Genomic DNA, 67,583 nt, shown 5'->3' on the forward strand with positions numbered 1-67,583 from the left:
GGCTCTTGACCGCCTGCAACGCCTCCAGTTTACCGTGAATGGGAAGACCGACATTGTGGACTTTCTTGCGGAATTTGACTACTTAACTGCGACCGGTCGTGTGCCCGAGGACCAGATGAAGCATACCCTGTGGCAGCACATCCCGGCCAACCTAGATAACAGCCTCTTGACCAAGACCCGCGACGAGTCCGTGACCTACGAGGTTTTCTGTGGGTTCATTAAAGACGCTGTCCACTGCCAGAAGAGGAGTATGAGGCAGACACAGGACTCCCGCTCTTCCGACCGATCTCGCCGCGCGCCGACTAAGACTGCTCCGACTACCGCCAAGACTCCGAACAAGACCGGCTCGACCCTATCACCTCGCGTGATGCTGGCAGAGCCTTGACCGACGATGAGAAAAGGGTCCATTGGGATAATGGCACCTGCTTTATTTGTGGAAAAACAGGGCACCTCTCTCGCGAGTGTCCCGACCGCACCCATGCTGTCTCCCGTGTCGCCTCCGTCCCTGTCCCTGCCAACGACTCTGATCAAGATTCGGAAACGAATAGGACCATCACAAGACTCCTTGATGGTCCCTAAGGTGTCACAGACAGCGAGTAGGTCTAGCAAGTCATTCACTCTGCCAAGTCAAGTCCAAGTGGATGGTGTGAGCCTACCTGCCCGCTCCTCTGTGATACCGGGCCGAAACCCGTTTGCTGGTTAGCCCAACCTTCGCCCAGTCCGCCGCCCAAAGACTCGGAGCCCAGATTAAGGAGCTCCCGAGTCGGATTCTCCAAGACTTCCGTGGAAAGCCAGCCGGCTATATCCAGAAACAGCTGGTCGCCACTTTCGTCATCGATGGCCGTTCGTTCGCAAACGAGACATTTGATATAGCTGAGTGTGGCCATGATATCTTTATCGGTCTTTTCTGGATGCGGGAGAAGCGCCTCCTGCTTGACTGCGCCGCCCGACAGATCATCTGGCCAGATGATCTTCCTGCCTCGCCAAGTTCTCCCCGACGATCCAGCTCTCTCGTCAAGCCCCGCTCTCGGGTCGGATCGACCCTAAGATCCAGGCCGACGCTGAGAGGCGGAACCGCCTGCTCGAGAAAGAGGAGAAACGCTACCGGATCCTCCACAAGAACTGGGGCCGCTCTGATCAAACTCCTCCGGCCTCTGTCCCGACCCGTTACCGACTCCGTCTCCGTCGTTTCAGTCCAAGTCTCCGTCTGCCAAGAAGTCTGTCCGTTTTCAGCTCACGACCGCCCCTGCTACCGACTTCGTCTCCGTCGCCTCGATCCAAGCCTCCGAAGATCAAGCCCTGATTAACGCCCTGGTCTGCCAAGTAGAGTCTCACGAGAGATTCGAACAGTGGAACGAACTCGAACCGTTGATGCCCCGGGATCCAGTCCAGCTCGAGCCAAGCTCCGGCCTTGACCAGACCGTCCCTAGTGCTCGAACCGTTGCTAAAGTCTCCCCGGATCAAAAGACCTACCAGGGACAAAGCATTCCGTTCCCTCAGGGAGAAGACCCTGAGCATGTTGCTTGTGTCCGTAGTCGTCTACCGCCCCAGCTCACCCATCTAGAGGATTCTTCTCGAAGAAAGAGGCCCACACCCTACCTTCGAGCCGACCCGGTCACGATGTAGTCCTAGAGCTTGAGAAGCCTCTTTCGCCGACAGGACCCCATCGTACCGCACGCCCGTTAAGTATCTGCCTCTAGAGAAAGAGACTGTCGATCACCTCCGGGAGATAGACTTCATCGAGCCCGATCCGAGTCCGCACGCCGCTTCTGTCCTCTTCGCTCCGAAACCGAACACGACCGCCCGCCGCTTCTGCATCGACTACCGTTGGATGAACGATCATCTTAAAAGTCGCATCACGCCCGCTCCGTCCCTCGAAGGTACTGCTTTCGGTTGCCGTGAAGCTCAACGCTTCACGAAGATCGATGTGATCCAGGCCTTCCACCGTCTCCGCATGGACCCTGACTCCGAGTATTTGACCGCCTTTCGCACCCGTTTCGGAACTTTCCGCTGGAAAGTCCTCCCGTTCGGTCTGAAGGTAGGTCCCGCCTGGTTCCAGCAGTTTATCAACGCGCAGCTTCACGATCTCCTCGACCGGTGCGCCAGCGCCTACGCAGATGACGTCCTGATCTACTCGGATAAAGAAGAAGACCACTGGAAAGACTGTCAAGAAGTGATCTGGCGACTCCATCAGGCAAACCTCCAGGAGACATCAAGAAGTCTAGATTTAACGTGACCAAGGTTGACTACCTCGGCGTTCTGCTTGAAGCCGGTGTGGGCCTTAGTGTCGACCCTCGGAAAGTTCGATCGATACAAGACTGGAAGTTTGAGGACCTCCGAGACCGCACCGCGATCCGATCATTCGTTGGCCTATGCAACTTCATCCGTGTTTTCTGCTACCACGCCTCTGGAGTGGCAGAACCCTTGAACCGGTTGCTTAAGAAGGATGTTGCCTTTGTGATGGGCCCGGAGCAACGCGAAGCATTTGATCAACTCAAGCGCCTGGCTATCGAAGCCCCGGTCCTCGCCTTCTTTAGACCAGAACTGCCGACCCGACTGGAGACCGATGCCTCCCGGAATGCCACAGCTGGTGTTCTATGGCAGGAACAGCCTGATCAGACCTGGAAGCCCGTTGGATTCTTCTCTAAGACCATGACCCCGGCCGAGCGAGCCTACCCAATCCAAGATCGAGAGCTCCTCGCCGTCGTACAGAGTCTAGAGCACTTCTACCCAGAGCTCTTAGGCCAGAAGTTCGATGTGATCACCGATCACGAAGCCTTAGTCCATTTCTCTACGAAGCGCCTGCTCTCGGTACGACAGATCAGATGGTCCGACTTTCTCGCCCAGTTCGACATCCGTTTCCTCTACCGCCCCGGTCGACTGAACGTAGTCGCCGATGCCCTCTCCAGGAAGACAGCGGAGCTCCCTACCGTAAAGGCCCGGGAAGCCGAGGAACGCACGGTGACCCTGATCCTCCGGAAAGGCTAGGCTTCGCGACCGACTCTCTAGACCCTACGGCCGCCGGCAACCTGCCCTCAGAACTTTAGTCCCGAACCTAAGCCTACTAGACCATTAGTTCTGAGGGCCACGAGTGCCCTACAGACCCCAGAAGACCGAGGATACAGCAGACGCCCGATCAAGACCGCCCAGAACTAGACCCGAACTCGGTCCCGAAGGGAGCCGAACTCGTTTCGTTGATCCGCCAAGAGAACCTCCTCCAAGACCTCGGTACCCATGGAACACACCTGGTCGTACCAGCCCAGACCTCAGACAAGCAGACGTTTCTTCAGACCGCGCTCATTCGCGAAGCCCACGAACCCCAGATCTTCGCTCACGCCGGACAGAACAAGGTGATCAAGCTGCTCCAACGAGACTTCTACTGGCCAAGGATGAAGGAGGATATCCGTCGTTATATTCGGAACTGCCACGACTGCCGCCGCAACAAAACCCCTCGAGACAAGACCCCTGGACTGCTCCATCCACTGCCCGTACCGACCTCTGTTTGGGAGCACGTCGAATGTGACGGGAAGGATATGCCGAAAGACCGTTACGGATATGACTATGTTTGGACCTTCGTCTGCAAGCTAAGCCGGATTATCGCCACGCTCCCAGGAAAGAAAACGATACGGCAGAAGTCTTAGCTAGCCGCTACTTCCGCTACCTCTATCGTTTCTTCGGTATGCCCTCGTATGGATTTCTGACAACGCTGGACAGTTTATTTCTGCCTTCCTCGCAGAGATTAACCGGCTCACGGGAACGAAGCATCGTCATGGAAGCTCCCTACACCCTCAGACCCAAGGTGTAGAAGTCACAAATCAATACCTAGATCAAAAGCTACGATTCTACGTGACGAAGCATCAAGATAACTGGAGTTCCCTGCTGCCCGCCCTCGACTTCGCCCATAACTCGTCTTGGCACTCTTCCATCGACATGGCACCGTTAAAAGTAGCCCTAGGCCGAGATATCCGGAACCCCCTGTCACTGCCCCCGACTGACAAGACCGCTGCCACCGGACCCGCCGCCAGAGCTAGGGAACTTGTGCAGACCGCCCAGGAAACCCAGGAAGACGCCAGGAATGCTGCCACCGCCGCTCAAGAACGTCAGAAGGAACAGGCTAATAGGAAACGACGACCAACCGACTTTGCCATCGGTGACCGAGTTTTTCTCAGCAGGAAAGGCTTCGCCACGAACGCTCCGACTACTCGGCTAGATAACCAATGGTCAGGTCCGTTCGTAATCCTGGAAGAACGCGGTCATAGCTACGTACTGCAGCTGCCCGAGTCGTACAAAATGAAGAACCTATTCCACGCCGACCGTCTTCGAAAAGCAGCCGATAACCCCTTGCCCCAGCAGATCCAGTCACCTCCGCCACCCGAGGAGATCAACGGAGAACCCGAGTGGGAGGTTGATCAAGTCCAGCAGTCTCGAGTAACCGGTAGGAGTCGACGACTGGAATACCAGGTCTTATGGAAGGGATGTGACCCTGATGAGACCTGGTACCCGGCTAGGAATTTCCGTAACGCACCAATGGCATTGAAGATTTTCCACGATGAACATCCGGACGCAGCAGGCCCACCCGTCAACCTGCAATACTGGATCGAATGTGCTGCAGCGGAGGAGGGCTGCGAGGAACGAGACGATGACGACACAGCAGAGAAAGCCGTGAAACCAAGAACCCGCCGCCACGACTGACTACCTTGATACGCATATCAAGGCCTTAGACGGGGGGCAGTGTCACGACCCTGGGCGCCAGCGTAGAGCCGCCAGCGCAGAACCTCACCAGTGTCACGTGCCCAAGCAGCATCACGTGCCCACGCGCGACCTCGTGTCTATATAAGGCCCGCTCGGTCGTGTAGTCTAGTCTTCCTTTCTTGCTCCTTAGCTTTGAGTCTTTGTTCATAGTGCCAATACATCTTTATAGCCGTCAAGGCTCGTATGTGCCTGGCCGTAACAGGTTCCCACCCGTGAAACCGGCTGGTAGGATCCCTTCGCGACCGATTCGTATCTGACCGCACCCGTTCCTTTCACAGTGTAAGGACAACCATGCTGCTGATTCCGAGCCCCAACAACCGTAAGCCGTATTCAAAGCCCGTGCACAGGTACCCCAGACGAACACGACCGCGACTGGCGCGAGCATGGTCAAGGTAAGTTACGGCTATATATGCTGATGAACACAAGACGGTTTAAGAGGGGGGCGCTAGACCGTGAGTGGCGTTCAGTGGTAGAATAGTATCGCGGAATGACTGAATATTTTAAAAAGAAACACAAGTAATGATTCTAAAAGCTGGACGATAAGAGGGGAGCAGACTCCTCCTTATATAAACAATTTCGGAATAACCAAGTGACATATACAGTTGTACCTCGTACCATATTGAACCGCATTGTTTAGTCATCCCGTTCCGAAGATAGGGAGCCAATAGAGGCGCGGGGGTCCGCGCCTTTAAAGTCGGCGCGGACGTCCGCGCCTGTTTTGTAAGCCCAGCCGGAAGATAGTCGGGCCCGCCTCCGGCCCCGACCTGTCCTCTCCTTTCTCTCGCCCTCCGTACTGTGGCAAGCATATCACGACCATATCCACGGAGGGTCAGCGCGCCGCCATTGCGGCCCAATTTATCCGCCGCCCCTTACGCAGAGTAGGCCAATATGGAGCTTACTGAATTCCCTGACGATTGCCTTCCTCCTGAGGGTCAATTCGACTCGCGAGAGTCCCTTCTTGTCTCAATTAATGCGTGGGCAGCTCCAAGAGGCTATGCCTTCACCACAGGCAAGTCCACGAGAGACCCGCGGTCCGGAAGACGCACAGTCACATTTGCCTGTGATCGTGGAGGTAGACCAGGGGCTCATACAAGCAAGGACCAGAAGCCAGCTGAACGGCAACGGTCTACAAGCTCCCGTATCACTGGATGCCAGTTTTCCATCAATGCGAAAGAGAGCCTTGATAAGTCGTACTGGTATATCAGGCATCGCCCAGGCGAGGAGAAGTCGGTCCACAACCATGAGCCCAGTCTGCACATTACAGCACATCCAGCTCATCGTGCCTCTCCTCAACTGACCAGTCAGCTATTGGGAACCTCGCAAGCGCCGGCATAGCACCAAAGGATATCCGGACATATATGCGCCAGAGCTCTCAGACTGCTCAAGGAGCGACACAGCAAGACATATATAACTGTATCGCACAGCGCAGACGAGAGCTTCTTGCTGGGCAGAGCACAATGCATGCCCTTGCCAATGAGCTTGACAACGAGGGGTTCCAAACCCGCATACAGCTTGACCATGACGGCCGAGTCACAGCGGTCTTATTCGCACACCCGGCGTCACTAGAATACCTCAACGCATACCCAGAATTACTACTTCTAGACTGCACATACAAGACGAACAAATATAAGATGCCACTGCTCGATATGATCGGCGTTGATGCCTGCCAACGGTCATTCTGTATTGCCTTTGCCTTTCTCAGTGGTGAAGATGAAGATGACTACATCTGGGCACTGGACCAACTCCAATCGATATACGAGTTATATGACATTCGCCAGCCATCCGTTATCCTTACAGATCGTTGCCTTGCCTGCATGAACGCAATTTCCCGGTGCTTTCCTGCGTCAAGGTCTCTGCTCTGCATCTGGCATGCGAACAAGGCGGTGCTTAGCTATTGCAAACCAGCATTCGACCGTGAGGATGAGAACTCTAACAGTGATGAGAAATGGGTTGAGTTCTTTGGGTATTGGCACTCAATCGTGAGCTCGAGAGATGAGGAGACATTCGATCAACAAGTTGAAGAGCTGGAGAAGCGCTTTGTACCACGATACGTCAAGGAGGTTAGCTACATACGGAAACCTGGTTGGACCCGTATAAGGAAAAGCTCGTCAAGGCCTGGGTTGATCAATATGCTCATTTCGGCAATGTGGCTACTTCCCGGGTGGAAGGCATCCACGCATTATTGAAGAGCCACCTTAAGAAGTCAACACTAGACCTCTTCGAAGCAACGAGGGCAATCAAGCAAGCTCTTCTCAACCAACTGGCCGAGCTACAAGCCAACCAAGCCAGGCAGCATATACGGATGCCAATTGAGCTCTCTGGAACCGTATATAGCACGGTACGTGGCTGGGTATCACACGAAGCCTTGCGACAGGTTGCAAAGCAACACAAGCGCCTCAACGAGAAAGACATCCCTGCTTGCACAGGCAGCTTCACCAAGTCTCACGGTCTCCCTTGTGCGCACACATTACAGCCGCTCATAGAGGAAGATCTGCCACCCGGCCACAACATTTTCATACGCATTGGCGCCTTCGACGGGATACCAAAGAGATTGGTCAGGTCCTCATAGAGCCTCGTCGGCGATTGGACCAACTTGTCGCCACATCGAGGATAACACAGTCATCCACACAGCGCGAGCCAAGTGCATTTGAAGCCATAGAGCCAGTTCTACGGCCAAAGGCGCCACCTACATGCAGCAAATGCCACCAGAAAGGGCACATCATGACATCTCGCAATTGTCCTTTACGCTATAGCGACATACTGCAGCGGGCAGAGGCACGGGCGGCAGAGACTGCAGAGACGGCAGCAATTGCAGCGACTGCACAGACTGCACAGACTGCACAAGCAGTAGCAATTTCAGAGACTGCACAGACTGCAGCAGTCATGGAGACAATCACGGTTGCAGTCACTACAGTCTCTACGGTGTCTACAATTGCTGCAGTCTCGACAGGAATTGCAGAAGCTACAGAGACTACGGAGAATCTACGATATGATGACCCACGAGCCATCTATCAGAGGTATGTCAGGGCAAGAGACTCTTGGTATAGAGCACAGCCTCGCGGCAATCTCAAGACCAACCAGGCATACCGAAAGGCAATGGGCTTGCCATTGCGCTACAGCAAGACTGAATATGACTGGTGCCTCGACTGGAAGCAAATGTCAAGGAGCTGCGGCTCGAGGAAATGGACCAAGGAAGAGATGATGGCATACCTTGATTGGGATAAGGCAGAAGAAGAGCGGTTAGATGCCCGGGTGGCCGAGGAAATGCAAGCGCAGCCTTTCTCACGAGAAAGAGGTACTGCAGGTATATGGGCTGACTGCGAGAGAGACTCGGAGGAACAGCAGGCAAACTATTCCCGCATATAAGTCGTCTGCTAGGACCGGTCTGTATAAGTGCGCCACAGTTGGAAACCACAGCAATTTAGATTAAAAAATTTGAGTCGATTGACACTCAAATTGACGCTGTGGCCGTTGAGTACTTTTGCCGATGTGCGGGAGATATGTGCAGTAAAACTGGCGCGCCAGCGCGGTCGCGGCGGGCGCTGTTCGCGGCGCCCACAATGGCCAGCCGGGCTTACATAACAGGCGCGGACGTCCGCGCCGACTTTAAAGGCGCGGACCCCCGCGCCTCTATTGGCTCCCCCGAAGATATTGGGAGTTGTTAAAATGCCCCCGCATTTCAATAGAATGCCCCCAAGTCGTGGCTTAGACTGTGGCGGACGCCTGTATTCCCCACCACGCCAAATTTTTGCTGTGTACTTTACTAACAGTGTCTCACGCGGTCTCAGCCAAGACAAATGCATCTTTGCATTACATTGCAGCGCGGCTATGTTGCAACAACGATACAGTCATGCCCGTAGTCCAATTCCTCCTTGCGTAACGCAGCTATCGCCCAACGGGGCCCTGAGCGGTATACCCTTCATGGTCACCCCAAACTCAATATCTCAGACGTGCTTCGCGACAGTAAACGTGGTATTTTGCGCGTTAATCTGCTTGATGGACGGTGTAGGTATGTAGACCGATGTCTTGCTTGCCAGCTGTTAAGCAGGGAAAACGATGGTGTGGGAAGCCCTTGTCATGTGACCGTCTAAGCCACGACTTGGGGCATTCTATTGAAATGCGGGGCATTTAACAACTCCCAATATCTTCGGAACGGGATGACTAAACAATGCGGTTCAATATGGTACGAGGTACAACTGTATATGTCACTTGGTTATTCCGAAATTGTTTATATAAGGAGGAGTCTGCTCCCCTCTTATCGTCCAGCTTTTAGAATCATTACTTGTGTTTCTTTTTAAAATATTCAGTCATTCCGCGATACTATTCTACCACTGAACGCCACTCACGGTCTAGCGCCCCTCTTAAACCGTCTTGTGTTCATCAGCATATATAGCCGTAACTTACCTTGACCATGCTCGCGCCAGTCGCGGTCGTGTTCGTCTGGGGTACCTGTGCACGGGCTTTGAATACGGCTTACGGTTGTTGGGGCTCGGAATCAGCAGCATGGTTGTCCTTACACTGTGAAAGGAACGGGTGCGGTCAGATACGAATCGGTCGCGAAGGATCCTACCAGCCGGTTTCACGGGTGGGAACCTGTTACGGCCAGGCACATACGAGCCTTGACGGCTATAAAGATGTATTGGCACTATGAACAAAGACTCAAAGCTAAGGAGCAAGAAAGGAAGACTAGACTACACGACCGAGCGGGCCCTTATATAGACACGAGGTCGCGCGTGGGCACGTGATGCTGCTTGGGCACGTGACACTGGTGAGGTTCTGCGCTGGCGGCTCTACGCTGGCGCCCAGGGTCGTGACACTGCCCCCCGTCTAAGGCCTTGATATGCGTATCAAGGTAGTCAGTCGTGGCGGCGGGTTCTTGGTTTCACGGCTTTCTGCTGTGTCGTCATCGTCTCGTTCCTCGCAGCCCTCCTCCGCTGCAGCACATTCGATCCAGTATTGCAGGTTGACGGGTGGGCCTGCTGCGTCCGGATGTTCATCGTGGAAAATCTTCAATGCCATTGGTGCGTTACGGAAATTCCTAGCCGGGTACCAGGTCTCATCAGGTCACATCCCTTCCATAAGACCTGGTATTCCAGTCGTCGACTCTACCGGTTACTCGAGACTGCTGGACTTGATCAACCTCCCACTCGGGTTCTCCGTTGATCTCCTCGGGTGGCGGAGGTGACTGGATCTGCTGGGGCAAGGGGTTATCGGCTGCTTTTCGAAGACGGTCGGCGTGGAATAGGTTCTTCATTTTGTACGACTCGGGCAGCTGCAGTACGTAGCTATGACCGCGTTCTTCCAGGATTACGAACGGACCTGACCATTGGTTATCTAGCCGAGTAGTCGGAGCGTTCGTGGCGAAGCCTTTCCTGCTGAGAAAAACTCGGTCACCGATGGCAAAGTCGGTTGGTCGTCGTTTCCTATTAGCCTGTTCCTTCTGACGTTCTTGAGCGGCGGTGGCAGCATTCCTGGCGTCTTCCTGGGTTTCCTGGGCGGTCTGCACAAGTTCCCTAGCTCTGGCGGCGGGTCCGGTGGCAGCGGTCTTGTCAGTCGGGGGCAGTGACAGGGGGTTCCGGATATCTCGGCCTAGGGCTACTTTTAACGGTGCCATGTCGATGGAAGAGTGCCAAGACGAGTTATGGGCGAAGTCGAGGGCGGGCAGCAGGAACTCCAGTTATCTTGATGCTTCGTCACGTAGAATCGTAGCTTTTGATCTAGGTATTGATTTGTGACTTCTACACCCCCTTGGGTCTGAGGGTGTAGGGAGCTTCCATGACGATGCTTCGTTCCCGTGAGCCGGTTAATCTCTGCGAGGAAGGCAGAAATAAACTGTCCAGCGTTGTCAGAAATCCATACGAGGGGCATACCGAAGAAACGATAGAGGTAGCGGAAGTAGCGGCTAGCTAAGACTTCTGCCGTATCGTTTTTCTTTCCTGGGAGCGTGGCGATAATCCGGCTTAGCTTGCAGACGAAGGTCCAAACATAGTCATATCCGTAACGGTCTTTCGGCATATCCTTCCCGTCACATTCGACGTGCTCCCAAACAGAGGTCGGTACGGGCAGTGGATGGAGCAGTCCAGGGGTCTTGTCTCGAGGGGTTTTGTTGCGGCGGCAGTCGTGGCAGTTCCGAATATAACGACGGATATCCTCCTTCATCCTTGGCCAGTAGAAGTCTCGTTGGAGCAGCTTGATCACCTTGTTCTGTCCGGCGTGAGCGAAGATCTGGGGTTCGTGGGCTTCGCGAATGAGCGCGGTCTGAAGAAACGTCTGCTTGTCTGAGGTCTGGGCTGGTACGACCAGGTGTGTTCCATGGGTACCGAGGTCTTGGAGGAGGTTCTCTTGGCGGATCAACGAAACGAGTTCGGCTCCCTTCGGGACCGAGTTCGGGTCTAGTTCTGGGCGGTCTTGATCGGGCGTCTGCTGTATCCTCGGTCTTCTGGGGTCTGTAGGGCACTCGTGGCCCTCAGAACTAATGGTCTAGTAGGCTTAGGTTCGGGACTAAAGTTCTGAGGGGCAGGTTGCCGGCGGCCGTAGGGTCTAGAGAGTCGGTCGCGAAGCCTAGCCTTTCCGGAGGATCAGGGTCACCGTGCGTTCCTCGGCTTCCCGGGCCTTTACGGTAGGGAGCTCCGCTGTCTTCCTGGAGAGGGCATCGGCGACTACGTTCAGTCGACCGGGGCGGTAGAGGAAACGGATGTCGAACTGGGCGAGAAAGTCGGACCATCTGATCTGTCGTACCGAGAGCAGGCGCTTCGTAGAGAAATGGACTAAGGCTTCGTGATCGGTGATCACATCGAACTTCTGGCCTAAGAGCTCTGGGTAGAAGTGCTCTAGACTCTGTACGACGGCGAGGAGCTCTCGATCTTGGATTGGGTAGGCTCGCTCGGCCGGGGTCATGGTCTTAGAGAAGAATCCAACGGGCTTCCAGGTCTGATCAGGCTGTTCCTGCCATAGAACACCAGCTGTGGCATTCCGGGAGGCATCGGTCTCCAGTCGGGTCGGCAGTTCTGGTCTAAAGAAGGCGAGGACCGGGGCTTCGATAGCCAGGCGCTTGAGTTGATCAAATGCTTCGCGTTGCTCCGGGCCCATCACAAAGGCAACATCCTTCTTAAGCAACCGGTTCAAGGGTTCTGCCACCCAGAGGCGTGGTAGCAGAAAACACGGATGAAGTTGCATAGGCCAACGAATGATCGGATCGCGGTGCGGTCTCGGAGGTCCTCAAACTTCCAGTCTTGTATCGATCGAACTTTCCGAGGGTCGACACTAAGGCCCACACCGGCTTCAAGCAGAACGCCGAGGTAGTCAACCTTGGTCACGTTAAATCTAGACTTCTTGATGTCTCCTGAGGTTTGCCTGATGGAGTCGCCAGATCACTTCTTGACAGTCTTTCCAGTGGTCTTCTTCTTTATCCGAGTAGATCAGGACGTCATCTGCGTAGGCGCTGGCGCACCGGTCGAGGAGATCGTGAAGCTGCGCGTTGATAAACTGCTGGAACCAGGCGGGACCTACCTTCAGACCGAACGGGAGGACTTTCCAGCGGAAAGTTCCGAAACGGGTGCGAAAGGCGGTCAAATACTCGGAGTCAGGGTCCATGCGGAGACGGTGGAAGGCCTGGATCACATCGATCTTCGTGAAGCGTTGAGCTTCACGGCAACCGAAAGCAGTACCTTCGAGGGACGGAGCGGGCGTGATGCGACTTTTAAGATGATCGTTCATCCAACGGTAGTCGATGCAGAAGCGGCGGGCGGTCGTGTTCGGTTTCGGAGCGAAGAGGACAGAAGCGGCGTGCGGACTCGGATCGGGCTCGATGAAGTCTATCTCCGGAGGTGATCGACAGTCTCTTTCTAGAGGCAGATACTTAACGGGCGTGCGGTACGATGGGGTCCTGTCGGCGAAAGAGGCTTCTCAAGCTCTAGGACTACATCGTGACCGGGTCGGCTCGAAGGTAGGGTGTGGGCCTCTTTCTTCGAGAAGAATCCTCTAGATGGGTGAGCTGGGGCGGTAGACGACTACGGACACAAGCAACATGCTCAGGGTCTTCTCCTGAGGGAACGGAATGCTTTGTCCCTGGTAGGTCTTTTGATCCGGGAGACTTTAGCAACGGTTCGAGCACTAGGGACGGTCTGGTCAAGGCCGGAGCTTGGCTCGAGCTGGACTGGATCCCGGGCATCAACGGTTCGAGTTCGTTCCACTGTTCGAATCTCTCGTGAGACTCTACTTGGCAGACCAGGGCGTTAATCAGGGCTTGATCTTCGGAGGCTTGGATCGAGGCGACGGAGACGAAGTCGGTAGCAGGGGCGGTCGTGAGCTGAAAACGGACAGACTTCTTGGCAGACGGAGACTTGGACTGAAACGACGGAGACGGAGTCGGTAACGGGTCGGGACAGAGGCCGGAGGAGTTTGATCAGAGCGGCCCCAGTTCTTGTGGAGGATCCGGTAGCGTTTCTCCTCTTTCTCGAGCAGGCGGTTCCGCCTCTCAGCGTCGGCCTGGATCTTAGGGTCGATCCTACCCGAGCGGGGCTTGACGAGAGCTGGATCGTCGGGGAGAACTTGGCGAGGGCAGGAAGATCATCTGGCCAGATGATCTGTCGGGCGGCGCAGTCAAGCAGGAGGCGCTTCTCCCGCATCCAGAAAAGACCGATAAAGATATCATGGCCACACTCAGCTATATCAAATGTCTCGTTTGCGAACGAACGGCCATCGATGACGAAAGTGGCGACCAGCTGTTTCTGGATATAGCCGGCTGGCTTTCCACGGAAGTCTTGGGGGAATCCGACTCGGGAGCTCCTTAATCTGGGCTCCGAGTCTTTGGGCGGCGGACTGGGCGAAGGTTGGGCTAACCAGCAAACGGGTTTCGGCTCCGGTATCACAGAGGGAGCGGGCAGGTAGGCTCACACCATCCACTTGGACTTGACTTGGCAGAGTGAATGACTTGCTAGACCTACTCGCTGTCTGTGACACCTTAGGGACCATCAAGGAGTCTTGTGATGGTCCTATTCGTTTCGAATCTTGATCAGAGTCGTTGGCAGGGACAGGGACGGAGGCGACACGGGAGACAGCATGGGTGCGGTCGGGACACTCGCGAGAGAGGTGCCCTGTTTTTCCACAAATAAAGCAGGTGCCATTATCCCAATGGACCCTTTTCTCATCGTCGGTCAAGGCTCTGCCAGCATCACGCGAGGTGATAGGGTCGAGCCGGTCTTGTTCGGAGTCTTGGCGGTAGTCGGAGCAGTCTTAGTCGGCGCGCGGCGAGATCGGTCGGAAGAGCGGGAGTCCTGTGTCTGCCTCATACTCCTCTTCTGGCAGTGGACAGCGTCTTTAATGAACCCACAGAAAACCTCGTAGGTCACGGACTCGTCGCGGGTCTTGGTCAAGAGGCTGTTATCTAGGTTGGCCGGGATGTGCTGCCACAGGGTATGCTTCATCTGGTCCTCGGGCACACGACCGGTCGCAGTTAAGTAGTCAAATTCCGCAAGAAAGTCCACAATGTCGGTCTTCCCATTCACGGTAAACTGGAGGCGTTGCAGGCGGTCAAGAGCCTCGGAAAGCTCATTCGGATTGCCATAGGCGGACTCAAGGGCTTGGATCATCTCTGCCACTCCAGAGAAGGGTCGAGTGTCAGAGGAGAAGCGGGTTTCAAGTGCTCGGCGGGCTTTTCCTCGAGCAGGTTATACAGACAGACCATCCGGCTGTTCTCAGTCCGGAAGGTTCGCACGTCTTCGTCAAATTTGTTCTTTATGCTCAGGATGAAGGAATGGAACTCGTCCTTCTTCCTGAGAACGTCGCGGAGACCTTGATGCGCGATTTGGCGGCGTCGCTGTACTCGGGGTTCTTGCCCTCTGGGAAGGGGGCAAAATAGGCCAGGCAGCTTTGCCTGTTGGTCGGAAGGCCGGGCCATTTGGGCCGGCAAAGCAGTCGAGGGCTCCCGGTGCTGTCGATTTGATTCAACAGACGGAGAGCGTTCATTTAGACGGGCCGTTAAGGCCGCAATCTGTTCTCTCATCTCGCGGATGAGAGCGTCTTGGGGGTTCGGGGCAGCCATGGCTACTATTTCGGATTCAGTGGCTTGGCCAGCAAGCCGGGTGGAACGGCGAGGCTGATCCGATGGCAGGGCTTCCTCAGATATCATAGTCTCGAGGTCAGAGTCTAGGGTCGGAAATGATACCACGCGGAATCACGGTCAGATGCCTGCACGAGCAGGGACGGTCGGAGGTCAGACGGGACGAATCCCTTGGTCGGAACGGTTGGTCGGACGACTACACACACGCGTAGTCTTGGTCGGAACGGACGTGATCTCAGCCTTGAGGATCACTTGGTCGGTGGTCGGAGTCTTGGTCGGAACGGTCAGAACGGATGCGCTGGATTTACGTCAGGCGCGTGTGACGTGAAAGCTCGGTGCCTATTTGCTTAATCGCTGGCAAGCGATCTTATTGAGCTTTGAGTAGTGTTACGGCCAGGCACATACGAGCCTTGACGGCTATAAAGATGTATTGGCACTATGAACAAAGACTCAAAGCTAAGGAGCAAGAAAGGAAGACTAGACTACACGACCGAGCGGGCCCTTATATAGACACGAGGTCGCGCGTGGGCACGTGATGCTGCTTGGGCACGTGACACTGGTGAGGTTCTGCGCTGGCGGCTCTACGCTGGCGCCCAGGGTCGTGACAGAACCCACCAGGCCGCTGTATGTACGATCCGGCTATGGGCAACGAGATCGATTGCAACCTGTGCCCCAGCTCATACCAGGATCCAAATTGGGCTGCTTTGCGTGCCAGCGCTGGGCCGGGTTCCGTTGGTCTGGCTGCACCGTAATGGGTAGGGCAGGGCCATAGAGTGCGTCTGTATTGGTTGCGAGCAGCTACCCCCCTCTTTTTTCGGAGTAGTCGCGCAGAGAAGCTTCGGTGTCGGAGGATGAAGTAAAATAGAGGACTTAAAAACAATTCAAAACTGGCAAACTTAAAAACACACACACAAATCAAACAAGATTGAATACAAAAAACCGGCAGACCCAGGGTGGCAAACCACTCAATCCCAGCAACGGTTGCTCAATATAGTTGAGCAACCGTCAACTCAATCAACTCAATCGAGTGTCTGCTGAATAAGCTTGTCAATTCAATTCATGCTCCCGTTGATTGATGGATTGATGAGATTGCCGTTGACGGTCTTATTAGTTGTTCCTTCGACACATGGTCGAAGGCCCCCTTTATATCTAGAAAGAGAGTGCTGGTAATAGCCTTCCTCTTTGCTGCTTGCTCTTTTTGGATATAGTGTGTAAGGAGGAGGGCTGTATCTATCGCAGATCTTTGTTTCCTTCCCCCTAGTTGCGTAGGCCCTAGCAGGCCGGTTGTGTTGGCTAGGTAGCTTAGCCGAGTTGCAAAGAAGAAGACAAATTAGTAGGGGAATTACTAGGGAGCCTGTCTTCTGATGCTCTTACCTGACCGTCAGGGGTAGGCGCAGTCTTCAGCGTGCCCCAAGGCCAACAGTCACCCTTCGTGTCAGCTTTCTTTGCTTCCACGAAGGGCTGATAGAAGCCACAGTTCACTCGGGCTGTGCCTGTGGCCCCAATCCCTAGCTGACGAAGAGCGTTGAGAAGGTTCGGCGAGGAAAAAAGGTTATCGAAGAAGACGTGGTATGTCTGTTCTGGTAGCTGCTTGACTAGGGCAACAATGGCGCTCTGAGTCGGGTTGAGAGAAATGCTGTGTTGCACTGTTACACTGGCACATTGTGAAAGGCCTCTAGTGAGTTGATACAACTAACTAGTCCCTATGCTGTTTACTATCAAGATAGAGAAGAAAGAAAGAAAGAAAGAGAATCTACTACATGAGAGCACAATAGCATTTTATAGCTTCGAGCCAATGGAAGGTTCTAGAAGCTAGGCGGCGCAGCCGCCGTTAAAGCGGCTTGCCCGTTACATTACCTCCCTCCCTTCCAACGTTTCCTCTTCCGGGGGATCGTGGCAATCTGTGGCAAGATGACTTGAGAAGGTGACACTCCTTTTATGCTTCTTCCATTGCTTCCATGCATCGGTGTGTCGAATAGTGGTAAGGGGTTCCCACGTAGGCTGCGAGTAATCATGCCATTTTACGAGCACCTTCTTATGCGTACCTTCCATTCTTTCATCCAGAATTCTTTCAACAAGGTACATCTTTTCGCCGTCCACCAGCACCGGTGGGGCACTCTCAGATCGAGTTTCTGCGAAGGCAATGGGTCTCCGGGGACTGGCCGGAGTAGGTCGACGTGAAAGACTGGATGGATGCGCCCAGGCACATCCAACCTGTAGGCATGTGGGTTAACTTCCGCGAGCACTTGATATTTGGCATGTAGCCAATCGAGCTTCTTGCAGGGTCGCGATGTTTTGACATTTCTCGTTGAGGTATACCCAATCCCCAGGCTCGTATCTCGGTGCGGCTGTCCTGTGCTTGTTGGCTTGCGCTTGCTGTATTTCCTGGGCCATAGCTATCGCTGCTTGCGCAAACTCCGTGGCGTCCTGTAGTCTCTGAATAAAATCCTCCGCTGTCGCTTCCCCCTGCGTCGTGTCTTCCGTTCTTCGATGCTCAACTAACTGGATTGGCTCGTTGTGGTAGCCGTGCATGAAGAAGAACGGACTCAGTCCGGTGGAGGTTGCTTCCTCTCGTTAATAGTCGCCATCGCGATTGGAAGCAAGTCTAACCAGTTCTCCTGCAGATAATTCGTCCATATCCGAAGAATCCTCTCTACCTCTTGGTTCATTCGTTCTGTTGCACCGTCGGTTTGTGGATGGTACGCCGTCGACAACCGCTGCTCGATCCCTAGCATCTGACAGAAACTTTTCCACATACCACTGACAAACTGGGGACCCTGATCACTGGTGATAGCCGTTGGGATGCCATGGACAGGGTAGTGTCGTTCGAAGAGTCTTCTTGCAACCGCTTCTGTGGAAATATCGTTCAATCCTTCGAGTTCGACGCCTTTGGTGAGTCGGTCCGTGACCACCATGCAGTTCGTCGCGCCATCTTTCCCCGACGGTGGAGGTCAGTAATAAAGTCAATGGTAATTTCGCTCCATATGCGTTGCGGAATAGGAGCGGCTTTAGGAGTCCTTTCTTTGTATCCTCCAGATGGTGTTTCGTCCGCAAACCTCGCAGTTGCGCACAAACCGACGTACATCGCTAGCGGCACCCGGCCAGAAGAAGCGTCTCGACAGAGTCGAGTACGTGAGGTCCCTTCCAGGATGTCCGGTGATATGAGAGTCGTGAGTTTCCTGGATGATCTTTGTACGTAGCGGCTCCGAACCGGGTATCCAGACGCGTTCTCTAAAGCACAGCAGGCCTCTATTGTCTAATGAGCATTCTGAAATGCTGACAACCTTCTGTAACTCTGTTGGCAAACTCTTCGCTCCATCTGCTACCAGCTTCGTGAGTTCTTGATAAAGCTTGTCTTCTTGCCGTGCGGCGTGCCACAGCTGCTGTAACTCCTCATCTTCAAATATCCTGATCTCTTTTCCGAAGTTGATTTCCTGGGCACCCTCGTTGTTGGTAGACAATGTCGATATTGGGACCCTTCTAAGGTGATCATTTTGGAATAGCCTCATAATGCGTCCCTTTAGTCGTTCATCGGAGTAGTTGGCCGGCATATCCTGGTCCCGTCGAGAGAGTTCGTCAGGCAATCCGCCCTTGCGGCCCGGCCTCCATTCGAGCTCGAATTGGAACCTGGACAGGAACCCGACCACCGCACTTGTCTCTCTGTCAACCTCCTTTCCGAGTAGAAGTACCTCAGGTTCTTGTGGTCCGTTAGGATCTTGAAGTGCTCTACTGCCCGTAGCTCTGGTTCCCACTGCTCCAAACATCTGAGAATGGCGAGTAGCTCCTTGTCATGGATAGCGTAGTTCGCTTCGGCTGCCGAATGTTTCTTCGAGAAGTATGCGACAGGTCGTACCAGTCCATCCTTATCATCTCTCTGCAAGAGCACGCCTCCCGACGCGAATCCTGAAGCGTCTGCTTCCACGATAGTCTCCCTTTCTGGATGGAAGTGTGCAAGGATCGGGGCCGTGATCAACAGGTCCTTGAGCTTCTCGAAGGCTTCTTCGCACAATTCATCCCAACGGAATGGCACGTCCTTCTTCGTTAGCCGCGTTAGCGGCTCCGCTATCACCGAGAACTCTGGCATAAACATCCTGTAGAAGTTCGCGAATCCAATAAAACTCCTCACGGACTTAACATTCGTCGGGGTTGCCCATTCCTTCACAGCCTCAACCTTCTCAGGGTCGACTCGGATCCCACACTCCGCCTCGATGATAAACCCAAGGTATTTCACAGCCTTGACTTCGAATTCACTCTTGTTGATATCCAGTTGCAGCCCGGCGTCCATCAGTCGTTGGAGGACCTTGCCGACCTTGTCGCGGTAGTCTTGCAGGCTTCCAGAGGAGAAGATCAGGACATCGTCGATATATGCTGACACAAAATCGTCTAGGTAATCCTGGAGCGCGCTGTTAATGTACCGCTGAAAGGCTGCTGGTGCGCCTGTCAGGCCGAATGGAACTACCAGCCATTCGAAGGATCCATAGCGCGTTCTGAAAGTTGTCTTTTCCTCGTCGCCGGGGGCGACCCTGATCTTATGGAACGCTGCTATAACATCTACCTTGGTGAACCACCTTGCCTTGGCTATCGTTCGCAAGGTCTCGCTCAGTAAGGGCAAGGGATAGCGGTCCCTCTTCGTTATATGGTTCAAACCTCTGTAATCCACGCAGAAGCGGATGCCTCCGCCGGGCTTCTTCACCATAAGGACTGGTGCCGCGGCTGGCGAGCTGCTGACTCTAATAAATCCCTTGTCGAGTAGTTCTGTGAGAGTCTTCCGTAGTACCAATAGCTCCTCGCGGGACATGCTGTAAAGCGGTCCCCAGGGTAGGGCTTCTCTCGGCCATGCTCGTCTTTCAGCACTTCGATCTTCAGGTCCACACCTGGCCGATGAGGGGGCAGCTGGTCGGCCAGTTGCTGAGAGAAAGCTCGAGACCACTTGTGGTACTGTGGTGGCAGCTTCTCCATTACGTCAGTCTTCGGTTTCGGTCTTAGGGCCTTGTCAATATCCGCCATCGTGACCGAGTGAACTCCAATGCCGCCTTTGCGTTTGTCACGGCGTGCTTCTGCTAAAAGGTTGCGGCCATGACATTAGAGACATCTAGCTGGGGAGGCTGGTAACGTCGTCGGTCTCGTACTTGAACTCCATTGGACCCGATCTCGAGATATCCTTCCTTCGCATGGATGTGAACATCCTGGTCTTCCATCCATCGTTTACCCAGGATCATATCCCAGTTCAGATCGTCGATGACGTACATGAAAACACGATGCTGCTGATGTCCATCGAGGTCGATCGACACATACGTGATCTTGTCGATTTTGACCTCCTTGCCGTCTCCCGCTGCGTTCTCCAAGATACGCGGCTGAACGCGTATACGTGGCAACTGGAGAGAGTGAAATGTGCGCTTGCTAACCGCGCCGTAGCAGAGGCAGCCATAGTCGACAAGAGATGGCACGAAGTCTGTGCCGTTCACCCTGACGTCTGCTATGAACGGTTCTCCGTCCATTTTTGCTTTTCCGCTCACATCCCATTCTCTCACAGCCGCCGCGTGTCCCTAGTCTGAATCTTCATCGCTATGAGAAGAAGTATCGTCTTCGGCGACCTCGGCTTTAGTGACCGCTGGTCGTGACGGGGTCACGGCATTGACCTGAGTGCGTCGGGTCGTGTTTGCGGGTCGGATAGGCGCAGCCAATGGACAGCGCTCGATTCTGCAGTTGTCTCTTCCACAACGGAGGCAACGCCCTTCACGGTAACGGGCGTCCATCTCGGCCTGGTCGACCCACTTGGCACGCTTGCCCAACAGCGCTTGGTCTTCTGGTCGCTTGGATTAGTAACCATATGTGTTCTTATCACTGCGGGTGCGCGCAGCGTTCACTTTCGCGGATGCTTGTAGAGTTGGTTCCCATTCCATCATATCCTCTCGTCTAACTTCGGTTTTCTGGCCAGACTGTTTCTGGGCAGCCTGGCCTCCATGATTCTGGTGGTTGTCATAGTTGTCCGAACTCTTTGTGTTGCCTCCAGGCTTTCTAACCATACGCCATACGCCATACGGACCCGTATGGTTTATGGTGTATGGTTTATTCTCATATGGTGAAATAAACCATATATTGCCCATACGAGAAATGACGTCATTGCTCATGACACCCGTGGCAGTTACGACGTTATCCATCTACGATGGAGATATTTTTCTCAGGCAAACAACCCAAGGAGCGAACTCACCGCGGAATGCACGAATTGAACGGCATATGAGAATCAACTCAAATATCCCTAATGTAATTTGGGTCTGCTATTGCATTTTCAGTTCTACACGCAACCTATTCCTAGCTTCCGAATTATGTTTTTGGGTGACATACCGTGACAATCTAAGCAACGTTGGTTACCCTACACTCTTTTCGCCGCATTCATGAGGAATCCACTCACCTTCCCCTGTTTTCTTACTTTCTTGGCATGCAATTGTTAAGAAAGTAGCGCAATTTCCCACCAACTCGCCTAACAACTGCACGTTAATCATTCCAGCCGCGCTTTGCGCTGGCTTCGGCAGCAGCCATGGCATCTGCCACGAGCTCGCATGCCAGCCCAGATCCCTTTGATCTGGGTGTCCATACCCCGCCCAACCTCGCGCGATTAGCCCGTGCATCTCAGCTTCGACACAGTTCCCCCATTGCGAGCCGTCCCATTGGTCTCACATCCGCGTTTCGGCGACCGGCGGCGACGCCGTCCTCGCCCCTATCAGACTCTCCAATGCCGCCGCTACGGAAGGAGCGCAGCGTGAATCCACCCCGAACCGGCCTGGCTCGGCCGAGTCCGTTAACCTCCAGCCGGTCTCGATCGTTGAAGCTGCCAACAAGCTCGCAGTTGAACAAACAAATGCCTACAACGCCAAAATGACAGTGTTCCGAGCCTTTTGTGAATCGTTCGAACAGACTGCGAAACAATACACGTCCGGCCTTGAACACAGCTTTGCGGAACAATTTTCCAACAGCTTCCTCGACTTTTGGAAGCAGGCGCTCTCCGACCTCAATTCCGCACCCGCCCCGACCTACAGCAGCGTCGCCGCCGGTCGCCCTGCAAGCCAGCCCCTCGGGGGCCACACTCCCACGGCCGCCGCAGCCCCGCAACAGCAACGACCACAACAACCAATCTCCCGTCTCCAGGGACGACCAATCCCCGCCCCACCAAAAGAAGACCTCCGTGTTTTCGTGCGGCTCGATGCCGAAGCGCCGGCGCGAGACCACAGCAGCTACGCAATTCGGACCCACATCGCCGCCAAAGTCGGCATCGACTTGCACCGGGTCCCGGCAGCTTTCAAGGTAAACTCCGGATGGGCCATCCGAACAACGGACGCTACCATCAGGGACCTCATCGTCCAGCGACAGTCGGAATGGTCCGAGGACCTAGACGCGACCTCGGTGGAGATTAGTCACAAATGGTACACGTACGTCGTGCCCAACTGCCCCGAAGACTTACGGACTTGCAGGGCAATGAAGTCAACTACGAGGCGGCCGTCAAAGACGAAATCGCCTGCCAGACCGGGCTCACACCCATCAGCATCCGTCCCAGCCGGCACGATTCAAGCGACCTTCCGAGTAAGACGCTTATTGTGTCCTTCCTCGAGCCTACCCAGAGACCTTGGAGACTTTTGGCTCCAGCCGACTTGCCCGACACATCGTCAGATCCAGCATGCCCAGCCAGTGCAACAAATGCTGGGATTTCCACGCTCGACACAGCTGTGACCGACAACCGTCCTGCAAGCGTTGCGGAAGGAACGGCCATGACGGTGAAACCTGCGTAGCCCTCGAGCAGTGCGCAAACTGCCTCGGACCCCATTCCGCAGATTTCTCGAAATGCCCTGCACGCCCCAAGCGATCACACGGCGTCATTCGCCGCCTGACGAAGGAGGAGAAAACCTCGTCCGACAGATGGGCACCCAACTATTTGCTCAGCGGAAGCAACAGTTCGAGCGCATAGACCAACGAACAGCTAGAACGAGACTCCTCCGAGATTCTCAATTCCATAGCTCCGAGCACTGCTCAGCCCGACGACCAGGAAGCCGAGCACCCAGATGACAGGTCACGGGGCAGGAGCGAAACCTCAGTCCTAAGCTCGACCAGGACCATGTCTCCGCCATTCATTATGGTAACCACGACACCTCAGCCTCAGAGCGAGGGCAACGAATCTAGACCAGCTTCCCTTCAAAGAAGCGACGCATCAGCCCCATTGCACTATCTCCATGACGAGACATCCCGCGTGAACCAAAGCGACAAGAAGACCCTGCGAGTCTTCCAAGCTAACGTAGGCAAGATCTCGCCAGCACATGACTGCGCCCTTGCCCTCGCCGACTCTGAACGATACGACATAGTGCTCCTCCAGGAGCCGTGGACGGAAGCCAAGGACGGCCGATGTCTTACCAAAACCCACCCAGCCTACGATACCTTCTCCCCAGTCGACAGCTGGGACGACAACAGCACCCGACCTCGAGTAATGACCTATGTCCGGCGGAGTCCCTGCCTGATGACAGATCAGAGGAGGCCTGTGGCGACCCGCGACATTCTCTGGCTCACCATCAACAACATAACAGTAGTAAACTTCTATCGACAACCGCACTACGATGAAGCACTGGAGATGCTCCTCCAGTGGACCACACCAGGAAGGTGCCTAGTAGCAGGCGACTTCAACGCCAAACACAGTAGCTGGCAAACCGGCCGGCTCGATGGCCGAGGTGACGACATCGCCTTTGGGCCTCTGAGAACGGCCTTAGCTTGCTCAACCCTGCCGATGTGCCAACGAACCCACATGGCAACACAATAGACCTCGCCTTCTCCAACATACCACTATCCGAAGCTGTCGTGGAGGAACACCTGGCCACCAGCTCTGACCACTTCACGCTCAGCGTGACACTCGCTGACCTGGCTCCGGCCTCGGTGCCGCTAGGAAAGGTCCGCCTCACCTCTGACGACGAGCTCGCTCGTTTCGCCGAAATGGTCGATTCCGGAGCAACAGCTATCCCGGCCGCGGCCTCGTCTCCCAAGAGCTTGATTCCTGGCGTTGGCGCTCGTGGAACTTCTCCAACTGGCAGCCAAGGCCGCCGGTCGCCCTGTCCGCAAAGGGGCGCAGCGCGCCCTGGTGGACAGAAGAATGCGCCTCGCCGCGGCGGAATACCGCGCGATTAGGAGAGTCTACCCTCTCGGCTTCAATCGGGAAGTCCAGCTTGCAAAGAGAGACTTCCAGAAAGTCGTGCGGCGAGCCAAAAGACATTACTGGCGCAATCTGATCGACAGCTTCACTGACAGCGCCTCCATATTCAAAGCGGTCCGATGGCTGAGATCACCGGGCGCTTTCCAGCCTCCGCCCCTACAAGTAGGCGATGTAGTTTACGAGACGCAGCTTGACAAAGCCAATGCCCTACGGCGGGCGACGCTCGAGCGGCGCACGGCGGACGACGACATCCCAGATCCGTGGATCCCAGTCGACACAACGAAAACCGTTCCTTCACGCAACAGGCGTCACTTGAGGAAGTGCGCGACGCAACCCTACGGACAGGAAACACGTCTCCCGGCCCCGACAGCATCACGGTACAAATGCTCAAGGCGGTATGGCATATTATCGGAAGCCACGTCCAGCGGCTGTACGAAGGCTGCCTCACCATCGGCCATCACCCGAAGCCGTTCAGAGAGGCCGAAGTAGTCATGATAACAAAACCAGGCCGAAGGAACCTCTCGACCCCTCGTGCCTGGCGACCCATCTCCTACTGTCCTGCCTAGGCAAAGGTCTCGAGCGGCTCATCGCACGCCGCCTGGCATGGGCCTCCGTCCACTACGGAGTCCTCCATTCACAACAAGCTGGCGCTCTCCCGAAGAGATCTGCCGTTGACCTTGTTGCCGCTCTGCTGCATGACATTGAAGAGGCGTTTGCCCGCGGACAAGTTGCCACGTTGGTGACTATGGACATCCAGGAGCCTTCGACACTGTCCTCCGCAACAGGCTGATCCTTCGCCTCCGTGAGCAGGGGTGGCCAGAACATCTCGCTCGATGGGCTGGTTCTTTCATGCATGACCGCTCGGCGCGCGTCAGATACCAGGACACTACCACGCCCAGCTCGCCTCTCCAATGCGGCCTCCCCCAGGGATCACCAGTCTCGCCCATCCTTTTTCTGTTGTACACGGAACCAATTTACCGCCTAGGGAAGCCGAAGGGGCGCTTCGGCTACGCAGACGACACGGGTATCCTATGCATAGGTAACTCCCTGGAGAAGACAGCCGAGAGAGCGTCGCGCTATGTAAACGAACTTGTGGCCTGGGGCGCCGCCAACGGCATCGCCTTCGACCCGATGAAGACTGAGGTCATGCATTTCTGTCGAAGCAAACCTAAAGTTGCCCCGCCTATATTTCACGGCGACTCAGAGAAGCGCCCTGACCGAGCACTGCGATGGCTAGGCATCTGGCTCGACAGCACCCTGTCGTTCAAGACACACGTGGAAAAGTGGACAGCCAAGGCACAGGTCGTGGCCTATCACTTGAAAAGTCTGGCAAACACCAAACATGGTCCTCTTCCGGTGCCGTTCGCAGAGCCGTAAGAGCATGTATCGAACCGGTGCTGCTCCACGGCACCGAGGCATGGTACCCCGGATTAACCAGCCCGCGATGGACCCAGCCAGCAAAGAAGGACCATCCGGGATACAGCAACTCATCCGAAAGATGAACAAGTCGCTTCACACATCCATCCGAGCCATCCTGCCTGTTTGGAGGACGACGCCGATCAATGCCCTCCATCGAGAGAGCGGCATTCCACCGGTGATACAACTGCTCGAGGGCGTCGCATGCGCTTCGCGGCCCGCCTCAAGTCTCTCGATGAAGCCCATCCGCTTGCGAAACGTACAGTCCGGCCCAAGCCCCCTGTCATCCACAGGTCGATCAAACTGAAGTACCAGGTGCCGCGAGAAGGCTTCCGGACCCGACTTCGACGCAGTGACCAGCTGCTGCCTTGCAGCAGGCGGCCAATTCTCCTCCTCGCCGCTTCGGCGACGATCAGGCGCTGCCTCTGCAAACCGCCCCGAAAGACCAGTCAGCAGCGGATTTCCGCATTTGGCTCCGGTCAGTGCCACCACACACTCTGGTCGTCTACTCAGACGGATCGCTCTCCTCGGATGCAGCGGTCGGTTATGGCTATGCCATCCATCTGGATGGGCAAACCGTCCTAAGTGGCTGCGGCCGACTTGGGCCCGCTGAGGTTTTTGATGCGGAAGCGAAAGGCGCGCTCGAGGGCCTGCGCGCTGCCCTAAGCCTCCCACGATCGCAGAGGGTAGTCGTTTGTCTCGACAACATCGCGGCGGCAACATGCCTCAGAGGCATGCCGGCAGACTCCTCCCAGGATGTCTTCCTCGAGTTCCAGGCCCTGGCCACAGCACACGGTGCCACGGAGGTCCGCTGGATCCCCGGCCACACCAGCATCCCAGGCAACGAGCAGGCCGATGCCTTAGCGAAAGCAGGAACCTCTCAACCCGAGCCCGCAGGCGCTGTCCCGACACTGGCATATCTGCGCAGGGCTGCCAGGCAGCAGCCTAAAGTGCATTTAAAGCCTGGTGGGAAGCCTCCGCACCCGAACAGTACAAGCCACTGCACCTAAGCCGACGACCGGCTGCCCCCTGGAGCTCAAACTCCCCCGACCGCTTCTCCACCACCTGCTTGCAGCCAGAACCCGTCACGGGGACTTTGCCGACTACCACGAGAGGTTCAACCACGACGATGCGCGACTGACGTGCTCATGTGGCCGACGAAAAGAGCCAAACCATGTCTTTTATTGCCGAAAGATCGAGCCGCGGCATCGGATGAGGCTGACGCCCTCACCTACTGCAGCAGTCAATCGCGCAATAGGCAGAGACTTCGACAGGTTCGTCAAGCTGGCGAAGGCGTCCTCCTTCTTTGAATGGGCTTGCCCTCGCCACTAGGCGGCTGCATCACACCTTTCCCTCACCTCTTTCCTTTGTTCAAATCCCCCCCGGATTCGGCCAGGCAGAGGGTGCTGCAACACCCTTTGCCCGGCCGGGCCAACTGAGGCTGCGCTCTGCAGTCTCCGACAACGGTCCCTTGGAGACCAAAACTGAATGGCGATCTCACCGCCGCGCCTGCACGACCCGCTGACGGGCACCAGGTTCAACACGGAGCGCCTCAGAGCCGATGAAATGCTGGATGGTGGTTGTTTACGTTTGCGAGAGGAGACTGTAGACAGCCTACTAGCTCAGCACGTCCTGTGCCCCACCGGGACCTGAGCGGCCTCACGGCCGCTGGACGGAAAATACACATACATACATACATGAGGAATCCACTGTTTTTATCTGGCAAGGTTCGAGGACACGATCTACGTATTCGCGCTATCTTCACTAATGTCCCACTGCGCGAGGAGAACACGTCCATGCAATTTGAATCATCAAAGGTTCTGCAACTTGGTAAAACCTCACCAAACGTTAGTTGCACCCATCCACTCGCCAAGCATTTCAGCCTCGGGGGAACTTTACACCGCGTATGGCCATATATGGTCATACGGCTGATTCAGTATGGTATAGGTTTATTGACAATATATGGGCAATATATGGTTTAATTAAACCATACGCGTATGATTAGAAAGCCTGGTTGCCTCGAGGCCTTTCCACTGACCCAACAATTCCATCTGGCTGCTCAGCGAATCGCACCTCCTCGCCAGCCCAACATAGCTGCTGATGGCAGAGGGTCAGAGCCTATGAGGGCTGCTTTCATTTTATCGTTTAGTGCCTCCTGGAGGTAGGAAATCTTGCTGTCATCTGGCCAATACTCGGCCTTGGCCTTGGCGATCTCCTCTCAAAGCGGGGTAAAGGACGTGAACGGTTCATTCTCTCCTTGCTTAATCGAATGCAGGTTGCGTGTAGCTCTCGCTTGCGATCCCTCTCCCGTACAGCAATTCGAGGCGGTTGAGTAGTTCAGCAACATTGAACGTTTTCTTCTCGGTTTGCATCTCCACAAATGTGGTCACGTTGTCTTTAGCCTTGCCTTCTAGGCTCATGAAGATGTACATAAAGTGGCCTTCTGCATCTCCAAGGGCTTCTTTGTCGACTCGTAGCTTTCCTTCGGTTTCTAGTTTCCAGCTTCGCCACTGGGCCTTGTCGCCGCCGAATTTCGGTATGTCTCGTAATTTGGGGCGCTTGGTTGGGTGAGGGTTGTGAGTGGCGACCACACGGGTGTCCTCAATGGGGACAGCCGGGGTGACAGATGGCGTTGGCTCTAGGAGTTCAGACGAACGGGCTTGCTGGTGTTGTTGGAGTTCCAGGGCAATAAAACGTTCTTCAAACTGGGTGTTTCTTCGGGAACTCTCTTCTCTCAGACTTCGTATCTCGGCAACCAGGGCGCTGAGGACGTCCGGCTGCATGTTGTTGTTATCTTCGGCCATCGCGACTTCGCTGAACGCTAATAGTTCGACGGGACTCAGTTTGGTGTCTTCAGTGTCTTCGGTGTCTTCGGTGTCTTCAGTGTCTTCGGTGTCTTCAGTGTCTTCAATGTCTTCAGTGATCTTGATAGTATGTGAAAGGCCTCTAGTGAGTTGATACAACTAACTAGTCCCTATGCTGTTTACTATCAAGATAGAGAAGAAAGAAAGAAAGAAAGAGAATCTACTACATGAGAGCACAATAGCATTTTATAGCTTCGAGCCAATGGAAGGTTCTAGAAGCTAGGCGGCGCAGCCGCCGTTAAAGCGGCTTGCCCGTTACACACATCAATATCTACAAGCCTCATCAACCTTTCTTTTGCAAGGCTTATTCACCATTCCCTCAGCCGAGGGAGCCAATAGGCTCACGGTACCCGCGAATCTAATATTTCGCGGGCACCGCGAAAATGACTAATCACAGTCCGTTGTCTGCGTAAAGCCATGATGCGGGTAGTCTGTCGGCACTGTGCTCGTCGTATGTGTGAGTCTACTGTCTACTAGAACTAAAGAGCTGCTAATATCAGTAGAGCCAACTACGGCTCGACGAAAATACAATCATCTGCCTCAACATGTGCAGAATACAGCGTTTCCTGCTCTCGGCTGTCCTTTTCTACCTGTCGCCAAATGTCGGCCACGCCCCTCCGTGTGTTGGCTAACGGATTGTCTCCCATCTCCTTCATGATCTGGGCTTCAACACGCTGATCTTCTGCATGGCTCCAGTCAAGGTATGCCATCATTTCTTCTTTCGTCCATGCTCTCAACCCCGTTGTAGTGGCGCAATGCCTGGACATTTGTTTGTAGTCCATACACCATTCATAGCTTTGCTTGTCATACCTAGCTGGAAGCCTCATTGCCTTGCGGTATTGTTGGTTTGTCTTGATGCTGCCGGCCGGCTGCGCTGCATACCATGCGCTTCTTGCAGCGGTATAACTTTTGTGTATAGCTTCTGGTGAATCATATTTCGGCGGCGGTGGGGCTGGCAAGTCAGGTGAGATAGGTGGTGGCGATACCAGCAGCTCAGTGGCATCGCGGGCGGACCCGGTACGGGCCCGGAATCTTGGTCACCGGGAAAGGTCGTGGCAACTGAACCTATTTCGGCGTGAAAGGACTGACCCGACTGGGCAGGAGGATGGTCTGGAGCTGTAGTGGGCAGAATTGTAAGGGTTCCTGCGACACTCCCAAATCCGTCGCCAGGGACGCATCAGTTGGCGGCTCAGTTGCAAGCTCTGGCTCCTGTGCGTCCAAAGCGGCTTGCACGTACTGGGATGACGGTACGATCTCCGATGGTGACACCGATCGTGAATGCATCGACGACGTAGTCTCTGAAGCAGCTCTCCAAAGCGCAGCGGGCAGGCTTTCGCGGTCATCCTATGACCAACCGTATGGCACCTGCTGCATGTGGGTGGCGCTTTACGAGCCTCCTCGATACTCTCAAATGCACTGGGTTCTCTCCGAGTGCTCTGCTTGGGAATAGCCGAACTTGCTAAGGTCGACTCGATTCGCTGGCGCGGCTCTAGCAGCGGCCGGGGAGTTCCATCCCGCTGCAGGTGCCAGTGCGTATGGAAGTGCTCAAGTAAGAGTACTTGTCCTTGCTCTTGCAAAGATTTTAGAGTGTGAAGGCAAGGCAGCCCGTGGGACTTGGTGAAAGCCCCCGTGCAAGTTGGCGGTGGGGGAGGATCTCTCCTACCAAGCATCTTCCGCTGCTCCTCCACCTTTCTCAGCGCTTCATGGGAGACCCAACCGCGCACTGAAGCGTATAAGGGCCCAGAGAGCTCAATTGGGACCCGAATCTGCTGTCGGGCTTGATTCGATCTCAAGTCTGACAGTTGATTGAGTAACGCGTGCTTCATCGCCCTCCAAGCCTCGAAAAGATTTAGCGTGGACTTTTTGAGATGGGCCTTCAACAATGCATGTATGCCCTCCACGCGCGACGTGACTGTATTTCCAAAATGAGCATGTTGATCAACCCAAGCCTTAACAAGCTTTTCCTTATACCCTTCAAGCCAGAAAGTTTTGATGTATCCAACTTGTTTGAGGTGGTTGGGTAGGTACTTCTTCTCGAATTGCGTAGCTCGGTCCTTGAATGCTTCTTCGTTTGGTGCAGCCATGATCGAGTGCCAGAATTGGTAGAACTCAGACCAGCCGTTGCTCTCTGACGTATCAATTGTCTCTGCGTTTGTGGACTCCGGTTGGTCCTGGCGGACGAAGGCTGGCCGGCAATAGCGGAGGACGGCCTTGTTGGCATGCCACAGACAGAGTAGTGAGCAAGAAGTGGGAAAAATGGCAACGGCGTTCATACAGGCGATGCAGCGGTCTGTTAGGACGACAGAGGGTAAGCGGGCGCTATGGTGTTCGTACAGTGACCTCAGGCGATCCAACGCCCACACGAAGTCAGCTTCGGTCTCCCACCAAGGAATGCAAATGCTATGCAAAATGATCGCTGACAAGCATCTACTCCTATCATGTCGAGGAGCGGCATGCCGTGTTTGTTCGTCTTGTACGTGCAATCTAGCAACAAGACATCTGGGTATGCCTGGAGATACGTCAAGGACTCTGGATGAGCGAACAGGACTGCGGTCACTCGGCCGTCTTGGCCGAATTGGATCCGACTCCAAAACCCCTCCTGGTCGAGCTGACTGGCCAAAGCGTGAATTGAACTTTGCCCTTCGCATACATCTCTCTTGGTAGCTGCAATTCCATTGTAAATGTCTTGTTGTGTGGCAAGAGAATCGCAGTTCTGTCGTATATAGGTCCGAATATCTTTGGGACAATGCCGGCATTAGAAAGGCGCGATAACTTTTCAATATCTTTCTCCGTCAACCTACGATGAGCAGGATGAGCAGAAGGGTGGCGACTGGGCGCGTGATTATGCAGGGAAAATCGTTTGTCTGGGCGGTGTCGCACAGCCCAAGATTGCCTGTCGGCTGATTCTTTGGCCAAAATCGAAAACTCACAGCCCGTCCCTCGGGTTGTTGTCTTTCGCTGACGTTCTATCGACGGATTTGGGGTCGACAAGACCGGTCGCACGCGAAGGTCACTGTCTGTCTGCCACCCTTGGCTCTGGTGGACTTTCCGTTGTGAAGGCATAGCCCCGCGTCGCAGCCCAAGCGTTGATCGAAATGAGGAGGTCATCGCGAGAGTCGTAGTCAAGTTCCGGTGGAAGACAGTCTTCGGCAAACGGTGCAGTCGGCCCGAGAGAAGGCGGACCCATTTTAACGGTCGCTACAGCATGTTTAAGCGGACGGGTGCTTTGCTGAGGCGCGTTGTCGACCGTCAATAACACGCGCGGTCACCGGGCTCGCGTTCCCCTGCGACATCTGCTTAGTCATTGTCACGGTGCCCGCGAAATATTAGATTCGCGGGTACCGTGAGCCTATTGGCTCCCGCCTGGCTTCAACCAACTGGTAAACCCCGTAGTTCCGAAACCCACCTACTTATGCACTATTCCAAGGATAGTAAACAGTTATGAGTCTTCTCCCTCCGCTGAGTAAAGTCGGACGAGGCTCAAACCTGACCTTGTCCCAGTCGTTACTTGCAGATGATCCACTCGACTGAAACACCCGCCGCGTATGGTTTCTGCAATCGGAAGATCGGACATGACTACCGCCCCCTCAATGTTCATGTTTGTCATCCCAACTCAGTCAACGTGCAGACTGGCCATCCCAACTCAAATCCCGCCTTTATCTTGACTCACTGTCGGCCGTCCCAGATTCGCAAGTCATGAACGCCGACTCGCGGCCGTGGTGAGTCAACCAGAACTCGCACTGTACGGACGGATCCTCGCCCGCCTCATGTCATCCCGATTGAGCGACCGGCCCATGCTAAACATGACGTTCTGGCCCTGGAGCTGATCGAGCTCCTCCCCACGAGTCCCACTTGGGCAACACATCATGTCGACTCGCACCAGCTTCCCCGATTACCTGAGCCGGCAAAAGTGTTCGACAGAGTAGTTAGCATTGAATGACTACTCGTGCCCGCCCCCACTTTAAAGTGGTAGTAAGTACTTTAAAAGCGGTGGATTGTTAAGCGGTCCCTATTACAGTACCAAGCCATCGGTTTACTTTAAACATACTACCGTTTCAAGTGACGCTAATCTTTCATCTCCTCAACCCTCGCTGAGGCCTGACTAAGTGCAGTGCATCTACGCAGGACGAACTTCGGCCGCATTAGATTGAATGACGCTAGATTCTTTTCTGGGAGTTCTAGCAGGACCTGTTCGGTCAGATTTTATACAGGAACTTTCCCATTATTGTACCGGCTTTCGACCTATGAATTCCACGTCGTCCCCCGCAACATATCGCCTAGATCTTCAATGAACTCTGCGGCCGCTTGCTCATTGATTCGGCCGCTTGCTATTCATAACGTCAAAGCACACCTCTATAAATCGCAGTCACAATCAAAGCAGCCATGAAATCTTACCAGGTCCTAGCCCTGTTTGTGGGCTTTGCTGTTCCGGCGCCAGTAGAGATGCGTCAAGTCACAGCAAAGGAACCTATCAAGGAGCTTCCCATTTTGGCTAGGGAACTATTGTTGAACCTCTAGGGAGAATAGGCCGCTTAGGATGAACCAACGACCAACCTTGCCATTATCGCCACTAGCTCCCAGCGAACCCCAGGAGAGTGGTCTCGCGAGCGATGGCAACGGCAGCACCAAAGCAGGCCCAGCGACTATTGGCCGGTCTCTCCTTAAGACGATTGAGTCAGTCACGCCTTATAAGAATCTCGAGCGCCGCGAAGAACTTGAAATAAAGCCCGCGGCAGACCGTGCGAAACAATCCCCTCTTGAAGGAAGACTCCTGCGTGGCGACACTCGACCCACTACCACGGTGTTTCGAGAAGGTCTCCAGCCACGGGGCGACAACAAGTGGATGTCACAGGTCCGGCTTTGGTGGGCGGTCAGCGGATTACCCCGCAGATTACCGCCGATTACCCGCTTGCCCTTGACATCACCTCTGCCGGGTTGATGTCATCTTCGGAGCGCCATAAAGCGCGAAAGCCGGGACCGACGACGAGAAAACCAGTTCGACTGGATAGCCTGCGTTTGTGCGATCAGAATGCACCCTGTCTAAGGTCCTACATCCTGTCGGTTGCGAGGTTGCGGTGATTTGAAGCATTTTCTAGCCTTGACGCACTGGAGCTACAGCGGCGCTTAGCGGATGCATACCCTGTCTACAGGCCACTACCGCTGACTGTAGCGACGCAGCCCTGACGGCCTGGGGCACTTTCGCCGCCAAGGTCCTCGTCATTCTATCAGACGGGTGTTCAAAATCACTGCGCCATCGACTTTTCGCTACCACTGACGTTGAATTGCCCCGACGCACGTTTGTGTCCCTTTTCGCCTTGCCTGTCCTTTCGGATGGCCTTGAACAACTTATCCAAAGAGCTGGGTCCACGTTCTTCGTCCATTTGCCTCGCCACGATATCTTCAGTTAAGCCGTCCGACTGGGCCCGCCTCCGAACCTCATCGACGATGATCTTGCGCGTGGAAAGGTAATTCTTCTCTGCAGATGGCCGCCATCGAGCACCCCAGTCTCGCTCAAGAGAATCCACAGAAGGCATTTCGCCCCAGCCCTGCCGCCAGAGACGCAGCAGCTCCTGTACAGATTTGACAGAACGGGGAGCTTGAAGCTCGGAGGTTCGCGCGGCCCAGGCGGCTCGCCATGCGCTCTTCCCTGGGGCTTGCCCTGGCCCGCTTGCACCATTCCCTGCTGCTGCTCTAGAGAGCGGAGCGTATGTCGGACCGCCCGCTTGCGAAGGGCCTATCTCGGACCTGAGGACCGTCTCTCGTGGAGCGCGGCGCCTCTGTTGATGAGCTCCCGCGATCTCCGCATGTTGACCTGCAGCACCTTGGCCGGGGCTGAAGGTGACGGTGTAGGTGGCCTGCGCAAACTCATCCAACTTTGCATAGTTCGTAAGAAGCCCCCAAAAGGTCTAGATGTCTTCGCTCAGCTAACTGCTCGGCTGCGACCTGTTGAGTCAGTACTGTGCGCAGCTTCTCCGCAACCACCGGGATCGCTTTTTGAATGACCGTGGTATGGCTGTCTTCGTGGTCCCGTGTGCATGTGTCTTGAACTTTGCTGGCGAACGCTTCAAACTCGGGGCAAGAGAAGACCGGATCCTGAAAGATAGGATGGTCGGGGTAGGACTCGCGAAGGAAGACAGCGTCCTGCAGGAGCACCTCTCGAAGCCACTCCAGGAGTTCCAAGAAGGCGCCGGCGGCCATGTTCTGCTCCACCCGAGATCTGAGAAAGGGCTACTGTGGGCCTCTTTCCATTTGTCGAGTTGAGGCCAGACCTGCACGAGTAGCACCACAGGCGGCCTCACGGTGGCCCGGGGCACGAAATAAGACCCCGACCATTCAGGGTCAAAGTCGGCCACGGCCCTCATGAATTCGAAAGGCAGGAAGTCAGATAGCAGCCGGTCATTTGGTCTCCGTTATTCCAACGACCGGCTCGGCGGATCTGTATAGTTCGGGTCAGCCCAGGCCAGGGGGTTGGCGGCTTGCCTAGGGCAGATGACATGCCTGGCCTTCATCCACTCCGGCCATGTCGGCGTTTTGCGTCGCGGCCACTCTAGGCGCGTGGCTGACCTTGGAGACCTTGATGCCGGCCTTCTTGTAGAACCTGGACGTCCATTCTCGGGCAGTCTGGCCCGACAACGGAGCTGTATATTCGGTGAGTGAAAGGGTCGATGCACCCTCTGAGTTATGGGATTCCGGTGAATGCCATCACGCTTACCTTGAGGCTCCTTCGCCGATCGGCGGAGCACCTTCGTTTCATACCAGTCTTCGCTTCTTTGGAAGACGGAAACCTTTCCGCCTTTTCTACCTGCCAGCGCCAGAAAAGCCAGAACGCGAGGGCGCCGATGAGACAAGATCGCGGATCTCGATGCCGCAAAGCAGATCCATACTCCATGCGGCCGTGCTGGTTGGTCTTCCCACAGTTCATCACGACAACCAGCGCCTTCGTGGTATACCCTGGGCCTTGAAGCCCTCGTTGGGTAAGTCCAGGGAAAGCAGTCTGCCAACTCCATCGGCAGGCGGTTGCCGGACCGCAGCAGCATGTGGTTCCCGAGCAGAAAGTCCACCTGCGTCCTCAGGGCGCAGGCGATCTCTCTCTCGGACCATGCCACGTTGGTGTGGTCGGGCATCTGCGCCGGCGCATACACATCTCTCAGAGTTCCAACTCCCTGTCCATGTATTCCTTCCTCTTCCGGCTCCAAGTCGTTGCAAGAATGCTGCGTTTGAGCGCCTTCAGTGCCACTCCCTGTGGCCGGGCCGCAGGATTGACTCCCGGCTCTTCTGCTCGTCGTAAAGCTTCTGTATGGCCGAGACGTAGCCCCGTACAGTATTATACTGTAGTTTGAGCGTGGACTCATACAACTCCAAGTCGGAGTCTGACTCGTATTCGCTACCTCCGCCGCCTACAACGATGGTATCTGCTGGGGAAGCTGGGTGTTAGTATGATGGGCTGGCTCAGTCCGACGACCACATCCCGTGATCAACATCTGTTACCTGATGGTGCTCTGCGTCTTTCACGGCCCTCTTGGCTTCCTGAGCCTCGAGGTGTCGTTTTCTTTCATCGGCGACCCTCTTTCCTTTCTTTGGAGGACGTGATGCCACTACCTCCTTCATGAAGAGCAAGAGCTTTCCTTCATCGACCAGGTCTCCCGGTAGCTGTTGGCCCTGTGGTACCGAGGCCGGCCAAACGTCCGGGATCGCAGGCCAGTTGGCTTGACACCACTCCTGTGAGGCAGTCAATGCATGGATCTACATGAAGATTGCAGGGCGCGCATGCGGGCTTGCCTTCCATTCTTCCTGCTTGGGACGATAATTTCGCTTCGTATTCTTCGGCTGGGTGTTCTCCAGATCTAACAGGTAGTGCTCAATGGCCGCCCTGACCCGGGGATCCTCTATCGCGTTCGACATGGTGCAGGCGGTCGCCGTCGCGACGGTGGCAATGGGGGAGGGGGAGGAGGAGGTGGGAGGAGGAGGTGGAGCGCAACGCGCGTGAGCGAGACCGAAATCGAAGGTCTCGCGCAGGCCCCGCGGGCGTGGACCTTCGATTTTGCCGTCCGATGGCGGTAATCCGACTAAGAAAACGCCAGCCCCGCAGGGCCGGGCCTTCGAAAACGACATGGTTTTGCGTGGGGCGGGGCGGTAATCCGATTACCGGATGACCGGTCAGCCGGCCCCGGGACCTGTGACACCATGGATATTAGAAGCCACCTAAGTGGTGGCTACGGTAATTCGGGATTTGTACCATTCACGACAAGCCCCACGACAGCCAAATACTATGCCTTGGGCGGGTCAATGAACCCGCAGCCCACGGGTTATATTTACGTTGTTTCCGCAAGAGGCATACCCGATGGATACATTCCTTGGATAAATACCGGGCGCAGCGGAGATACGCAACCAGGAGTTCTCATCAATTGGTGGAACTCCTGGCGAAGCTATAACTGGTGCCTGGAAAATTGATAAGAATGGGCAACAGGAATGGATTCGAAATGATGGCTATAATACGGAGCATTATGGAGCGTTCTCTACGCCAAAAAAAATCAACCTTAACCCAAATAAATCCAGCCCTTTCCCTTCAATTTTCAAGTGTGGCGGAAAGGAAGCAAAGTTATGGAGCAGAGACGCGTGTGGCCCACTTGAGAAGGGCGAAGAGGAACCGAAGAAGAACCAAGAGGCCAACAAGAATCAAAAGCCGCCAAAGAAAAGCCCAACAAGCCCGCAGCAAAGCAGCCCAAGACGTCCGGAGCCACCAGATTAGGAGGTTCTGCTCTTGCTATTGGTGGTGCTATTCCAGAAGGTCTTGAAAATCTTGGTCTTAAACGCGGTCCTGCTCGTCGTCTTCTTCCTGAATCTTGGAAAAATTGGCTTATTGAGAAGGGTATTATAAACCCTGATGGACCTCAAAATACAGGTGTAAGTTCCTACCCGTGACTGACGAGGAGTCGGATTGCCGGCGGCATGCTGATACGGCTGGCAACTCTTAGCCACTTTATAATTCTGGTTCACCTCTTGCAAAAGTTTTTGGTGTGAGTTCCTACCCGTGATTGACGAGGCGTCTGATTGCCGGCGGCGTGCTGATACGGCTGGCAACTCTAGGAACCTACTGCACTTGTCGAGAAGCATATCGAGGATCTTAGTAAATACTTCGAACACCCGTTAAGTTGCCAAGGCAAGGGCTTAACGGCTGAATATCCAGCCCGAAGGGTAAATATCGTAACCTGCAATTCACTTTCCTAGGGGACCCCAGAACCCCATTCGCCTGCCGCGGGCACACCAGCTGTTCAAACCGCTTCAAACCTGCACTGAGGGAATTGACTGATAGTTAGGGAGTCTCTGCTGCTTCCCAACAGGCCCAACCTAACTATAACTATATACTATATATCGAACCTCCTTTCCCCGCAGCTTAGAGGAACATGCCGTTTAGTCAAGGTAGCGTGGTGGATATGGTGGGTCGGTCAGCTGTTGACCCTGACGCCGTTGTTGGTCAGCGAGGCGCATCTTCATCCCTGCCTTATAGTTAGTCGTGAACGCGGTACGTAGGAAACGCAGGCGTGTAAACCTTCCGTCGGCGTGTGGTTATAGAGGCTCTGACGATCGAAAGGCACCTCAAGGAGTAAGCCTTGCAGCGACGTAACCCGTGAGACAGCAACATAGCTAATGCCGGCCTGGAAGTCGCGTGTAGCGAGATCAGTAACTATTTGATCCTTCGTTAGGCTCTGGCATTTGTGAACAGTGATAGCAAACGCCACCATCAGGGGAAACTGCGTGCGAGCGCAGGTCTCGTTGCCCACAAGGAAGTCTCGCCTGACTGGGAGGATGGGTGAGATTTTCCTGCCCTCGTTAGTTGTTAGATACGGCGGTCCGTCGTAGCTATCAAAGTCCACCATAATAACGGCTGGGGGGTCTTCCAACGGGTCGGCGCCTGCGTTCCAGGCGATATCGTATACAGTACCCTGAGCACCGTTAACTAGGCCAGCTGGCTGCCACAGATTAGTCGTGAGCATCACCCTGGTGCCCTTAGCAACAGGGAACTTGTTAGATAGGTTGCCAGCACTGTCGCTTGATGCCTGTCCCGCGCCGTTGCCTTGATTCTTTGCCTCGACCTGTATTGCCGGGGCGTTGAGGTGCACCATATGCTCGTGGTTGTATTGGTTGACCCGGGCCTTTGTAGAATACACTCGCAAAGCGGTCCTGAAGCCGTCAACCTCGCTCTGCGTCAACCTGGCCTGTACCCGATTGCTAAGGAGGTTCCAGGATGGTATAGATAACTTGACTTCACGCAGTTCCTGTAACGCCTGACGGAACTGGGCCTGGTCATCACCAACCTGGCGCTGTACCGTGGTCAGGAAGACGGTGCGGTCAAATAGCCGGTAGGCCACCTGCCCTCTCCTTTCCAACGAAGACAGGCTGGTGCTAGTCGAATACAGGGGCTTCTGTCGGACTGGTGGTAACTGGAAGAAATCGCCCACAAGCAAGACGCTCACACCACCGAAGAACTCGAGGCTACGCTGTGGAAAGGCCTGCCGCAGACGGGAATCGATCCGCGCGAGCTGCTCAAGCCCTAGCATGCTCTTTTCATCGATAACGAGGTATTTGACGTGCCGTAGGCGGGACTGAAGGGCGGCTGCGTCGGCTGGGGGAAGGTCGGTAAAAGTACCACCTACTGGGAGGCGTAGCAACGAATGAATGGTGCTGCCTTGTATCTGGTTACTCGCAACGCCTGTTGGCGCCACGCGGCAAATAGGGCTAGAATTCGGTAGGGCGGCTGCTTGAAGATGGGAAGAAAGCACCTTGATAAGGAATGACTTGCCTGTGCCACCACCGCCATCAACGTGGAGAAGGATTTGAGTAGGATTTTGCGCCTGGAAGTGACCCATGAATGTGTCGTACACGAGCCGTTGTTGTGGGTTCAGCGTATTACGCCAGTGAGGGCCAAGGACCTCGACATCGTTGGCCATGGGGTGGCTAGCGATAAGGTCTTTCCAGTAGCCGTCTCGAAGTTCCGGATAAGTACCCACATGCCGTGTCCAGTCGTAATTGACGTCGATATCGCGGCGGCCAAGTAGGTCAAGATCCTCCTGGGTAAGGGGGTTGTCAGGTAAAAGGGCGGCGAGGCGAATCCAGTCTTCGTCATCAAATTCTTCCTCCACAGGCAGAGCCTCGTATTGATCATCTTGAGGCTGTAATCGAGCCTCTTTTGGCCGACCGTAATGGTCATCACCATGACTGTGGTGCTGCCAACAATAGGAGAAGGCCTCAGCGTGAGAACCAAAAAAGCTGGCCATAAAATGTGAGGAGATCATCACCCCGCCGATGTGGGTGGTTTAATGTTAGCTTTGCACGGCAGTAATCTAGCCACTGTTGGCCTTCTGGAGCAGCCTGATAGCGAGGAAAGTAAACCAGCACACGAGGCCTACCGTTAACGTTGCCTGGCTGCCATTGCTTCCACTTGGAAGGGTCCCTAGGGCGGAAATTCCAGCACTTCAGGAAGGAGACGTAGTTTAGGTCCGCTAGGGCTTCCGGGCGTTGACAGTACTTTTCGAAAACGTTGGGGCCTCGTCAACCTCATCGCCATCAATACGGAGGAGCGGGAATGCCTGTCAGGATTACGACAGTCAACGTACAGGCAGGTTCGTGAGCCTTCCTGTAACGGCAGGCCGAGGAGCAAGTGGCTGACCTCCTGCTTCGAGTAATCCCGCTCAGCAACCAGCTGATTAAGGAGCTTTGACGTGAAGGAAATCAGGGGGTTGTGGTCCTTGACCCGGGACATCAAAGCCTTCCCAATCTGGGCAAAAGACTCGCTCTTCTTTTCCGACTTGGAGCAGTATTTGGCCGCGTAATCGATTACCTGCTGGAGGCTCGTGCAGGGCGAAACATCTGTATTGGCTAGCCACGCAACGGTAAGCAAGCGGTTGTAGTGGTTAATCTGGCCATCGTTCCTCTCGCCCCTGAAGTTCCAGTGCTTAGAATGAGGAACCTTGTCAAGGGAGGCTAGCAGGCGCTGTCCGTGAGGAAATCCAAAGCGGCACTCCACCTGCTTGGTATGCTTATTGAGCTGCATACAGTAGTTGTTGCAGCGGTGGCGTTGCACGCGGTTGACCACCATTGATAGGAACTGAACCGTAAGGGGCTGCTCCAATAGATTGCCGATCAGGATTCCCTTCCCAGGCGCCTGTATTCGCTGAGGCTCTGGGTTGACAGCAGATACGTGATATCCCCAGATGCGGGCGAATTGCTCCCGGGCTGATCGTTGTCAGGATCTAAGTCTGGGTGGCCACTTAGCCAATATAGGCCGTGGTGGTGACTGGAACCCCTGCCCTGCCACTCGTAACGGCCCCAAAAGTCCGTTAGGTTGAACTTCTGCTTCAGGACAGTAGTCCTAAACAGCGTATAACGCTTATGGAAGTGGTAAGCGGCGATGTGGGCGTTGTCTCGCAGTAGTTGCCGGGACAGGACCATGCGCGCCGCCTCAGGAGCTGCTTTCCACTCTTGGAATCGAGGCATGTGACGATATAGGGACTCCCAGTGGTAATCGGCCGCACTTGCAGTAACGAAAAGGCCAGGTCTGCCCAGATTGTAGGCATATGCTTCCAATTCCTTTCTTTGCTTATACCAATACGGCCGGGTGCCCCTGATTACCGCGGCTTGGCGCGTGATCGACTGGATCAGGTCCTGAGCCTCTGGCTCGTCAGGCTCAGCCATCGCTTCCTCTAGGTCAGCGCGTGTAAGGGGTTGACGGCGGCTGTCGCGTTGCTTGACGAAGTAGTCACTTCGCTTTCGGACCTGCGCACGTAACAGCGTGTTGAGGGCGACGAAAGGCCACGTCTTATGGCGGGCAAAACGTCCGTCATGCCATCTCATCGCATGGCCAAGGTAGTCCTGGTACGTGATGCTCCGTAGGCGAGGCTCCACGAAGTCGGCCTTGCCGTCAGGGTAGAGGGTAGGGAACGCGAGCGTTAGCAGCGGCTGGGAACGGTTGAATTCGTCGATAGGGGTCCTGCGAATGGAAGGCAGCGGCATCCGGTGGAGAGTTTGCGCGCTACGCGGCATATACTCAGATCAGTCATGCGCTCAGGTTAGGGGCACCATCAAGAAATCGGGACTGCAGAGCGTTCAATTCGGTATCGGAAACTTGCAAATTCGGGATCGCTGATGCGTCGGCGTCGCTAGGATCCTCTTCCACAGCCTCCTCAACGGGCCCTTGGGGGACCTCGCCGTCAGGCATGTCAGCCACTTGGCTGGCAATGGAAGCAACTATGTTGCCATCAAGAGGAAGCCGGTGCAGGCGATCCTGACTCACGGCGATATCGCGATAGCCCGGTGGTGGCGTTGTAGGTAATGCAGCCAGGCCAACAGGCATGGGCGGCGTACCCGGAAATCGCGAGCAAACTGTTGCCGGAAGCGAGGGTCGCCCTCCATATTAGTAGGCCGCAGGAGGACGATATCTAGCTCTTCAGGTAGGACTGGGAGCTCTTCAAATAGCCTGCCAACATTGCGAAGGAAGTGGACAACGTGACCGCGATATTTATATTGAGCGCCACGTACCTGCAGGACCTTCACGTGTACGTGAACCCTAGCAATGAGCATCTCCTCGACCATTGTTAGATCAGGTAGATTGCCGGGGACTTCCCGAAGTCAAGGTTGTTCGCAGCGCTAAAGAAGTAGGGCTCGTGAGGGTTTCTTCCTGTCTCGACCAATGCAGCGGCTGCAGATTTTCAAGCTATTTCGCTTCATATCGAACCAACGCTCCTGGCAACGAATGCAACTATGCATCTTGTCGTCATTCAGCGCAGTATAGAACTCCTCACAAGAGCTTGATCTTCCTCACTAAGGGCAGGCAAGTTAAGGTCACCTGTAAAAGGCGGATCAATACTCTGACCAAACTGTCGCGCTTGAGGCTGTGTGCCTTGACGAGTATAACGGCCGCGGCGATGACACTGTGGCAATAATGAAGGAGTGGTAGGAAGCGATTCCTGTGGTACAGGGTGCCTTGCACAACAGGTGCCGTAGAAGCAGTGTCTTGAATCGGCGTGCCCAGAACTACTGTTGGCAGGACATGGGTAGGAGGGATAGGGAAGGTCCCCCAACAGCACTTAGGGTAGATGGCCCCAGCGGAGGTATAGGCAGTCCCAGTGCAGGCGCCTGGCCACGGAATAAAGCAGGCATGACATGAGGTTGTGGGCCGTTCACAGACGCAGGCGTTGGCGCAGTCCGCTTTGGAGGCGTCAGGTTAGCTAGCGAATCCGTCCTCTTCCTGGTTCTGCGTGGCGATAGCCTCAAGGCGATATTCCGCATTGCGGCAACGGCGGCTCGAGATTCGGTTACCCGTTCCTTTCGGCGTGCCTTACAGCTAGCACAGTCTCTTGTAAACTTCGTAGGGTCCTTGACGCTTCGAAATTCGACTTCGGGCAGGTATTGCTTGCAGGTATGGCAGTTCCGAACCGCCTGGGGTATATCGTCCTCCATCTGGCTGTATATGTATCCACACCATAAACACCTAGACTGCTCGATTTCGCTCGGGCAGGGAGGCTCTGCGACGTCCTACGTGTAATACCGTGATAGATCTCGATGGGGAGGCTGTCTTTCAGGTAATTAGATCAGGTCTGAATGATCAGGGAGGAAACTGCACTGCTTCCCGGAGACAGGGTAGCCAGGGAATCTTGAGAGGTAGGCCGGCAGCCGGAGGTCATGTGTGAGCCTAGATACCGTTAACAAACTGATGTGGTTTGACAGGTTCGACAGAAAAGGGGAGCAGCCGCCATGTAGTTTAGTGTAAGGAGTATGGGGCACGGGGGCTATTCAGTCAAAATCGTGCATAGCAACGCAACAAATTGACCGCATGGAAGAAAGGAAGAACTGAAAACTCCTGAAGACTTTGCCAAGCAAGCTAGTTTCCTAGTCAACGCTCAGGGGTAGTTTTTGCGGGCCTTCCTTTGGTGACGTTATCAGTCGACCAATCCGCGCACGAGTTGAGCACGGGCCAGGCCAATTAGCCAATCAGAGGAGGTTTTATGCCTTGCTTTCTGACTGAGTACGAGAGGAAGGCTCGCCAGCCGCGGCTCGCGCAAAGAAGCCTTTCGGAACGAAATTTGGCGACAAGAGAACCGGAGAAGAGTTGGCTACACAGAGAGAGAGAGTTGGCGATAGTAGATTGGAGACAGGAAGAAGAGTGAGGTCGAGATACGAGACACGGCGAGAGACGTAGAGCATTATCGTGAGTGAAACCGAGACAGAGCGTCGGGGAGGCAGGCTAGGCCGCTGGAGGGAGATTTTGTTTAAAAGGCGCAAACTCAAAGGGCGTGGAGAGACGGCAGGGTTGAAGAGAGATGTGAGTGGGTAATGCATGTCTGGGCGAGTGGAAGGCTCGGAAAATTTACATGTGCTACCGGTATAAGTCGTAGGTATAAACAGAATAAGGAGTATATTGGGGAAGTTTTGACTTGATCGTCTTCATGAAAAGGAGAACAAGAAGAGAAGAGAATGTGCTATTCGAGCCTTTGGCAGTTGATTTTGAGGATGATGAGACATGTTGTCATGTTGTATTGTTTCGTTTGATGCTTTAAAGTTTAGAGAATATTCTTGGGCGGACGTCGGGCGCGCAGTGGTCGGGAAGATATCGACGCGGGAGGTCTGATAGAGCCAGAGGCGGATGTGTCTTGGTGATTGACCTGTTCGGTGTCCGTCTCTGACTCTGCGGGGTCTTCCGGGGACAGAAAGGAGGAGGTATCGGATTTGGGAGTCTTGACCGTCACAGTCGGTGATTATGGTGGAAGTTTCGGGAGAAAGTCGCGGTCTCTTGGTTGGGGTTTGGTAGGGATCGGGCAATGACCGACTTGATGCCAGCATAAGGATCGACTGGGCCAGAAGCATGCGGCGTGGGGAGGCGGGGCTTTGGGCGGCCTTGGGTTTCTTCGTAGAGGTAAACCTGGCCAACGCAACGCTATAGTCCGAGGATTGCCGACCGCGCTCTTGGGTGTCGTCGGCAGTAGTTGTGTTGCAGAAGCCTGGTCGGACATGGCCTTGTCGTGGAAAGTCCACGTGTCGGGGACGACGATGAAGATATAGTCTTGGTCGAAAGCCGGGGCATGTTTCATGATCTGGTGATCCAGTAAGCCGGCGATTTTGCCCGTACAGGTGAAGAGAGTGTTCGACTGGAACTGGCTGTCGCGCCTCTCGGTCATCTTCTTGCATAGGGAGGTCCAAGGATTAGCGTGAATGGGGAAGATGACGAAAACTTGGAAGGGTGAAAGCCCTTGAAGGGGTTTGCCGGGAATCCCAGGACAAATAAAGGTGGAGAGCTGGACAAAGCCGCAGCAGCTCAGCTGGGTGTCGTCAAGGGCCGCAGCCGAGTTTCCATGCAGGAGGTCGCGGCCGGAGCCGATGACAGGTCCCGTGAAGGAGACAATGGGTTGTATCGTTGGGAAAGTATCCACCGAGCTGAGGTGCGAGTGACAATTCTATGGATATCGTCAGGAGGGCAGTGGCGACAGAGAGATTTGGAGCATAGACTCACGGTTGGTAGCTGTGATCGCGGACTATAAGCGCGGGGACGGTGTATTCTGTGATGTTATCATCGTCCGACTCAAGCCATCACGTCGCTCGATTTCCCACGTCAGGGCAAAGGGATGAACACGGCCGACCATGAAGAACCATTGTTCGGTCCATTCCGAGGAGATTATCTGTTGGTTGTATATGGAAATATTAAGGCTGAAGAAGATGCAGGTCGATGGATTGCCAGTATCTGACCGGATTGCTGCATACTCCGGAGTCGACAGCCATGAGGGCGTGGGAAGGAAGACCCTCGCTAGGGTTTCTGCGTTGAGCCCTTTGACACGATGCTCATTCTGGTAGGCGAACCTAGCCGGGCAGCCGGGCTGGACAAAGGCCATCATGGACATGTCGGCGCCAGCATTTTTCTGGCTGTCAAGAGGTTGCCGCGGGGAGGACGAGGTATCGACGTTGAGCTGGGAGGCCGACATCGTGAGAACATGGCAGATGTAGTCACCGTGGAAGTGTAAATGAGGGGTTACGCAGAGTGGAGGTGGGCATCCTATAAAGCAGGTTTTCTTGCTGCTCGAAAGAGGGCTCGCGGCTAGGGTCGGGGAGACTTAAGAGTCAGAGAATGCTACCTAGGTGATAGATCAGAAGCGGGGGTATGCGGGAATGAGCTGGCGAGGTTCTTGAACAGTCTCGACCATCTGGTTCTATGGTCGTGAGTGAAGTAGGAGCCGGGGTTGGAAGTTGAGTAGGGGTGATGACTATGTCGCGAGAAGTTGGAGGTCGGCGAACAGTAAGGTTAGTGTGGGTAAGTCTGCGGAGAAAGAAAGTCCAGCAGTACCCTTCGGTGTCATCGTTGCATGGAGTAGATAGCAAAGGCGACAATAACGAATGAGAGTGAAGGAAAGAAAGAGGTTATGGTAGTATTGCAGGGGTCCCTTTGACGGTCGTCGGTAGTTGGATGGGCATTGCGTGCGGCTGAGCGAGGCGGGTGCCGACCGTGTCGAGTCCACTATTGGGACACGGTGAAGTCGGATATAGGGGACGACCTGAGGAGGAGGATGCGAGTTGGTCACGAGAACTCTCCAGGAGGGTTTGCAAGTCGAAACTCCGGTGGCTAGCGACTACAAGAGGACAGGCAGGGGGATCCTGGCTGTCGCTTTAGCATGAAGGCCGTTGATGCGACGTTGGTGGTGGCGAGGAGCAAACCTAGCCGGGTAGTCCGGTTGCACGAGGACACCGTGGACATGTTATCGCCGGCAGCCTTTTGGCTGTTGCTCGACGAGGTGGAGTGGCAGATATTGATGGAGCAACTGATGCGCAAGGTGGGTGGGACGGCGTTGGAAGGGCCGGAGAGTATGGTTGGAAGTGTGCGGCGGGCGGTTGGCGCGGCCACCCCATGTGCCGGAGGTCGGCAGTAGCCAGGATTCGCTGGAGTGCGCAAAGAGAGCACGGCGATGGAAGGGCCGCCTTTGGCAAAGCTGGGGTAGCAGGTCGCACGTGGAGACCAGCCGAGGGCCGGGACGGTGGACGCACATAGGGAGGGTAAATGGGGATTACAAAGGGTAGTAGTATTGCATCGCTTCGGTACCATAGGCAAGCATTATAAGGAAGAAACGCCACGGCCATGAGAGTAGTGATCGTTAGGAAGCTTCCCACTCGGAAAGAAATAGTGTACGCCAAGAAGCGAGATTATCCAAGTGGAAGTGCTCCGGCCAAAACTTTCTAGCTTGTTGCCAATCCACGCTAGTCGACGTCGAGGAGGCAGTAGCATGGCGGACAGTCCTGCAGGGAAGCTAGGCGAGGCGGCCGCTCACCGTGGAGCCTGTTCGTTGTCAGTCGAGGATGGAGAAGAGGGTAGGAACGGGGGAGTGCCTGTTTCGGGGTGCGGAGATGATACAGGGCAACTCCGAGAAGGGCACGGAGCACGGGAGACAAGGTTGGGGCGGTTCGGGAGATACAGATCAGTGGCGAATGAAGCATTAACGTTCCGGCTGATTCAGCCTAAGCAGTCTGCGGTCGAAGAAACCGCATGGAGAAAGCATGCAGAGGCGATCGCAAAGTCACTGCCGAGAAGACCGCCGCGAGGCGGTTTGCGGTCAAGCAGAGCACGGAAGTCCCGTAATTTGGTCAGCAGCGGAAATTCCGCGCAACGTCAGTCACCGAGTCCGCTTCCGAGGTTCGTGTTGCCTACAGAACGTGGAGACCAGGGGGCAGTGGGCTCTAACAGTCCACCCCTTCATCGGCCGTTTTTGCCCCAGGAGAGGGGTCCTGAAGGTGACGGGCAGGGAGATAAGGCGGCGACCGGCGGTGTCCCGGGTGTTCGTTCGAAAAGGACCGACGGTCCGACCTATCCAGCCCAAGGATACGACTTTCCAAGACCTAAGACGAACGGCGCAATTTGCAGCATCGATTGCACGGGGTTTGCCCAAGCTCCGTCGGGGACCGGTTCGGCGGCCAAGGGCACAGGTGGGTGTGGACGATGGCGCAGCAGAGGCAGCGGACGGCTCGCTGCGCGGACAGAGGCAGTCCCGGAGGCGGGAGAAGAGAGCCCGTCTTCCTAGCCGGGATGGGCGCGCGATAAAACAGGTCCGAAGTGGAATCGGAAGGCATAGGAGACGGGAGCTGCAGGCCGAAGACCTGGCGAGTGTGCTGCGCTTTTTGGAGGAAGACTTTGCCTTGAAGGAGAGATTGTCTAACGATCAGACGTGGTGCACGCCAATACCGCTCGAGAGGAAGGTGTCGACGGTGCGAGATTTCTATCAGGCGTTTCATGATGCGAGCACGTTGCCGATACGGACCTGCATGCTGTGCTACGGCAAGTGTACGGGCGGAGAGTTAAGGGAGATTATGTGGGATCAGTGGCTGTCAAGTGCGCGTACCAAAGGGCGGCCACTCACCATTTTCATGCCGGGGTTGCTTTCCCGAGGGCGAGTCCGTGTCGGTGTGCGCCGAGTGTGGCCGATGCCTGGCGCGCAGGAGCCTGTCGCCGGCGATCCACCTTCACAGTCGCCTTGGCTGCGAGCACATGTTCCCCGATGAGCTCAAGGGACTGACGCCGGTCGAAGAGAAGCTCATCTCGCTGAACTCATGTTACGGGTTTGTCACGAGATATAGCATTCCGGGCGGGCAGAGGCAGAGCGTGAAGTATCCGAGGCATGTCAGGGGCCACATCACAGTGTTTCCGAACAATGTGCAGGAGCTGGCCACCAAAGTGCTCCCACCCCTTTTGCAAGCACTGGACGAGATCCACATCTCGTGGCAGGGCGCGGAGAAGCCGGCACCGAGCGACCTGTCGAGTCTCTTGTCGGTGAGGCGGCGGGTGGTCGAGAGGGCCCTTGTCTGGCTGAAGCGGAACAACCCCACTACGCCGAGATCGAGATCGACGCGGCGGAGATGGAGAGCTGGGAGACTCGATACACGGGGTACCGTCGTCGGTGTGCGATCGTATGGAGCGGAACGAGCCGTCTGGGTGGGAAAGCGCGGACGGCGCACGTTGTGCCGCCCACGGAACGCGCCATGGACGAGGAGGGCCGGTGGAGATCGAGGAGCTCTTCGCCCTGCTCAACCAAGGACAAGAAGCCGGCGGCCAGGGTGAAGGTCACGGGCCCAACGGAGAAGGCGCGGTTCGCGATGGAAGTGACGCCTGCCCCGACCAGAACGTTCCAGCGATCAACGAGGTGACGTCTTCTGGCATGTTCGCGCTCGACGGACCGCCAGACGTCGCGGACGTGGAGAAGCTGCAGTTTGCCTGTGACGCTGTTGGTGAAGGTGCCGACGACGGCCGTGCGGGCCGAGAGCGTGGGTCGGGTCCCTAGCCGGGGTTCGGGGCGTGGCGACGGTGGTTGTGAGCCATACATCCGGGTTTCGCGGGGGTGAGTTTACCGATTCCTTTGAGGCGTCCTTCTTTGCCAGGACGTTCCCGACCCTGTTCCCATTTGGCGTTGGGGGACCAAGGCTGGTTGAAGAGACCATGGTCGACGCGGGGAAGGTCACGGCCAACTTGCGAGGCAGGGCTGTCGAGGCAGAGGCGGCCGCGGAGACCCGTATCGTCTCGAAGCTTGAACCTTCAGGCGTGGGCCGAGATCGTGCTCCGGCGCCATGGTGGTCGATTTGCACTGCACCACATCTTCGCATTTCTCGTCTTCAACATGGGGGTGCGGTCGAGGAACCGCCGGGTCAGCATGTTGAGTGTGGGGAGAAGAACTTCCGCAAGGTAGAGCGCATCGTGCGTTCGATGACCACAGAAAGGCTAGCGGCGGCGAGGGTCGAGTTGGAGAGCTCGGGTAAGACGACCGATGGTGACGTGAAGGAGCTTCTCAGGAGCCTCTCGCTTTACGGCCACCGGCAGCCCATGTCGAGAGGGTCCGTCTCAATATGCGGCGGAAAATCCAGTCGCTCATCGTCGGATATGGCGTGCCGGCCATCTGGTTCACCATCAACCCGAACGACATTACGAACCCGGTGAAGCTGCGACTGGCGGCATACCGCACACGCGATCCCGACGCGGCCGAGGAGTTCTTAGAAGGCCTTGGGGATGCGTATAAGCGGGCACGGCTGGCGATATCGGATCCCATGAGCTCGGCCGTGTTCTTCCACCGCGAGATGAAGCTGTTCTTCGATCATTACGTGAAGGTCGGTGAAGAGTCGGTATTCGGGCGCATCGGCAAGTACTATGGCGCCGTGGAGACGAACGAACGAGGGCGCTTCATGTTCACGGCTTGCTCTGGCTGCACGGGAACGCGCATCTCAGCTCGATGCTTGCCGACATCCACGGGGAGGATCAGGCGGCGTATCGCGAGCGAATCGTCCGATACATCGATAGCGTCTTCTCAGAGGTAAGAATGCCTACCTAAGATGTGCCACCGGGAGCCTGAAGTACTCTTCTGATGGCCAAGTGGGGCCGGGTTGACGTGCAAGGCAGGATCTGGACCAGGAAAGTTTTGCGCCGTGCAAGCGGAGCGATCTGTGACGGGCGGTATTGGTTCGCTGCTGGACAACGCCGCGCAGTTCTCGGCCGCGTTTATCGAGGAGGCCAACTTCTGTGCCGGCGCGACGCAGGTGCACACGCATAGCCCGACCTGTGTGAAGTATTCCTTGGGCAAAGGAGGGCGGAAAGGACCTCTGCCGGTTCAAGGCGCCATGGAGGTTAGTCGACAAGACCGCCCTCACGGCAGACGGGGTGCTGCAGATCCGGAGGACACACAGCATGGTCAATCGATGGAACGAGGCTATTGCTGTCGGGCTCCGGCACAACCATGATATTTCCTTCATTGCGACGCAGCGCAAGACAATGGCCCTCATCTATTATGTCACGAACTACGCGACCAAGGTGGAGGACCCGGTGTGGAAGCGTGTGGCGGCCGCGGCCGAGCTCCTGGCCGCCTCAACAGGTGATGGCACGGCCAACGGAGGGCGGGACGGTGGCGGAGACGCTGCCACCGATGACCCTGTCAAGGGAACAGGACGCGACAGTTCCTGATGAGAGTGGCGAACCGCGTGTTCACGGAGCGTCCGCTATCACAGGTCGAGGTCGTCGCTCACCTTCTCGGATATCCGGCCGAGTTCACCGACAGCAGCGCGTGGGCGTACCTGAACTGTTCTCTGCTGTACTGGAAGTCTTTCGGCGATGGCGGCATCTCCGAGAAGCCAGTGGCGCTGCGGCTATGGATGGCGTCTTGGATGAGTCGGTCGTCGTCGAAGAAGAAGGCCTGAGAATCTCCCACGTCGAGGCGTACCAGCACCGGGAGAGCTGCTGAAAGGCCTATGCCTGTATGACTACATATCGATCGTCAGACTGAAACGCATCGGCAACGACGAGAGCTGGGCGGCTTGGGAGATGTCTTTCGAGGATGGATGGGCGCCGGGACGACGCTGGGTTCAGGTGCTCAGGCGGCCGGGCAAGCACGCTACCGTCTGCCTCGACGGCTACCTGAGCAAGGACTTCACCTACGATGACGAGTCGTGCTACCGGAGGTGTGTATGGCAACTGCTCTGTCAGCGGGCATTATCGGAGAGGCTAACCCACCCCCTGAAGGGCAGCCGTGCAGCATCTTGCGCTGTTCGTGCCGTGGAGTCCTTCCTGGGCGAAGGAACAGGTGAGATCAACAGCATCTGGGCGCGGGCTCGAGACGCTATGGCCCCGAGAATATCATGTCTCGTCGACAACGTGCAGCTGCTTCGACGATCCGCCGAAGACGCAAAACGCGACGCCAAGCAATGGGCAGCCTCGTCCGGCGATGGCGACCCGACGGTCGCACACGTCGAGGAGGGTGGAGCAGGCGAGGCGGGCGCGGAGTCTGCAGCGACATATCAGCCCAACAGCATCGGAGACGCAACGCGGCTCATCGACGTCGTCCGAGGTGCAGTGGGAGCGAATCAGGTGACGGCCAAGTCGCCGGAGCTCATGGCAATGATACAGCAGCTCTGTCGGTTTCAGCAATCGGCGCTGCGCTCGACGGCCGAGCTCGAGGCCACGGCGCTGATTGAACGAGGGGAGGCGGTTAAGCATGCCAGGGCGGGTATTTTCCGGGGCCGCACTACCGCCGCAGGATCAGGTCAAGGCTATCAAGTCGCAGCAGGTAAGTGCCTCGAAGGAGAGGAGAGGATGATCCAAGGGATACAAAGCACGCCCGCCGCCTGGGAAAGCGATCGCCGCGCAGCGTTGCGAAGGGTGATGACCTGTTTCGGGAGGACGAGGTCGAAATGACGATGGCCGACTCCGACGAGACCGCTATCGACGCAGGGGCGGGAATGGACGTTCAGTTTGGCCCATCAACCTCCTTCCTCGCGGCGGGCAAGGTGTTGGCAACACGGCTGACGCTGAACAAGAGGCAGTCCATCGCTTTTCTGATAATATGCCGCCAGCTCGATTTGATGCAGCAGACCGACGGGGCGATGCCTGCCAGCTGCGCCAGTTCGTCGGTGGCGAGGGCGGTACCGGCAAGTCGCGAATCATCGAGGCACTCGTCGAGCTGTTCAGTAAAAGAGCCTTTCGAATCGTCTGCTGATCACGGCGACGTCGGGGACTGCGGCGGCGCGGATCAACGGCATCACGATCCACTCCGCCTGCGGGTTCACTAAAGACCAAGGGCGGGGGCGCGAACATGGTCAAAGACCTTGACGGGGTGCGGCTGCCGAAACAGGCGGAGCGGTTCATCCACGGCCAGTCTCGAATGGATTGGCAGGAGAAGGATGTGCTCGTCATCGACGAGGTGAGCATGCTCGGGGCGCGGACGCTGCACGCCGTGAACGAGCGGCTTCGCCGGCTTCGCGGATCGCGGCAAGATTTCGGGGGGATCCCCATCGTCCTCTTCTGCGGAGATTTTCAGCAGTTCCGGCCGGTCCAAGAGAGGTCGATCGTCCTGCCTAGCGCGGCCATCTCGTGGGACGTAGACAACTCGTTCAAGGCCGAGCAGCGTCACCAGCACGACAAAGCGCACGCACTGTGGAAGAGGTTCACGACGGTCGTCATGCTGGACGAGCAGATGCGCGCCGCCGGCGACCCGGAGCTGCAGAGGCTGCTGAAGCGGATCCGTCTAGGCGTGCAGGATCGGACGGATCTAAACCTCCTCAACTCAAGGTGCTACCGGGAGGAAGGCGGATCCCTTGGGAGACGGGCATCACCGTGGTGACGCCGCTCAATAGGAATCGGTGGAACCTGAACATGGAGGCGAGCCTGGCGTTCCGGGTCCAGCAGCGGTCGACGATGCGCATTTTCATCTCCGAGCACAAGTGGAAGGAGGAGCTGCCGACGGAGGAAGAGGCGATCATGATACTCAACCAGGGCGACGATAGCGCGATCCCGGTGCCGGCCGTCTTCATGTTCGTGGCCGGGATGCCCATCGTCGTGAACCACAACACCCACCAGGGGCTGAAGCTAGTGAACGGCGCGAGCTACTCGGCGGTGGAGGTCATTGTCGACAAGGCGTACCGGGGCATCGGATCTCGGCCGATATGACGATCCACTTCGGGCCGCCGGCGGGATCATTCTCGAATCGGAGACGACGAGATATCTCCACTTCGTCGGGATGCCGCCGGGCACGATCTTGTTGACACCCATGACCGTTAAGATACAGTGCCAGCGAAAAAGGCCGTGGCAACGCAACGACGTCAGCCGAAAGGGTTTGCCGTGCGCAGCAGCGTTCGCGTGCACGGACTACAAGGTGCAGGGCAAAACGCTGGAGCGCGTGGCCCTCGAGCTGCGAGGACACGGACGACGAAGATGGATGGAACGGTGGTGCCCTCGCAGTGCGACCCGTACGGCCTGTACGTGCAGCTATCGCGCTGCCGAACTCTAGACGGCATCATGCTCGTGTCCAAGGTGCGGGACAGAGACTTGGTGGGCAACCGGGTCCCCGAGGAGATGACTGCCGCACAGGCCAGGCTCGAGGTACTGAGCGAGAGGACCGTTGAGGAGGCGTTGCGCTGGCTGGACGGTGATGCTGAAGAGTCAAGGCGGCCGGGCTAGGTGACGCGATGAAGAGTTCGGCAGGCGGGAAGAGTCGGCAGGCGGCAGACAGGGTGGGAGGCGCCTAGTGGTGGGATAAGGCACGCGAAAAGGCAACAGAAGCCGGGGGAAGGGCAGCGACCAACGAGGAGGGAGGCAAGGAGGGACCAATCACAAGGGACCAATCAAGGGGCGGAGAACCTTTGGGGGGAGAGGGCGGGGTCTGCGGGGCACGTTAGAAGGCCTTTCGTTCCTCAAGGCAAACGCCCTTCGGGCTGAATCAATGTATCTTACGGGTAGACGAGGGGAAGGCTCGCCAGCCGCGGCTCGCGCAAAGAGGCCTTTCGGAACGAAAGTTGGCGATGGCGACAGGAGAAAGTCGGGGAGAGGAGAGAGTTGGCGACAGGAGATAGGAGACAGGGGAAGTGAGAGGAAGACAGGAAGAAGAGTGAGATATGAGATATGAGATGGAGATCCGGCGAGAGACGTAGAGCATTATCGTGAGTGAAATCGAGACAGAGCGTCAGAGAGGCAGCCTAGGCCGCTGCAAGGGAGATTTTGCTTTGCAAAGGCGCAAAGGGCGTGGAGAGGCGGCAGGGGTGAAGAGAGTTGTGGGTGGGTAATGCATGTGTGGGCGAGTGGAAGGCTCTGAGGATTTACAGGTGCTATAAGTGGTGGATATAAACAGAATAAGGAGTATATTGGAGAAGTTTTGACTGGATTGTCTTTGTGAAAAGGAGAGCAAGAGGAGAAGGAAATATCCCATTAGGGCCTTTCGCACTTGAGTTTGAGGATGATGAAACATGTTCCTTGTCATGTTGTGTTGTTTCGTTCGTTGCTTTACAGAATATTCTTGGGCGGATGTCGGGCGCGGTGCGGTCGGGAAGAGATTGACGCCGGAGGTCTGATAGGGCCAGAGGCGGATGTGGCTGGGTGATTGACTGGCTCGGTGTCCGTCTCTGAGTCTCCGGGTCTTCGTGGGACAGAAGGGAGGAAGTGTCGGATTTGGCGGGGCCTCGACTATCACAGGCGGCGACTATGGTGGAAATTTCTGGAGAAAGTCGCGGTCTCTTGGTTGGGGTTTGGTCGGGATCGGGCAATGACCGCTTTGATGTCATCATAAGGGATCGACTGACCTAGATGCAGGCGGCGTGGGAGGCGCCGCTTGGGGCGGCATTGCGTTTTTGGTAGAGGTAAACCTGGCCAACGCATCGCTATAGTCCGAGGGTTGCCGACTGAGCCCTTGGGTGTCGTCGGCAGTAGCTGTGTCGCAGAAGCCTGGTTGGACATGGCCCTGTCAAGGAAAGTCCATGTATCGGGGACGACGATGAAGATATAGTCTTGCTCGAAGGCCGGGGCATGTGTCATGATCTGGTGATCGAGTAAGCCGGCGATTTTGCCCGTGCAGGTGAGGAGAGCGTTCGGCTGGAACTGGCTATCGCGCCTCTCGGTCATCTTCTTGCATAGGAGGTCAAGGATTGGCGTGAATGGGGAAGATGACGAAAAGTTGAAAGGGATGAAAGCCCTTGAAGGGTGTTTTGCCCGGAATCCCAGGACAGATAAAGGTCGAGAGCTGGACAAAGCCGCAACAGCTCAGCTGGGTGTCGTCAAGGGCCGCAGCCGAGTTTCCATGCAGAAGGTCGCGGCCGGAACCGATGACAGGTCCCGTGAAGGAGACAATGGGTTGTATCGCTGGGAAGGCATCCGCCGAGCCGAGGTGCGAGGATGACTCTGTGGCCATCGTCAGAGATGGTAGTGGTGACGGAGGTCTGGAGCATACACCTACGGCTGGTAGCTGTGGTCGCGGACGATGAGAGCCGGGATGGTGTATTCTGTAATGTTGTCATCCTCCGACTCGAAGCTATCACGTCGCTCGATTTCCCACGTCAGGGCAAAGGGATGAACACGGCCGACCATAAAGAACCACTGCTCGGTCCATTCCGAGGATTATCTGTTGGTTGTATATGGAAATATTAAGGCTCAAGAAGATGCAGGTCGATGGATTGTCAGGATCTGACCGGATTGCTGCATACTCTGGAGTCGACAGCCATGAGGGCGTTGGAAGGAAGACCCTCGCTAGGGTTTCTGCGTTGAGCCCTTTGACACGATGCTCATTCTGGTAGGCGAACCTAGACGGGCAGCCGGGCTGGACAAAGGCCATCATGGACATGTCGGCGCCAGCATTTTCTGGCTGTCAAGAGGTTGCCGCGGGGAGGACGAGGTATCGACGTTGAGCTGGGAGGCCGACATCGTGAGAACATGGCAGATGTGGTCACCGTGGAAGTGTAAAGGAGGGTTAGGCAGAGTAGAGGTAGGCATCCTATAAAGCAGGTTTTCTTGCTGCTCGAAAGAGGGCTCGTGGCTCGGGTCGGGGAGACTTGAGAGTCAGTGAATGCTACCTAGGTGATAGATCAGAAGCGGGGGTATGCGGGAATGAGCTGGCGAGGTTCTCGAGCAGTCTCGACCATCTGGTTCTGTGGTCGTGAGTGAAGTAGGGAGCCGGGGGTTGGAAGTTGAGTAGGGGTGATGGCTATGTTGCGAGAAGTTGGAGGTCGGCGAACGGTAAGGTTAGTGTGGGTAAGACTGCGGAGAAAGAAAGTCCAGTAGTCCCCTTCGGTGTCATCGTTGCATGGAGTAGATAGCAAAGGGGGCAATAACGAATGAGAGTGAAGGAAAGAAAGAGGTTATGGTAGTATTGCAGGACTCCCTTTTTGACGGTCGTCGGTAGTTGGATGGGCATTGCGTGCGGCTGAGCGAGGCGGGTGCCGACCGTGTCGAGTCTACTATTGGGACACGGTGAAGTCGGATATATGGGTCGACCTGAGGAGGAGGATGCGAGTTGGTCACGAGAACTTTCCAAGAGGGTTTGCAAGTCGAGACTCCGGTGGCTAGCGACTACAAGAGGACAGGCAGGGGTCCTGGCTATCGCTTTAGCATTAAGGCCGTTGATGCGACATTGGTGCTGGCGAGGAGCAAATCTAGAAGGGTAGTCCGGCTGCATGAGGACGTCATGGACATGTTATCGCCGGCAGCCTTGTGGCTGTTGCTCGACGAGGCGGATTGGCGGGTATTGATGGTGAACTGATGCGCAAGGTTGGTAGGATGGTGTTGGAAGGGCTGAAGAGTATGGTTTGAAGTGTGCGGCAGGCGGTTGTCGCGGCCATCTCCATGTGCCGGAGGTCGGCAGTGGCCAGGATTCGCTGGAGTGCGCAAAGAGAGCACGGCGATGGAAGGGTCGCTTTGGCAAAGCCGGGGTAGCAGGTCGCACGTGGAGACCAGGCGAGGCCGGGACGGTGGACGCACATAGATAGGCATGGTAACGGGGAATATAGAGGGTAGTATTGCATCGCCTCGGTACCATAGGGAAGCATTTTATAGGGAAGCTATAAGGAAAGAAACGCCACGGCCATGAGGAAGTGATGGCTAGGAGCTTCCATTCGGGAGAAGTAGCGTCGTCAACAAGCGAGACTGTCCAAGTGGAGGTGCTCCGGAGCCAAAGCTTTATAGCCTGTTGCCAATTTACGGCAGTCGACGTCGAGGAGGCAGCAGCATGGCGGACAGTCCTGCAGTGAAGTTAAGCGAGGCGGTTGCTCACCCTGAAGCCTGTTCGTTGTCAGTCGGGGATGGAGAAGAGGTGAGAACGTGAGCGGGTCGGGTTCGGGGCTCGGAGATGGTGCGACAGGAGCCGGTGTAGATGTGGTGGCAGCTTCTGAGAGGGCCGCAGAGCACGGGGAGAGCCTGGGACGGTTACGAAGATACGAATCACGGGCGAATGCGGCATCAACGTTCCGGCCGATTCAGCCTAGGAAACCTGTGGTTGAAGACACCGCATGGAGACAGCACGCAGAAGCAATTGCGAGGTCGTTGCCGAGAAGACCGCCGCGAGGCGGTTTGCGGTCAAACAGAGCACGGAAGTTCCATAATATGGTTAGCAGCGGAAGTTCCGCGCAACATCAGTCACCGGGTCAGCTTCCGAGGCCCCTGTTGCCTAGGGAACGTGGAGATATGGGGTAGCGGACTCTGATCGTCCGCTCCTCATCGGCACTTTCTGCCTCAGGAGGAGATCCTGAAGATGAGGAGCAACGTGTTACGGCGGCGGCGGGCGATGTCCCGAGTGTTCATTCGAAGGAGGTACCGAAGCTTCGATCCATCCAGCCTAGGGAACCGGTATTCGACAACAAGAAAACGGGCAATTAGCAGCAGCGATTGCGTCTGGTTTGCCCAAGCGCCGTCGGGGACGGAGTTGGCGGGTAAAGGAGTACCAGGCCGCAGGGGTGTCTCCAACGCAGCAGGTACGGCGCAGCATCCGGGGCCGTCTCCTGTGGGGTGGGCGACGCCGCGGCAGAGCCAGCGGACGCTTCGCTGAGCGGGCGGAGGCTGCAGCAAAGGGAGGTGGGCGGCTCATCGCGGGTGGCGGCTGGGGCCCGTGCAGTTTGATCGGCAGCAAGAACGAGGAGAGTGCTGGAAAGGGCAAGGACTGAGGTCAAGGTTCGGCGTGGAAAACGTTCGCCAGCACGGCCCGGTGCCTGTCCAGTGCAAAGGGCCGGATGGCGTGTCAGGGATGCGCACGTAGTCGGGCAGTCGTCGCCAAAGCTGCCGCATCCGACGGCTTGCGAAGAAGCGAATCAGCCACGGAGAGAAGAAATCATGGATCGGAGGCGGCCCCGGAGGCGGCCCGGAGGCGGGAGAAAAAACGTCTTCCTGGTCCGGACGAGCGCCCGAGAAAACAGATTCGGAGTGGAATCGGAAGGCAGAGGAGTCGGGAGCTGCGGGCCGAAGACCTGGCGAGTGTGCTGCGTTTTTTGGAGGAAGACTTCGCCATGAAGGAGAGGCTGTCTAACGATCAGACGTGGTGTACGCCAATACCGCACGACAGGAAGGTGTCGACGGTGCGGGATTTTTATCAGGCGTTCCACGATGCGAGCACGTTGCCGATACGGACCTGCATGATGTGCTACCGCAAGCGTACGAGAAAGAGCTGAGGAGATCAGATGGGATCAATGGCTGTCAAGCTGCGTGCCAGAGGGCGGCCGCTCACCATTTTCATGCCGGAGCTGCTTTCCGAAGGCGAGCCCGTGTCGGTGTGTGCGGAGTGTGCCCGATGCCTGGCGCGCGGGAGTCTGTCGCCGGCGGTCCATCTTCACACTCGCCTTGGCTGTGAGCACATGTTCCCTGACGAGCTCAAGGGACTCACGCTGGTCGAAGAGAAGCTCGTCTCGCTCAACTCCTGCTATGGGTTTGTCACGAGATATAGCATTCCGGGCGGGCAGAGGCAGGCCGTGAGGTATCCGAGGCACGTCAAGGGCCACATCACAGTGTTTCCCAACAACGTGCAGGAGCTGGCGACCAAGGTGCTCCCGCACCCCCTTTTGCAAGCACTGGACGAGATCCACGTTTCGTGGCAGGGCGTGGAGAAGCCGGCACCGAGCGACCTGTCGAGTCTCTTGTCGGTGAGGCGGCGGGTCGTCGAGAGGGCTCTTGTTTGGCTGAAGAGGAGCAACCCCCACTACGCCGAGATCGAGATCGACGTGGCGGAGATGGAGAGTTGGGGAGACCCGATAGACGGGGTGCCGGCCTTGGTGTATGATCGCATGGAGCGGAACGAGCCGTCCGCATGGGAGAAAACGCGGACGGCGCACGTTGTGCCGCCCACGGAGCGCGCCATGGACGACGAGGGGTCGGTGGAGATCGAGGAACTCTTCGCTCTGCTCAACCAAAGGCAGGAAACGGGAGGCGAGGCTGAAGGGCACGGGCCCAACGAAGAAGGCGCGGGTCGTGATGGAGTTGGTGCTAGCCCCGATCAGAACGTTCGACCAATCAACGAGGTGACGTCTTCCGGCATGTTTGGGCTGGACGGACCGCCAGACGTGGCGGATGTCGAGAAGCTGCGGTTTGCCTGTGACGCTGTTGGCGCAGGTGCCGACGACGGCCGCGCGGGCCCGGAACGTGGGTCGGATCCTCGGTGGGGTCGAGGGCGTGGCGACGATGGCAGTGAGCCATACATTCGAGTCTCGCGGGGGGATGAGTTTGCCGACTCCTTTGAGACGTCCTTCTTCGCCAGAACGTTCCCGACCCTGTTCCCATTTGGCGTTGGGGACCAAGGCTGGCCGAAGAGGCCATAGCCGAGGCGGGAAGGCCCTTACCAACTTGCGAGGCACCGGTAGAGCTGCTGAGGCAGGGGCGGCAGCGGGAGACATCGTATCCTCCCGAAGCTTGAACCTCCGGATTTGGGCCGACATCGTGCTCCGGCGCCATGGTGGCCGGTTTGCGTTGCACCACATATTTGCATTTCTCGTCTTCAACATGGGGGTGCGGTCGAGGAACCGCCGCGTCAGCATGCTGAGTGTGGCGAGGAAGGACTTCGGCAAGGTCGAGCGCGTTGCCCGCTCGATGACCGCGCAAAGGTTAGCGGCGGCGAGGTCGAGTTGGAGAGCTCGGGCAAGACGACCGATGAGGGCGTGAAGGAGCTTCTCAGGAGCCTCTCGCTGTACGGCCACCGGCAACCCATGTCGAGAGGTTCGGCTCAATATGCGGCGGAAAATCCAGTCGCTCATCGTTGGCTACGGCGTTCCGGCCATCTGGTTCACCATCAACCCAAACGACATTACGAACCCGGTGAAGCTGCGACTGGCGGCATATCGGACACGCGATCCCGGCGCGGCCGAGGAGTTCCTAGAAGGCCTTGGGAGTGCGTACAAGCGGACAAGGCTGGCCATGTCCGATCCGATGAGCGCCGCCGTATTCTTCCACCGGGAGATGAAGCTGTTCTTCGATCATTACGTGAAGGTCGGAGAAGAGTCGGTATTCGGGCGCATCGGCAAGTACTATGGCGCTGTGGAGACCAACGAACGAGGGCGCTTCATGTTCACGGCTTGCTCTGGTTGCACGGAAACGCGCATCTCAGCTCGATGCTTGCCGACATCCACGGGGAGGATCAGGCGGCGTATCGCGAGCGAATCATACGATACGTCGATAGTGTCTTCTCCGAGGTAAGAATAGCTAAGACGTGTCACTGAGAACCTGAATTGCTCGTCCGATGGACAAACGGGGCCAGGCTGACGTGCAAGATAGGATCTGGATCAGGAAGGGTTCTGCGCCGTGCAAGCGGAGCGATCTGTGACGTCCGATATTTCCTCCCTGCTGGACAACACCGAGCAGTTTTCGGCCGCATTTGACGAGGAGGCCAACTTCTGTGCCGGCGCTACACAGGTTCACACGCATAGCCCGACCTGTGTCAAGTATTCCTTGGGCAAAGGAGCGCGGAAGGGAATCTATGCCGGTTTAAGTCTCCATGGAGGTTGGTCGACAAGACCGCCATCACGGCAGACGGGGTGTTGCAGATCCGGAGGACTCACAGCATGGTCAATCGATGGAACAAGGCTATCGCTGTTGGGCTCCGGCACAACCACGACATTTCCTTCATTGCGACGCAGCGCAAGACCATGGCCCTTATGTATTATGTCACGAACTACGCGACGAAGGTGGAGGACCCGGTGTGGAAGCGTGTGGCGGCCGCGGCCGATCTCCTGGCCGCCTCAACGGGTGACGGCACGGCCAACGGAGGACAGGACGACGGTGGAGGTGCTGTTGGCGATGACGCCGCCAAGGGAAACAGGACGCGACAGTTCTTGATGAGGGTGGCGAATCGTGTGTTCACGGAGCGTCCGCTATCTCAGGTCGAGGTCGTCGCTCATCTTCTTGGATATCCGGCCGAGTTCACCAACAGCAGCGCCTGGGCGTACCTGAACACATCTCTGCTGTACTGGGAAGTCTTTCGACGGTGGCCGTATCTCCGACGAGCAAGTGGCGCGGCGGCCATAGATGATACTCTGGATGAGTCGGTCGTTGTCGAAGAAGCAGGCCTGAGGATCTCCCACGTTGAGGCGTACCAGCACCGGGAGATCTCCTGCGAGGGCTATGCTTATACGACTACATATCGGTCGTTAGACTAAAACGCACCAGTAAGGATGAGAGCTGTGCGGCCTGGGGAGGTGCCCTTCGAGGATGGATGGGCGCCAGGAGACGCTGGGTCCAGGTGCTCAGGCGGCCGGGCAAGCATGCTACCGTCTGCCTCGATGGCTACCTGAGCAAGGACTTCGGCCACAACGACGACGAGGAGTCGTGCCACCGGAGGTGTGTATAGCAACCGCCCTGCCGGCAGGCATCATCAGAGTGGCTAACCTCCCCCTCCCCAAAGGGCAGCCGTGCAGCATCTTGCGCTATTTGTGCCGTGGGAGTCCTTTCTGTGCGAAGAAACAGGTGAGATCAATAGCATCTGGGAGCGGGCGCGAGGCGCTGGCCCCGAGAATATCATGTCTCGTCGACAACGTGCAGCTGCTTCGACGATCAGCCGAAGACGCAAAGCGCGACGCCAAGCAATGGGCGGCCTCATCCGGCGATGGCGATTCCACGGTCGCCCACGTCGAGGAGGGCGAGACAGGCGAGGCGGGCGCAGAATTTGCAGCGACGTATCGGTCCAACAACATCGGAGACGCAACGCGCCTGATCGACGTCGTCCGAGGCGCAGTGGGCACGAATCAGGTGACGGCCAAGTCGCCGGAGCTCATGGCAATGATGCGGCAGCTCTGTCGATTCCAGCAATCGGCGCTCTGCTCAACGGCCGAGCTCGAGGCCATCGCGATTCCCGAACAAGGGTTGAGGTGCATAAGCATGCCAGGGCGGGTATTTTCCGGGGCCGCACTACCGCCGCAGGATCAGGTCAAGGCTATCAAGTCGCAGCAGATAAGTGCGTCGAGGAAGGGAGAGAATGATCCAAGGCGTACAAACCACAGTCGCAGTCCGGGAAAGCGATCGCCGAGCTGCGTTGCGGAGGGTGATGACCGGCTTCGGGAGGACGACGTCGAAATGACGACAGCCGACTCCGACGAGACGGCTAGCGACGCAGAAGCGGGAATGCGCGTCCAGCTTGGCCCATCGACCTCCTTCTTCGCGGCGGGCAAGGAGTTGTCAACACGGCTAACGCTGAACAAGAGGCAGTCGATCGCTTTCCTAATAATATGCCGCCAGCTCGATTTGATGCGACAAACGAATAGGGCGATGCCGGCCAGCTCTGCCAGTTCGTCGGCGGCGAGGGGGCACCGGCAAGTCGCGGATCATTGGGGCACTCGTCGAGCTGTTCAGTGGGAAGAGCCTTTCGAATCGTCTGCTGATCACGGCGACGTCAGGGACTGCCGCGGCGCAGATCAACGGCATCACGATCCACCGCCTGCGGGTTCACTAAAGACCAAGGGCGGGCGGCGCGAACACGCGAAGGACCTTGACGGGGTGCGGCTGACAAAACGGGCGGAGCGGTTCATCCACGGCCAGTCTCGGATGGACTGGCAGGAGAAGGACGTGCTTGTCATCGACGAGGTGAGCATGCTCGGCGCGGACGCTGCACGCCATAAACGAGCGACTTTGTCGGCTTCGCGGATCGCAGAAAGATTTCGGGGATCCCCATCGTCCTCTTCTGCGGAGACTTTCAGCAGTTCCGGCCGGTCCAAGAGAGGTCGATCGTCCTGCCGAGCGCGGCCATCTCGTGGGACGTAGACAACTCGTTCAAGGCCGAGCAGCGGCACCAGCACGACAAAGCGCACGCGCTGTGGAAGAGATTCACGACGGTCGTCATGTTGAACGAGCAAATGCGCGCCGCCGGTGATCCGGAATTGCAGGGGCTGCTGAAGCGGATCCGGCAGGGTGTGCAGGACCGCACGGATCTGGACCTCCTCAACTCAGGTGCTACCGCGAGGGCAGGCGGATCCCTTGGGAGACTGGCATCACCGTGGTGACGCCGCTGAACAGGAATCGGTGGAACCTAAACATGGAGGCAAGCTTGGCGTTCCGGGTCCAGCAGCGGTCGACGATGCGCATCTTCATCTCCGAGCACAAGTGGAAGGAGGGCCTGCCGACCGAGGAAGAAGCGATCATGGTACTCAATCAAGGCGACGATAGCGCGATCCCCGTGCCGGCCGTCTTCATGTTCGTGGCCGGGATGCCGGTCGTCGTGAACCACAACACCCATCAGGGGCTGAAGCTGGTGAACGGCGCCGGCTACTCGGCGGTGGAGGTCATTGTCGACAAGGCGTCCCCAGGGCATCGAATCTCGTCCGACATGACGATCCACTTCGGGCCGCCGGCGGGGATATTACTGGAATCGGCGACGACAAAGGACCTCCACTTCGTCGGGATGCCGCCGGGCACGATCTTGTTAACGCCGATGAGCGTCAGGATACACTGCCAACGAAAGCGGCCGTGGCAGCAGAACGACGTCAGCCGGAAGGGATTGCCGTGCGCAGCAGCCTTCGCCTGCACGGACTACAAGGTGCAGGGCAGAACGCCAGAGCGCGTGGCCCTGGAGCTGCGGGGACACGGACGACGAAAGTCGATGGAAGGGCCGTGCCCTCGCAATGCGACCCGTACAGCTTATATGTGCAGCTATCGCGCTGTCGAACGCTAGACGGCATCACGCTCGTGTCCAAGGTGCGGGAGAGACTTGGTGGGCAACCGAGTCCCCGAAGAGATGACCGCCGCGCAGGCCAGGCTGGAGGTGCTAAGCGAGAGGACTGTCGAGGAAGCTTTGCGTCGGTCGGATGGCGACGCTGAAGAGTCAAGGAGAGTTGTCAGGGTGAGGTGACGAGGGGAGAAGACGGAGGAGCGCCGGCGGGCAAGAAGACAAGGGCACTGGGCAGCAGCGATCAACGAGGGCGACTTTTAGACTTGAAGGAAGAACCCGCTAGAAAGGCATGAACGAAAGGGCAAAGACAAAAGACGCAAGTTTTAGACACAATAAGAAAACCGGCGGACGAAAGGAAAAAGGTTGGCATTGGCATTGGCAAGGGGTAAACAGGAGTATAAACGGGGGAAACAGGGCAAGGCATGAGAGGGGCAAGAGAAGGCGGCAGCGACCAATGATGAGGGAGGGACGGAAGGGTCGGCGACCAATCACACGGGATCTTTTATTCCGAAAGAGGAAATAAATCAGCCAATCAGAGGCGGAGGACGGGAGAGGCAACCCAACAGGGTTGCGCAAAGAGCCTTGAGGAACGAAAAAAACGTCTAGACAAGGGGCAGACAGATGTACAGAGGCAGAAAGGTAACGACGACCAAGGGGCAGCCAGGCTGGACGAAAAACACTTCCCATTTAAGGAGTTATAGCAGCGTACGCTATTCCATTTCCGTAGCTTTCTTAGATAGGTGGCGGTTTCGAAGCGGACGGGCCGGCGAGCCCAAGCCATGGGCGACAATGGAATCGAGGAAGAGTCCGTAAGTCAGGACCCGGCTTAGGTTGTCCGGCTCATGAGCGGCGGAGGCAGCCGAAACAGAGAACGAGTGGGTAGCAGAGGAGGCGGGCTTAGGGAAGACGAGATCACCGGGGCCTTATGCAGCAGACACGGTCGCTTCGTCGGCGTATCGGCAGGCTCAGGGCAATATCGTTTCCCGGGCGGCGTAAGGTGGCCGGTCGAGGGCGAAGCCGAAGCCAAGGGTGGAGGACTGAGCGGGAGGGTGCCAGGGGTGATCAAAGACAAAGAGGCAGCGCGCACGTCCCGGAAGGCCGCGGAAGCGGAGGAAGCTTGTTGCCTCTGTGGCGTAGAGAAAGCGGTGCCATCGTGGTGACGGCGGCGGCGGCCTTGTCGAGAAAAGTCCAGGAATCCGGGACGACGATAAAGACGTTGTCCCGGTCCGAGCCCGGGGGGTAGAGCATGACATCATGACGGAGCAGGCCAGCGACCTTGCCTGTGCAGGTAAAGGGACGTTAGGCTGAAATTGAGAGTCCTGCCTCTCGGCCATCTTCCTACACAAGATGGCCCAGGGTTAGCGCGAACAGGGAAGATAACGAAGACCTGGAACGGGTGGAAGCCCTTGAAGGGGACCTTATTAGGCATCCCAGGAGCGACATAGGTAGAAAGGCGGACAAATCCGCAACAGTTAAGTTGGGCGGCGCCTGGACCGGGCAGTAGGTCCCGCCGCAGCGAGGAGTGGCCGGTGCCGACGATAAGGCCGGTAAAGGAAACAATAGGCGGGATGCAGGAAGTCGCCCATGGAGGCAAAGAGCCTAGGAGAACACTTCAAGCCCATCTTAGCCATATACCGTTTCGTCGGCACTCGCGAAGGGTCAGGGCACGGCTTACGGCTGGTAGCCCTGATCGCGGACGACAAGGGCGGGCATCGTATAGAGAAGGTGCGGCCCGTGTCAGACTCGAGGCCGTCGCGTTGCTCAACCTCCCATGCGAGCGCGTAGGGGTGGACGCGGGCATGCATGAAAAACCACTCTTCGGTCCAGTCGGAGGGATCAATAGGCTGGCCGTAGATGGAGAGGTTGAGGCTAAAAAGACGGATGTCGGGAATCATCGGCATCCGATCGGAGGGGCGCATATTCCGTCGCGAGCAGCCAGGCGGGAGGAGGCAGGAAGACGCGGGCCATGGCCTCGGCGTTAAGACCCCTGATGCGGTGGTCGTCCTGGTGGGAAAATCTAGCAGGACAGTCCGGCTGGACAAAAGACATCATAGACATCTCACCGCCAGCGCCCCTTTGGCTATCGAGCGGCTTTCGAAGGTGCGGTGCGGGCATATCGGTACGAAGTAGAGAGGAAGACATAGTGCATCTGCGCAGGTCGATAGGCCACTTGCACGCACTAAAGGACGGGTTCTCAGCGTCAAGAAAGGAGTAGGGAAGAAGTCGAGCGTAGACGCACTTATAGTAGATCAATAGTGGTATGGATTCGCCGGGAAGAGCGAGGAGCCTTGCCGCTGTAAGTAAGCAGACGTCAAAGAGATGCGTCGTGGTGTTGCGGAGCTGGGTACTGATCGGGCAGCAAGGGCGACGCGGATTAAAGTGTCCGGCAGGGCTACCGGCATAGGATGGCGAAAACTAGGGCTGTCGGCAGATAGGCCTGTCGATAGGTACAAAGGAAGCCCGGCAGGTCCGAGAGAGAGAGGTCTAATGCAGAAAGGGGATATTAACAAGGAAGGATATAACCGTTAGCAAGAAGAATGCCAACGCGGCGGAACGCCATTGCCAGGAAGCGAGACAATCTCGGGTATATCCCGGGCGAAGGCTTCCTAATCTATCGTTCGTTTGCGGAGCCTTGCCGATAAGACAGCACCAGCATGGGGGAGAATCGTAGCCGCGAGGTAAGATCGGTGGCAGGAGAGTGCGAAACGGGGACAGCAGCAGCGGCCGCTGCTGCGACGAGGAGTATCGCGGCGGCGAGACCGATCGCAATGGACGAAGGGCCGAAGCGGGCGTCGGGCCACAAAAGTCAAGGAAACGCGGCACCCAGGTTCCGGCCTATTGAGGCCAAGCCGGCCGCGGCGGCCGACGATGCCTCACGAAGAGAGCAGGCAGAGGCACTCAAAGAGCGTTGCCCAAGGAAGTCGGCGAGGCGGCTGGCCGCGAAAGGACGACTAACGTCGATAGTTCCTCCTCGAAGGAGGGCTCGTGGAGGGCGTCAGAGGGCACGTCTGGAAGGCGAAGCCGTGGTGCGCGGACAGGGCCAATGGGCTCCGAGGACACCCGCCGCCCAGGAGGACAGGATCGGCCGGCAAGCCCTGTCGGGAACTCGCCTAGAGTCGTCAGGAGCTTCTGGTTCGGCCAATCCGACCTCAAGAGATGGATGATGGCGCAGGAGATACGCAGTCATCCGGACGGTGGCCACCGCCGCCATCACGCCAGAAAGGACAGGGTCGGCCGGCAAACAGTGTCGGGATTTCGTCTACAGCCGTCAGGAGCGCCTCATTCGGCCAATCCAACCTAGAGCAATAGAAGATAGAGCGGGAGATATACAGTCATCCGGATGCCAGGCGGGACAGGATTGGCCGGCAACCGCTGTCACGATGTCGTCTGGAGTCGTCAGGAGCCCTCGTTCAGCCAACCCAACCCAGAGAGATGCAAGGCAGGGCAGGAGATACGCAGTCATCCGGATGGTTGCCACCACGGCCATCACGCCAGGCGGCGGCGGGAGAACAAGATCGGCCGTGGCGAGACGAGGCAGCGGAAAGATCCTCGCAGGCCGTAGAACAGAGAAAGAGGAACCGCCAGCGTGACCGAGACCAGACCCCGACGAAACGTACTCGAGGAAGCCATCCGAGGCAGAGGAGGAGTGAGCTGCAGGCAGAGGATTTGGCCAGTGTCTTGCTTTACCTCGAAGGGAATTCGTCGCGAAGGAAAGGCTGTCTAAGGAGCAAACCTGGTGCACACCAATACCGCATGAGAGGAAGGTATCGACGGTGCGAAAGTTTTATCGGGCGTTCCACGATGTGAGCACCTTGCCGATAATGACCTGCAGGCTGTGTTACCGCAAGCGTACAAGGAAGGAGTTGAGGAGATTCCGTGGGATCAGTGGCTATCAAGTCCCGTTCCTCGGGGTG

General features: G+C 56.5%; 11 protein-coding genes across 11 annotated transcripts; 5 read left to right on the plus strand and 6 right to left on the minus strand.

Moving 5' to 3' along the window:
* Nucleotides 1-1,954: 1,954 nt before the first annotated feature.
* On the plus strand, nucleotides 1,955-2,988 carry HRG_07219 (reverse transcriptase (RNA-dependent DNA polymerase) domain-containing protein; the record flags this gene model as incomplete). Its single annotated transcript, XM_044865690.1, has 2 exons — nucleotides 1,955-2,173; nucleotides 2,242-2,988. The coding sequence occupies 2 exons, from the start codon at nucleotides 1,955-1,957 to the stop codon at nucleotides 2,986-2,988; spliced, it is 966 nt and encodes a 321-aa protein (XP_044719652.1).
* A 942-nt stretch (nucleotides 2,989-3,930) lies between these two features.
* HRG_07220 (retrotransposon polyprotein) lies at nucleotides 3,931-4,692 on the plus strand (the record flags this gene model as incomplete). Its single annotated transcript, XM_044865691.1, has 1 exon — nucleotides 3,931-4,692. The coding sequence occupies one exon, from the start codon at nucleotides 3,931-3,933 to the stop codon at nucleotides 4,690-4,692; it is 762 nt and encodes a 253-aa protein (XP_044719653.1).
* Nucleotides 4,693-17,820: 13,128 nt separating this feature from the next.
* HRG_07221 (reverse transcriptase (RNA-dependent DNA polymerase) domain-containing protein) lies at nucleotides 17,821-20,310 on the minus strand (the record flags this gene model as incomplete). The annotated part of the gene is made up of 7 exons (XM_044865692.1): nucleotides 17,821-18,439; nucleotides 18,502-18,638; nucleotides 18,699-18,874; nucleotides 19,064-19,439; nucleotides 19,506-19,636; nucleotides 19,687-19,750; nucleotides 19,942-20,310. The coding sequence occupies 7 exons, from the start codon at nucleotides 20,308-20,310 to the stop codon at nucleotides 17,821-17,823; spliced, it is 1,872 nt and encodes a 623-aa protein (XP_044719654.1).
* Nucleotides 20,311-20,358: 48 nt separating this feature from the next.
* HRG_07222 (uncharacterized protein) lies at nucleotides 20,359-20,838 on the minus strand (the record flags this gene model as incomplete). The annotated part of the gene is made up of 2 exons (XM_044865693.1): nucleotides 20,359-20,618; nucleotides 20,658-20,838. 2 exons carry the CDS (start codon nucleotides 20,836-20,838, stop codon nucleotides 20,359-20,361), a joined length of 441 nt encoding a protein of 146 aa, XP_044719655.1.
* An 850-nt stretch (nucleotides 20,839-21,688) lies between these two features.
* On the plus strand, nucleotides 21,689-25,376 carry HRG_07223 (Lipase, class 3; the record flags this gene model as incomplete). The annotated part of the gene is made up of 11 exons (XM_044865694.1): nucleotides 21,689-22,213; nucleotides 22,282-22,390; nucleotides 22,532-22,581; nucleotides 22,773-23,455; nucleotides 23,563-23,834; nucleotides 23,881-24,161; nucleotides 24,305-24,394; nucleotides 24,661-24,734; nucleotides 24,785-24,801; nucleotides 24,985-25,023; nucleotides 25,237-25,376. 11 exons carry the CDS (start codon nucleotides 21,689-21,691, stop codon nucleotides 25,374-25,376), a joined length of 2,280 nt encoding a protein of 759 aa, XP_044719656.1.
* A 2,300-nt stretch (nucleotides 25,377-27,676) lies between these two features.
* HRG_07224 (uncharacterized protein) lies at nucleotides 27,677-28,219 on the minus strand (the record flags this gene model as incomplete). Its single annotated transcript, XM_044865695.1, has 1 exon — nucleotides 27,677-28,219. The coding sequence occupies one exon, from the start codon at nucleotides 28,217-28,219 to the stop codon at nucleotides 27,677-27,679; it is 543 nt and encodes a 180-aa protein (XP_044719657.1).
* Nucleotides 28,220-33,522: 5,303 nt separating this feature from the next.
* On the minus strand, nucleotides 33,523-34,477 carry HRG_07225 (centromere DNA-binding protein complex CBF3 subunit; the record flags this gene model as incomplete). The annotated part of the gene is made up of 3 exons (XM_044865696.1): nucleotides 33,523-33,755; nucleotides 33,996-34,152; nucleotides 34,238-34,477. The coding sequence occupies 3 exons, from the start codon at nucleotides 34,475-34,477 to the stop codon at nucleotides 33,523-33,525; spliced, it is 630 nt and encodes a 209-aa protein (XP_044719658.1).
* Nucleotides 34,478-34,637: 160 nt separating this feature from the next.
* On the minus strand, nucleotides 34,638-36,181 carry HRG_07226 (centromere DNA-binding protein complex CBF3 subunit; the record flags this gene model as incomplete). The annotated part of the gene is made up of 6 exons (XM_044865697.1): nucleotides 34,638-34,715; nucleotides 34,778-34,917; nucleotides 34,992-35,077; nucleotides 35,681-35,691; nucleotides 35,768-35,998; nucleotides 36,059-36,181. The coding sequence occupies 6 exons, from the start codon at nucleotides 36,179-36,181 to the stop codon at nucleotides 34,638-34,640; spliced, it is 669 nt and encodes a 222-aa protein (XP_044719659.1).
* Nucleotides 36,182-37,690: 1,509 nt separating this feature from the next.
* HRG_07227 (PIF1-like helicase domain-containing protein) lies at nucleotides 37,691-41,290 on the minus strand (the record flags this gene model as incomplete). The annotated part of the gene is made up of 13 exons (XM_044865698.1): nucleotides 37,691-37,776; nucleotides 37,830-37,986; nucleotides 38,080-38,174; nucleotides 38,223-38,373; nucleotides 38,428-38,496; nucleotides 38,545-39,038; nucleotides 39,081-39,443; nucleotides 39,688-39,731; nucleotides 39,895-40,218; nucleotides 40,593-40,758; nucleotides 40,813-40,835; nucleotides 40,890-40,980; nucleotides 41,062-41,290. 13 exons carry the CDS (start codon nucleotides 41,288-41,290, stop codon nucleotides 37,691-37,693), a joined length of 2,292 nt encoding a protein of 763 aa, XP_044719660.1.
* A 6,505-nt stretch (nucleotides 41,291-47,795) lies between these two features.
* On the plus strand, nucleotides 47,796-52,727 carry HRG_07228 (PIF1-like helicase domain-containing protein; the record flags this gene model as incomplete). The annotated part of the gene is made up of 16 exons (XM_044865699.1): nucleotides 47,796-47,866; nucleotides 47,924-48,077; nucleotides 48,143-48,192; nucleotides 48,249-48,532; nucleotides 48,586-48,791; nucleotides 48,841-48,945; nucleotides 49,163-49,413; nucleotides 49,521-49,605; nucleotides 49,905-50,160; nucleotides 50,226-50,453; nucleotides 50,509-50,743; nucleotides 50,805-50,865; nucleotides 50,943-51,348; nucleotides 51,513-51,691; nucleotides 51,913-52,349; nucleotides 52,415-52,727. The coding sequence occupies 16 exons, from the start codon at nucleotides 47,796-47,798 to the stop codon at nucleotides 52,725-52,727; spliced, it is 3,321 nt and encodes a 1,106-aa protein (XP_044719661.1).
* Nucleotides 52,728-59,744: 7,017 nt separating this feature from the next.
* HRG_07229 (ATP-dependent DNA helicase PIF1) lies at nucleotides 59,745-63,672 on the plus strand (the record flags this gene model as incomplete). The annotated part of the gene is made up of 12 exons (XM_044865700.1): nucleotides 59,745-60,013; nucleotides 60,121-60,205; nucleotides 60,288-60,425; nucleotides 60,557-61,057; nucleotides 61,252-61,349; nucleotides 61,414-61,475; nucleotides 61,567-61,962; nucleotides 62,402-62,448; nucleotides 62,490-62,588; nucleotides 62,660-62,870; nucleotides 62,921-63,396; nucleotides 63,478-63,672. 12 exons carry the CDS (start codon nucleotides 59,745-59,747, stop codon nucleotides 63,670-63,672), a joined length of 2,577 nt encoding a protein of 858 aa, XP_044719662.1.
* Nucleotides 63,673-67,583: the final 3,911 nt, after the last annotated feature.

This window comes from Hirsutella rhossiliensis (assembly GCF_020360975.1).
Source record: "Hirsutella rhossiliensis strain HR02 chromosome Unknown scaffold00007, whole genome shotgun sequence".
Taxonomy (NCBI): domain Eukaryota; kingdom Fungi; phylum Ascomycota; class Sordariomycetes; order Hypocreales; family Ophiocordycipitaceae; genus Hirsutella; species Hirsutella rhossiliensis.